The sequence below is a fragment of the Cynocephalus volans genome, chromosome 7 (assembly GCF_027409185.1).
Source record: "Cynocephalus volans isolate mCynVol1 chromosome 7, mCynVol1.pri, whole genome shotgun sequence".
NCBI classification, from domain to species: Eukaryota; Metazoa; Chordata; class Mammalia; order Dermoptera; family Cynocephalidae; genus Cynocephalus; species Cynocephalus volans.
This window is the reverse complement of record NC_084466.1, coordinates 36,441,911-36,513,999: the sequence shown is the minus strand read 5'-3', so window position 1 is coordinate 36,513,999 and position 72,089 is coordinate 36,441,911. Positions and strand designations below refer to the sequence as shown.

At 35.3% G+C, this 72,089-nt stretch overlaps 1 protein-coding gene across 4 annotated transcripts; it reads left to right on the top strand.

The window, feature by feature from the left end:
* The first annotated feature begins 13,224 nt into the window (after positions 1-13,224).
* On the top strand, positions 13,225-54,800 carry UCHL3 (ubiquitin C-terminal hydrolase L3). 4 transcript variants are annotated; one of them, XM_063102967.1, is made up of 10 exons: positions 13,225-13,323; positions 13,432-13,443; positions 21,054-21,182; positions 24,775-24,931; positions 25,286-25,371; positions 27,268-27,315; positions 44,933-45,124; positions 49,448-49,523; positions 53,940-53,998; positions 54,589-54,800. In XM_063102967.1, exons 1-10 carry the CDS (start codon positions 13,279-13,281, stop codon positions 54,670-54,672), a joined length of 888 nt encoding a protein of 295 aa, XP_062959037.1. In that variant the 5' UTR covers positions 13,225-13,278; the 3' UTR covers positions 54,673-54,800. The 4 variants fall into 4 exon arrangements, with proteins under 4 accessions (XP_062959037.1, XP_062959039.1, XP_062959035.1 ...); XM_063102969.1 differs by lacking the exon at positions 44,933-45,124; XM_063102965.1 differs by lacking the exons at positions 13,225-13,323; positions 13,432-13,443 and adding an exon at positions 13,475-13,694.
* Positions 54,801-72,089: the final 17,289 nt, after the last annotated feature.

The window sequence follows — 72,089 nt, the reverse complement described above, 5'->3', positions numbered from 1 at the left end:
ATCAGGAATACCCAAATAATTCAGAATAACTTCCCTTTGTTAAGGTACAAAGGGGTCTTCAAAAAGTCATGGAAAGATTTGTATTATCTTTTAATCCCATTTTCCACAAACTTTTTAAAGTATCCTCATATATAATTTTAATTACATCTGTAAAGTCCCTTCAGAGCAATACCTAAATTAGTGTTCCATTGAATAATCAAAGCATGAAAATCTTTGGGGTTGGGGGGCAGGCATTTTTAGAATTCCACTTGCCACAAACACCTGTCATAGGATTAGTGGAGAATTACATTAGTTAATGCATGTAAAGCACCTAAAACTGTGCCTGGCATGTAGCACTCAGAATCTAGGCCAAAAAAAAAAGCTGCTGACTCAGGTCATTAGACCTGGTTAAATGTACTAATTAGATTGGAAGCATAGTCCCTGAATGAATCAAGTGATTTCTTTTCTATGCAAAACTGATGAAAAGATAGAACACTACTGTGCACCCAATTTGTCAGCGCATGAGTTCCATTTGTCAGGAAATTTTTTTCCTTAGCTCTTGGCTGCCATCAGATTTATGCTCCATGCGGGGGGGGGGGGGGGGGAGGTCAGAGAGGAATGCGCACACATGCACTTACAAATCTTAACATTGTAAAAATGCTTCAAAATGATAAAAGGATATATATATTTTAAGTTAATGTTTGGGTTTCTTAGCTGCAAAAGCGAGTCTCGAAACAGGGAACACGGCGCCAGGGCTGCTGTGGATGCAGCCAGGATCCCGGAGGCCGGGGCCGCGCTGAAGGCGGCCAGCTGCCCTATTCAGGATTCGAGGTTTCAGGCCGGCATTAAAGAAGATTCCTGGGAGCGCTCGAGCCGGGCCGCGACTGAACAGCCCGAGGCGGCAGCGGCCGAGAACTGGGAAAGGCGGCAAACCAGAGACAGAGCGAGCGCCCGACCTGGCACAGCACTGTGAGTGACCCCCTGGCACAGCTCTGTTCGGGGGGCGGATGCCCACCTGACTCCCGCCTGCACTGCCAGGCCACTCACCGCCCCGGTGCTGCCTCCATTTTCCCAGGTGCGGGCAGCTCCGCCCTGCTCGGCCATCACTGAGCCCTCCCACTTGCTTGGCCTGGTGCAGGGCTTTCCGGAGCCTGCGGGCCGGCCTCCTCTCCCACTCCCTCCCCAGATCTCTGGCGGGGCTGGTGGCGTGGGGCATCCCCGGCCAGTGTTGGGAGGGCAAGGAAGTACGGGCGGGCCGACTGTCACTCCACCACACCCTGGACTCCGCCCCGGTAAGCTTCCTGTTACTGGGAGGCAGATACCATCTCTGCGGCCACCAGTTTGGAAAAAAGCCTAACGAATTTCTGGTTGGGAATAGTGTGGTAGGAGAGTTCCCAGGTCCGCTTGAACCTGCCGGAGAGCAGGCTGCAGGCGGGCACTAGGCTCGGTTTATACCGGGGGGATACAAAGGTGAACAAGACCCGAGAAAGATCTACACAGTGCTACAAAGGCACCCAGAGAGACCGGTCGTCTGTGCCTAGCAGAAACCTGGTAGACTTCCTGGGCGAGGCGGTGCCGAGCAGGGTCTTGAAGGCCCAGCTGATAGACGAGGGGTGCAGAGAACACGCCCCAGCCCAGCACAGTGCGCACAGAGGGGGGAGACGTGTGGCCAGGGAGGCGGAGACTCGACAGAAACCACACACCCGGTGGGGTCGCCACTGCACGATCTAACAGCCTGGGCCAGAGCACACGGAACGGGAAGAAGTCCTGCACAGGAAGTGAAAGCTCAACAGAGATCACACACCCTGTGGTACGTGATCCACCAGCCCAGCAGAGTCCAAGCTGACCAGAAAGGTGGCTCCCCGGAGAAGCCCAAGACCCGAGGCAACCACACACACAAGGCACTAGAGGCCAACTGAGCAGTCACGGAGGGAGCCATACCAAATTGGCAACCACAGCAACATCCTAGTTAGTCATTAGTCTCAAACCGGTGGTCTGTGCAACCCCCTGCCACAATGAATAAACACCAAAAAAAAGATACTCTGGAAACTATACAAACACATGGAAATTAAACAGCATTCTACTTAATGACATATGGGTCCAAGAAGAAATCAAGCAGGAAATCAAAAAATTTATTGAATCTAATGAAAACAATGATACATCATACCAAAACCTGTGGGATACTGCAAAAGCAGTATTGAGGGGAAAATTTATTGCATTAAATGCTCACTTCAGAAGAATAGAAAGATGGCAAGTGAACAACCTAACACTTCACCTTAAAGAACTAGAAAAACAAGAACAATCCAAACCTAAAGTTAGCAGACGGAAAGAAATCATTAAGATCAGAGCAGAACTGAATGAAATTGAAAACCAAAAAACAATTCAAAAGATCAACGAATCAAAAAGTTGGGTTTTTGAAAAGATAAATAAAATTGACAAACCATTAGCATGGCTAACAAAAAAAAGAAGAGAGAAGACTCAAATAACAAAAATTAGAAATGAAAAAGGTGATATTACAACTGATTCATCTGAAATACAAGGAATCATTCGAGATTACTATAAACAACTATACGCCAACAAATTTGAAAATCTGGAGGAAATGGATAAATTTCTGGACACACACAAGCTCCCAAAACTGAACCGTGAAGACGTAGAAAATTTGAACAGACCAATAACAATAAAGGAGATTGAAGCTGTTATCAGAAGGCTCCCAACAAAGAAAAGCCCAGGACCAGATGGATTCACAGCAGAATTTTACCAAACATTCAAAGAGGAATTGACACCGATTCTTTACAAACTATTCCAAAAGATGAAACGGACGCAAATCTCCCAAACTCATTCTATGAAGCAAACATCATCCTGATACCAAAACCAGGTAAAGATATAACCAAAAAAGAAAACTACAGGCTGATATCCTTGATGAATATAGATGCAAAAATCCTCACTAAAATACTAGCAAACAGAATACAGCAACACATACGAAAAATTATTCATCACGATCAAGTGGGATTCATCCCAGGGATGCAAGGTTGGTTCAACATACGCAAATCAATAAATGTGATACACCATATTAATAAAGTCAAACACAAGGACCATATGATCATCTCTATAGATGCTGAAAAAGCATTTGATAAAGTTCAGCACTCATTCATGACAAAGACCCTCTATAAGTTAGGTATAGAGGGAAAGTATCTCAACATAATTAAAGCCATATATGCCAAACCCACTGCCAATATCATCCTGAATGGGGAAAAGCTGAAAGCTTTTCCTTTAAGAACAGGAAGTAGACAAGGATGCCCACTCTCACCACTCCTATTCAACATAGTGTTGGAAGTACTAGCCAGAGCAATCAGAGAAGAGAAGGAAATAAAGGGCATCCAGATTGGAAAAGATGAAGTCAAACTGTCCCTGTTTGCAGATGACATGATCCTATATATCGAACAGCCTAAAACCTCTACAAAAAAACTCTTGGAATTGATAAATGATTTCAGCACAGTAGCAGGATACAAAATCAACACACAAAAATCAGTAGCATTTCTTTTCTCCAATAGTGAACATGCAGAACGAGAAATCAAGAAAGCCTGCCCATTTACAATAGCCACCAAAAAAATAAAATACTTAGGAATTGAGTTAACCAAGGAGGTGAAAAATCTCTATTATGAGAACTACAAACCACTGCTGAGAGAAATTAGAGAGGATACAAGAAGATGGAAAGATATACCATGCTCTTGGATTGGAAGAATCAACATAGTGAAAATGTCCATACTACCCAAAGTGATATACAAATTCAATGCAATCCCCATCAAAATTCCAAAGACATTTTTCTCAGAAATGGAAAAAACTATTCAGACATTTATATGGAACAATAAAAGACCACGCATAGCCAAAGCAATGCTGAGCAAAAAAAATAAAGCTGGAGGCATAACAATACCTGACTTTAAGCTATACTACAAAGCTATAATAACCAAAACAGTATGGTACTGGCATAAAAACAGACACACTGACCAATGGAAGAGAATAGAGAATCCAGAAATCAACCCACACACTTACTGCCATCTGATCTTTGACAAAGGCACCAAGCCTATTCACTGGGGAAGGGACTGCCTCTTCAGCAAATGGTGCTGGGAGAACTGGATATCCATATGCAGGAGAATGAAACTAGATCCATACCTCTCACTGTGTACTAAAATCAACTCAAAATGGATTAAGGATTTAAATATACACCCTGAAACAATAAAACTTCTTAAAGAAAACATAGGAGAAACACTTCAGGAAATAGGACTGGGAACAGACTTCATGAATACGACACCAAAAGCACGGGCAACCAAAGGAAAAATAAACAAATGGGATTATATCAAACTAAAAAGCTTCTGCACAGGAAAAGAAACAATTAAAAGAGTTAAAAGACAACCAACCGAGTGGGAGAAAATATTTTCAAAATATACATCTGACAAAGGATTAATATCCAGAATATATAAGGAACTCAACCAACTTTACAAGAAGAAAACAAGCAACCCAATTAAAAAATGGGCAAAAGATCTAAGTAGGCATTTCTCTAAGGAAGATATACAAATGGCCAACAGACATATGAAAAAATGCTCAACATCACTCAGCATCCGGGAAATGCAAATCAAAACCACATTGAGATACCATCTAACCCCAGTTAGGATGGCTAAAATCCAAAAGACTCTGAACGATAAATGCTGGCGAGGCTGCGGAGAAAAAGGAACTCTCATACATTGTTGGTGGGACTGCAAAATGGTGCAGCCTCTATGGAAAAGGGTATGGAGGTTCCTCAAACAATTGCAGATAGATCTTCCATACGACCCAGCTATCCCACTGTTGGGAATATACCCAGAGGAATGGAAATCATCAAGTCGAAGGTATACCTGTTCCCCAATGTTTATCATAGCACTCTTTACAATAGCCAAGAGTTGGAACCAGCCCAAATGCCCATCATCAGATGAGTGGATGCGGAAAATGTGGTACATCTACACAATGGAATACTACTCAGCTATAAAAACGAATGAAATACTGCCATTTGCAACAACATGGATGGACCTTGAGAGAATTATATTAAGTGAAACAAGTCAGGCACAGAAAGAGAAATACCACATGTTCTCACTTATTGGTGGGAGCTAAAAATTAATATATAAATTCACACACACACACACACACACACACACACACACACACACACACACACAGACACACACACAAACCAGGGGGGGGGGAAGAAGATAGAACAACCACAATTATTTGAAGTTGATTTGACAAGCAAACAGAAAGGACATTGTTGGGGGGGAGGGGGGGAGGGAGAAGGGAGGGAGGTCTTGGTGGTGGGGAGCAATAATCAGCTACAATGTATATCGACAAAATAAAATAAAATAAAAAAATAAGTTAATGTTTGTTATTTTTCTGTATTTTTCATGTATTCCTTTTAAAACTTATTATTATTAGACATGAGTGGCCCTTTCCAAAAATCTATTGATCTAATTTGGGGAGAGAAAAATGTCAGTAGTGTTTAGGCCAACCTCTGCCAGTTGTTATTCTTATTCTTGTTCTCTTCACACTCCAGCAACACATGTGGTAAGCCTTTTATTTTTAAGACGTCCATCTTACAGAAGATCAGAACTTACTTATGCTTCATACTTAGAAAATACAGATTTTATGAAGAGTCAAGAAAAATGGTAAAACTAAAGATGCATGGGTATAGCTTTTGTTTATTTATATTTATTTTCGTCTAATGACATGTAAGTGGACATATAAATCAGAAAATATTTCTGGAGCTGTTACAGTAAACCTAGTACTGTTATATGCATAGGAGAAAGCCCACAGAACTATGGTATGAACTCTGATGTCACGAGGGTTACAGTGTAATGGAGAAAGCAAAATGGACACACATAATACAAATAATACTTAAATTTAAGCATTTATTTTAGGGCTTTTTTGTGCCAAATGATATAAATCCAACTCAAACTAGCTTAAGAAAAATAGCAGAAATTATTGTCTCACAGGGACAGCCTCTGAAGTGTAGGGGTGGAGCCACTGGCAGAGTCAACAGAATAGTGAGATTTAAATAGCAAAAGGGCCCACTCTCTCTTTCTCATTGTAGTCTGGCTTTCTGCTTGTCTGTTGGCTTCATTCTCTTTGGCTTCTCCATATGTTCTTAGGGGAAGAGTACATGCATATAGATATATGCCACCAGCATCTCTGGGATCACAGCCTTATGGCTCATGATCCAAGGGGAAAGAAGAACTTGCCCTTCCATCTCAATTCACAGGTAAGGAGTCTTATTGCCCTGCTTGGGTCTTATGCCCACTCCTTGGACCAATATTGGGCCTAGGATGATGCATTATTATTTTTGCCCCATGTCCCCTGTTGTGTCCATAGGCAGTAGAATTGTGTGCCTAACAGAGTCACTAGTAGCCAGAGGGGTGGGAAGATACACCCTATAGGAGACAGAAGTGAGGATGATGCAACAAAACTTAGATGAAAAGTTGCTGGGAAAGCAAGAACCATAGATGTCCACTAAACATATTTACTATACTGTATACTATGCTATACTATACTATCCTATATAAACAGTGGATATAGTAGGCAGAATAATATCCCCTCCCAAAGATGTTTGCTTCCTAGTCCTCAGAATCTATGAATATGTTATGCTATGTGGCAAGGGGGAATTAAGGTTGCAGATATCATTAAAGTTGCTAATCATTTAAGCTGACCTAAAAGGAGGAGAGGTTCCTATATTAGCCAGGTGGCCCAGTGTAATCAGAAGGGTCCTTAAATGTGGAGAATGGAGTCAGAGGGGTTAAAGTCAGAGAGAGTGTGTCAGAGTGATACCATGTGAGAAAGACTCTGCTGGCCTTTGCTGGCTTTGAAAGATAGAAAGAGGCCAAGAGCCAAGAAACACAGGCAGCCTCTAGAGGCTGGAATAGGAAATAAAATGAATTCTCCCATATAGCTTCCAGAAGGAGCACAGCCCTGCCAAAACCTTGATTTTAGCTCAGCAAGACTCAGTCAGACTTCTGACCTTCAGACTGTAAGATAAAAGTATGTTGTTTCAAGCCACAAAATTTGTGGTAATTTGTTTAGCAGTGGCAGGAAACTAATACAGTGGAGGATAACAATGACATGCTGGGAGCTTTAGAGTCACCTAGTCCTAAATCTAAGTCCCTCTTCCACCACTCAGCTCTGTGACTTTAGTAAAGTTAGCCTTTCTGAGCATCAGCTTCCAAATCTGTAAAAATGGGGCTATTAATATTTATCTCACATGGTTTTTATTAAAGGGTAAATGAGATCATGTATGTAAAGCATGTAGGAAAGTTCTTGAATATAGTAAGTGCTGAATAAATACTAGCTGCTATTATCATCATCATGACATTCAGTCCTCCAAAGAAGCCTGTAAGTTATCTTGATCATATATTATCTCCATTTTATATATGAGGAAACTGAAGTTCAAGAATACTGAGCAACATCATCACCTAGCTAATAGGTAAAACTTCAGTCTGGTTTTAATTTAGTCTGCAATTTCATTTCAGAGAACTCTGGAGAAATTCCAAACCCCCAATGTGACTACTAAATCTTAGCTGCTTTCTGCTAATCAAATGTTCTACTTCTACTCCACTCTATTCAAGAATATGAGTGACTCTGTGTGTATGTGTGTTGTGCTGGTGGTTGGGGTGGATAGTGGTGCTAATCACTGGGCAATATAAGCAAAAATGCAGAGCCAGGAATGAGCATGATCACGGATCCTAGAATCATAGAAGTTTTAGAGCTTAAAGCAGGGCTTAAAATTCTTAGCCTTTGGCCAAATCTGGACTACCCTCTTACTTAAAATAAAACAAAGAAAACAAAACAAGCTATATCAGAAACTCTTAAGTGAAAAAGCACTTACAAAGGCTTCATATGTTCCAGTTTGTCACAGGTCCCATGTTGCTCTTTCATTTCACCTGGTCAATTCATATTAACCTGAAACCTGCAAGATATAGATTTCAACCTTTACTTACAAAAATGAATCTTAAAAAAATAAAAATAAATAAGAAATAATAAAAAATAATAAAATAAAAAATGAGACTTATCTTTAAAAAATGAGACCTAAGTAGGTTAAGCTCCTGGCTTGTAGAAACACAGCTAGGTTGTGGTAGTCATGATTTCTGATCAAGTGGGGAGAATTATTATTCCATACTGAGGAAAATGATGCTAAGTCATTTAAGATCAAAGTAAGGCTTTGATATGTTTTTAAGTTTGGCAAGAAGGCTGTGTTTTAGGATGGTAGTTTGGCAATGCAACACAGGCTCAAGGCAGATGACAGGGTACATATGCATGTAGCAGGAAGACAGCTGTGACATATTCCTATTAAGATAAGTAATGTAAGATAGTGAGTATTCAAGGTGGTATGCAATGAGTGAGTTACAGCTGTACAGAGTGATTGATTCCCATAGCCCTAGGGACAGCTGGGTGGGGACTGAGCCTGGAAGGATTCTCTGGGTTGGTCACAACTGTGTTGACAAACTTATCTGATTAAGTCAAGTGTTATACAAATACTAAGTTTCATCAATTCTTAGATGTGCTTTTTTTTTTTTTTAAATTAACATCTCAGAACTCATACTGCACATTGCATCAGATGGCTTCTTAAAGTGACCATTAACTGGGCAGCAGTTGTGACTCAGTTGTTTTTGAAAGTGCATGCATGAACTTAGTCATAGCTCTTCAACACTTCTATTGAGTTATGGGTATTGTTGGCTATTTAGTACGTTTAATATCCATTTAAAACGTCTTTTAAAAGATTATGCTGTGATTTGGCATAGCAAAAATTTCCGAGGAATAGAAGCAGCCATGGAAACAGTACAGTGAGTTATAAACTTGTAGTGGTGAGGCAAATATGGATTATTGGAGAAATAACCACAATTCCATCCTTTCTTGCAAAGGAACTAAGTAATTTACAATTCCTAAAAAGGTGGGTAGCCTTGAGTAGGTAAAGCAAAAGGGTTGCTTATTTCACTTAAGGTTGGATAAGTCACAAAGTCTCTCAGAATATAAGAAAGAATATGTATAAGGATGAGAGTTTTTGAGTCAAAAGCACTCTTGTTAAGGCACCAAATATTAATTTGTCAAAAAATGCCCTGCTGTCTTTGAATAGAAACTGCTAAATTTTCAAAGATGCATGATGTACTAGTTGCTGAAAAAAATGAAACTGTGTTTTGACAAGTATGAAATGCTGATAAACCCTGATATTCTATGGCAGCCATCAAAATTATACTGTCAATGCTAAAGGTACTAAAAGTACATGAATTTATATAAATAAGTGGCATGTCACTATGATACTATGAATAAGCCTCCCACTATGTTTTATGAAAACTATAAAATGATATTTAATAAAATCTTCCCCTATGATGATATTGTGCATACTAAAAAGAATGGGATGCACAATACTTGAGTTGATGGTCTATAAAGTTGCCATGAACACTGAATTAGCAAATGCTGAACCATTGCTCCAAGAGGAAATACAGGTTAGGTTCCTGTGAGCCTCTGTGAACAACATGTTCATCAGTTGATCAATACATAGTGTTATTTTATGTGTGTTTCTGTTTAGTCAGCTTATTTAATATACAAGGAGTCTTCATAAAGTTCATGGAAAGAGTAATATTATCTTTTAATTCCATTTTTCCATGAACTTTAAAAAATACCCCTATATATTGGAGATTCATTAATATTGAACTATGGCCAACAGCACTTAGTCCACTTTGTGCTGATATTAAAAAATACCTTAGACTTGGTAATTTACAAAGAACAGAAATTTACTTCCTCACAGTTCTAGAGTGCTGTGGATTGAATGTTTCCCCAAAGCTCATTAAAGTTTAATCCCCACTGTAACTATTAAGAGGATGGGAAATCCTATTATGGTATTTGAAAGGTGAGGCCTTTAAGAAGTGATTAGATTGTGTGGACTGTACCCTTGTGAATGGATTGATCCATTCATGGAGTAATGGGCGTGGCTCTGATGGCTTTATAAGTAGAGCAAGTGAGAAGCTTAGTGTGCACTCTCTCTCTCTCTCTCAAGCTTTTCATCACATGATACCCTGTGTCCCTGTGGATAGTCACCACCATTGAAGAAGGCCCTCATCAGATGTGTTCCCTAGACTTTGGACATCCTGGCCTCCAAAATTGTAAGAAATAAATTTTATTCCTTTATAAATCACCCAGTTTAAGGTATTCTGTTATAATATAAGCAACAGAAATGGACTAATACATGGAGGCTGTAAAGTCCAAGATCAAGGTACTGGCATTTGGTGAAGGCCTTCTTGCTATGTCATCCCATGGCTGAAGGTGGAAGGACAGAAGAGGGTGAGAGAGAGCAAGGGGAGCCAAATGTGTCCTTTTATAAGAAATCCACTCCCATAATAATGGCATTAATTTATTCATGAGGATGGTGTCTGCATGATCCAAACACCTCCCGTTAGGCCCCATCTCCCAACACTACCACACTGGGGATCAAGTTTCTAACACAAGAACTTTGGGGGACACATTCAAACCAAAGCAAGCACTATAACTGAAGTTCTGAACAAAGCTTATCTAACACATATGTTTTCTCTGTAAGGCACATCATAGCCTTCTTGCACTTAGAAACACTAGACAGCACTTCATCACTACGCTTGGGTGCCATTTTAAACAGTGAAATTGCCAACAAAAAGCACAAAAATAGAGAAATGAAGCACTAAATAGACCATGAAAAGAACACTTGTTTCTATTGTGAGAGCTGAAATAAGAAGGCAGACCATTGCTTTTTCAACTTCAGCTGGGAACTCACATTTTTTGCAATTTTGTGCATGTCTGTGAATGACCACAAAAGTGCCGTATTGATTTGTGAGTTATAAATAAATTTCAGCAAGTAGGCAAATTCAAAATGCAGAATCCATGAATAATAAGAATGGACAGAACTTTGCTCTTTAGTGGAAAACACTTCCAAGTCATATGGCAAAATATGAAGATAAAAGGGTTAAAAAATTGGGGCCAATGATGCCAAATCTTGGGCCTCCTCAGAGACCCATGGATCAAAATCTGCATTTCAGATGTCCCAAGTGTTTCTATGCACATTCAAATCTGAGAAATACTACCTATGATACCATGGTAAGTACATCCATGACAGAGGGTAGAAGTTAAAGATTAGAAGACTGTTAACATTTGTAAGTTTTTATTGGTCCTAAGGTCTGAGGAATGCTAGGATAACAACCTCTCTAAGGTGAAAGATGAGTTACTGCATCTTGAAATTCCTATTGATAGGAAAGAGACAGGGCACTTGGTGGGCCTCTTTAGCTTTTAGAGACAACATCTACCACACTCGGGAATACAGCTCCAACTTCAACATTTATTGGGTGGCATGGAAGACTCCTCATTTGAGTGTGTCCCTGAGCAAGAGTGCTCTGCAGCAAGTCCATGCTGGGATGCAAGCTGCCTTGTTATGTGGCCTTAAGTCTCAACAGGTGCAGTGGTGCTAGAGTTGTTTATGGTGGATAAGGATGCTGTGTGGAGTCTTAGGCAATCACTAACAGGATAGTCACAGTGTAGAACCTCAGAGTTCTGGAGCAAGGCCATTCCTCTGACAGCAAGCCATTTGAAAAGCAGCCCCTGAATTGCCACTGGGCCCTAGTAGAGACTGAGAGCCTTGCCATGCAACTCAATCAATTACGCAACTAAAGCTGCCCATCATGAGCTGGACATTGTCAGATTTACAAAGTCACAGTGTTGGGTGGATATAGCAGCAATCCATTAGATGGAGAAAGAGAAAGAGGAACCAAGGGTTGAAAATGCCATTGAGGTCAAAGGACAGTAGCCAGAAGAACATGGCTGGGAGTCTTGGAAGTTCCCCAAGAAAGGCAAGATCAGAATTATAAAATTATCTTTTTCCCACTCTCTACTCTCTCCCCGAATTCCCTGTATTGAGTTTGGAGTAGTAATATGCACTCTATTTCATGTCAAATCTCTGGAGTCATCATTGACCTCTCCTGCTCATCAAAGGGATAACCCCTTAAAATAATATCTGTTGAATCTGTATCTGCATCTCTACTTCCAAGGCTACTGCACTTGGAATTCTCTCAGCACTTCCCTCTTGCAAAATTTCCGTATTATTGAAAAATGGTGTTTCTGCACATCTGATTATATCATTCATTCCTCAAATATTTATTAAGCATCTACTATGTATCAGGCACTGGGTTAGGCCCCGGGGAAACAACGTGAAGAAGGAAAAGGCACTGCTGCTGGCTTCCTGGAGTTTACAGTCTGGTGGAGGAGAGAAAAAAATCCTGTTTAAAATTCTTCAGTGGTTCCCTGCTGTTTTGAGGATGAGGCCCAGATGTCTTGATAGGGTTGCCCCTGATTATCTCTCCAGCATCACCTCTAACCAGTGTTCATTACTCTCGCAGGCTCCGCAGCCACAATGTACTTTCCCTTCTTCAGAGCACCCTCCTCTCTGCCTGGGTTCAGTCCAGGAATCCACTTTCTCCAAGAAGCCTTCTGGACACTCACTTCCCCCGTTAGTTGCACTTCTCTGTAATTCCAGCACACCTCATGCTATCACTACCACAAACGAACCATACTTCATGGTGATTCTCTATTCTCTCGTGCACCCCCTCTACTCTTCAGTGAACTCAGCTTTGTGTTCCCAACACGTAGTACAGTGTCTGATTCATAGTAGGTACTCGACATTTTTTGTCAAACGGACTGAATAGATATATATAGAAATGCCCCCCCCCATAGCACACAAGGCCAATACATCACTTCTGCACCCTGACAAAGGAGCGACAGGGCCATGACTAGAGGGCGTCCTCTGGCCCTGCTGTCTTCTGACAGGTAGCAACCTGGTCCCTCTCTCGCAGAATAGTACTCAGCGACGCGTCCCCTAGCGCCTCCGGCTGACACTGCAAGAATGGAAGGGCGCCGGCAAGCATGCGGTCCCAGACCAGAGCGTGGCGCAAGCGCAGAACGCGAGCGCTCGGCTTGGATAGGGAGAGTCCAAGCGTGAGGGGAGCGGGCTGTGGATTCAGGTTCTGTTTTTCTTGCTAAATAGAGAAGTAGCCCTATATTTTCCCTCTTCGACTGTATATTAATTGAAACTATAAGACAACTTGTGGCTCTGCAGTGAGCTATAGAGGGGATAGGGGGTTGTTAAGCTCTACTCTGTCCTTCGGCACCCCTCTTGCGGGGCGGTGGGTTGGAAGGTCCCAGGTCAAGGCGCGCGGGGGCGGAAGCGGCGGCGGCGGCGGACGTCAGAGCCGAGAGGGGCTGGGCAGAGCGGCCATGGAGGGTCGGCATCGCTGGCTGCCACTGGAGGCCAATCCTGAGGTGAGTGCGTCTCGGTCTGGGGCCGCGGCCAGGGGCGGAGGGATTCGGGCTGCTGCAGCTGGACCGCGGCAGTTTGGTTCTAAATCGTGTTCTGTGTTTGGTTTTCAGGTCACCAACCAGGTGAGTGAGGTGTCTGTCGCTGCGGACCCCGGAGTCTTTTCTGCTTTCGCGGTCAGCTTCTTTCACGTCTACGCTCCTCCGGATTCCGGGATTTAATTCCTTGAGGGTCTCTCTTGTTCTGCTTCAGGCGGCACCTCCCCTTTCACGGCTGTCTCCCTGCCACCTGGCTCCTGGTGATGCTCCCAGCTGCCTCAGCCCCTTCCCTGGTCCCCATCCCGGGTCATCACGTTTCCTGGGGCCTCCGGTCTGAGGTTTGAGGGACTTTCATCCCGTATTCCTATTTCTTTTCCCTATTCGTTTTGCCTCCTACTAGTGCCGATTCCATGATTTTTCCCACCCTGTACCTCTGGGTGACTAATTTGCCTACACTTGTGACTCGAAGCTTTGTTAACTCGCCCACCCAGTCCTTGTAATTTCATACACCTCCTGCACTATGAAATCATCTTCCAGTCATCTTCTCTTGCCCCATCAAGTTACTTCTCCCCGCCACGCCCCCTTTCTCTTCCAGTCTTTTAAAACTGGAAATTTAGTTGCTTTCATACCATACAGCTTAATAGTTTCCACTCTATTCTTTGCCACCTACGACCCTTAAACTTCGTTTTGGGTATTGGAAGTTGGGGTTTGGGGAGGGAAGAGGGAACATCTCCCAGGTACTCGATTTAAAGAACAGTGGGTGTTATCAGGTATAAACTTTTGATTTGCTCAGGTGTATCTCGTCTTATCCTGTTTTTTCATTCTCAACAGCTAGTTACTGCTCTCTTGGTTTATCGTATGAAATTACGCCCCCCCCCCCCATGGTCCTTGTCATTAACAAGGAGTATTCATTGTGTACTTAAATTGTTGTTTTGGGGTCGGCCCCGTGGCGCACTCGGGAGAGTGCAGCGCTTGGGAGCGCAGCGGTGCTTCCGCCGCGGGTTCGGATCCTATATAGGAATGGCCAGTGCGCTCACTGGCTGAGCGCGGTGCGGAGGACACCACACCAAGGGTTGAGATCCCCTTACCGGTTACAAAAAGACAAAAAAAAAAAAATGTTGTTTGGTTTTCAAAGCTTATAGCAAGTTCCTTATATAAAGAAAGTAGATAGTTAGGCTTTATCTTGATGTAAGCTGTAAACCCCTTTACCTTCTTGTTCAGGTTTATTATATGCTTTTGAAATGACGGTTATTCCCCTGACTTTTTAGTAATCTAGAAATATACAAAGCTTAAAACCCAGAATGTATCTTTTATATTATTCTTATGGTGACTTTTCCAATGGATGTTAATTTTCTTTTTTCTCACCTTCGAAATCTGGTGTTCATTTTTTTCCCTAACACATATTTGTCCCCTTTGTACAGAGAAAAATCTTAAGGCTGAAGAAATCAGTATTTGCAATTTCTGATTTAGTGCTGTAGGAAAGAAGCATATTTCTTTCAGACCTAAACCAAACTATTTTTACACCTTTGTGAAAAATCAGTTTACCAAATACCTGGATTCTTTTTTGTTCCATTGATCTGTGTGTTCTTTCACTGGTACTACACCATTTTGATTACCGTCATTTTATAGAAAGACCTCACATCAAATAGTATGAATCCTCCAACTGTGTTCTTTTTCAAAATTGTTTATTTCTTTCTAGTTACTTTGCCTTTTCATATAAATTTTAGAATCAGCTTATCTGTCTCTACAAAAACCCATGCTGTGATTTTTGGTAGGGAATGTGTTAAATCTATGGATGTATTTTGGGAAAAATTAACTTAACAATACTGAGTGTTGTAATTCATGAAGGCAGTACATTTCATCATTTAGTTAGGTCTTTGATTTCTTTCATCAGTGTTTTGTAGTTTCAGCATGTATATCTGGAAGATATTTTGTTAGATTTATTGTACTTATTTTGTTTCAGCATTTATATCTTGGATATTTTGCTAGGTATTTAATGATTTTTGGTGCTGTAGTAAATGGTACTGTTTTAAAATTTCAATTTCTAGTTTTCTATTGCTATGAATAGAAGTATAACTGATTTTTAATAGTTGACTTTGTATCCTGCTGCCTTGCTAAATTTACTTACCAGTCCTACTTCCTGTTTTCTGTAGATGCTTTGTAATTTTCTATATAGACAATTATGTTTTCTGTGACTGTTTTGTTTCTTTCTTTTCTGTGTGCCTTTATTTCTTTTTCTTGCCCTCTTTCACTAGTTCGGGCCTTTAATACAATGTTGAATAGTATGGAGAGAGGTACATCTCATGTTGTTCCCCATTTTAGGGGGAAAACATTTGATCTTTCACCATAGAGTATGTTAGCTATATATAGGCTTTCGGTAGATGCTATTTCGTTAGGCTAAGGAAGTTTCCTTTCTTTCCTAGTTTGCTGAGAGGTTTTATTATGAATGTGTTGAATTTTCTCAAATGATTTTTCTGCATCTCTTGAGATGATCGTTTAAGGAAGAAACAATACCAATTCTACATAAACATAAAAGAAGGGAGACAATTCCCAACTCATTTTATGGCCAGCGTTACCCTGACGTGAAAACCAGACAAGCCATTCCAAGAAAAACTGCAGGCCAATTCCTCATGAACATGGATGTAAAAATCCTCAACAAAATATGAGCAAATTGAAAAAATGTAAAAAGGGTGATAAATCCTGACCAAGAGCAGTTTATCCTGGTATTGCAAAGATGGTTTACCATTCAAAAGTCAATGCAATTAACCATATCAATAGACTAAAAAACAAAACTGTTTTTAGGTGATAATTATTGTTTTAATGAGATATAAGCTTGTATAACTGGAATCATATTCTGTGATTCAGCTGCTATTGGAACTTGTTCCTAGGTGATCTTTATAAACTATAAAACACATTCACTCATTCACATTAATTAAGTGATATTTGGGCATACCTTTTATAATACCACTTGTTTGAACAGTAGTTGGTTATTCTTTGGTGATTAAAATATTCGTGGTTTTCTGCATTTCAGTCAAGTGGGAAAACAGTAAACAAGTAAGCACACACATCATTAGTGATTGTTTAAATGCAATGAAAAAAATTAACAGGGTGCTGTGATTGAGACCATTGGGGAAAACTTAATAGGTTGGTTAGAGTGACAGGAGGCCTTTGTGAGGTGACATAAGCAAAGGAAAGATGTTTTTTAGTCTATGATTGTACACTGTGTCTCGCATGCTTTATTTTAAATTTATTTATTATAGGAATAATATGTTTTTAGTGGGAGAATGAGCAAGTATCTAAGAAGTTGTTGATTTTAACCAAAATTTTTGTGGTTGTTTCTTTGTTCTCTGTGAGTTGAAGGCAAAACCCAGAATAGAAAATGAATAGAAATTTAATTAACTGACTTAGAATTTAAAGAATTAATAAACCCCAACAACAAAATCCATCCCTACCCTCTCTTATTAACTCAACCTAATAGAATCATAGGACTTTTACTCGATCTTGATCTCACTCTGTTACCATCTTGTAATTGCATGTGTTATTAAATCTGTTTGAGCAAATACTGTTTTATGCCCTAATGATGCCTAGTGTGTAAGAATGGTCAACCCATTTCTACTTTAAGAAGATCAGTATTAATTGTTAGACATTAGCTAGTAAGGATATTTTGTCATGCCATAGGTAGGACTTAGAGTAATAGAAATATCCTTAATTGTGATTTTATTGAGGAGGCAAAATATTTTCTAGCATAATGTCCAAAGGTAAATAAATTTATTTTAACATAACTATTCTATTTAGCCTAAATGCTTAGAGTTAGAAAAACAATTAGAGGTCATATGCTGGATTATTGCCATAAACATACATTACTGTGTTGTCCTCTAGCTACTGCATTGTCTGTTTCCCTTGTAAACTTTCCTTGAAGAAAGAATTGTCCATAGCTACTGTCGCTACTACCTCATCTCCTATTCTCTTCTGTGTTCACTCCTATCTAGCTTGTTTATATCCCATCCATTTTATAATAACTACTTTTGTCAGATTTACTAATGATTGCTGCTTTGCCAGATCCAGAGGTCACTTTTCTGTCACCATATTTTTTGGCCTGTCAGCAGTATTTGGTAGATCAGCCATCCTTCTTGAAACATTATCTTTTCTTGGCTTCTGTGATAATCCTGGTTTTCCTCCTATTCCCCTGACTACTTCTTAGATTTTTCTTTGCTAGATCATCTTCCTTCCAATTTCTAAGGGCTCCTTAGAGTTTTGTCCTAAACTGCTAATCTTTTCTATGTGCATTCTCTCTCTAGTGATGTTGTTTGTTGTGTACATTTAATACCATCACTAGTCACATAGATGACCCCAAGTTCCTCTAACCTCTCACTTCACCAAATTACAAAATTGTACATTCAACTATCTCTTTGATATCTGCATCTGCATGTCTTATAGATACCTCAAACTTAACATGGCCAGAAAAGAAATCTTGGTTTACATCATCCCACATCTCCCCAAATCCATTTGTTTCCCAGTCTCCCATGCACACTGCTGTCTTTCCAATGTTCAAGTCAGTGTCATTGATTCTTCTCCCTGACTGTGTAGTTTTGAAGAGGCTGTAGCTTTTTGATTTGATTTCCTAGGTTAGAATGTCTGCTCTGCCATCTACCAACTCTGAGACCATGGGCAGTTATCTACTCTCTTTGTACCTCAGTTTGTTGATTTCTTATAACCTCTCCTAATCTTGTTAAGATTGTTGTGAGGATTCAATAACATGTAAAGTATGTACAATGATGTATGGAACAAAGCATCACTCCATGAATGCTTGCTATTTTTTAATATATTTTTTACCCTCTTGCAGACTCTTCTTTCAAAATTTATCCCATGTGTGGCAATTTTCTCCATTTCTAATACCACCACCCAAGCCGCCATCATTCTAACTTGGACAATTGAAGCTGACTCCTAAATAGTTTTTCTGCTTTTACGTTTGCCTCCTTAAAATTTATTCTCCATTGTATTAGTCTATTTGTGTTGCTATAACAGAAATACTGGGTAATTTATAAAGAACAGAGGTTTATTTGGCTTATGATTCTGGGACAGCTGCATCTCACACGGGCCTGAGGCTGCTTCTACTCATGGCGGGAATCAGCAGGCAGCTGGTGGATACAAGCAGATAACATGGCAAGAGGAAGCAAGAGAGAGAGAGATGGGGGAGGTGCCAGGGTCTTTTAAACAACCAGCTCTCTCGGGAACTAATAGAGTGAGAACTCACTCATTAATCCCCCCACCTAGGGATAGAATTAATCCATTCATGAAGGATCTGCCCCCATGACTCAGTCAGTTTCCAACATTGCCACATTGAGAATCAAATTTCTGCATGAGTTTTATGGGGACAACTCTTCCAACTCTATTATCTGTATATACCCAAAGTGGTCTTATAAAAATGCAAATCACATCTTGTGACTCCTTGCTTAAAATACTGTAATGGTTTTCCACTGTTTGTTCTTAGAATACAATTCAGACTTACTGTGGCTGTATAAGGAGGTACTGCCCAACAATGTCCCATTCATGCTGTGCTGCAGTCTTCAAATGTCAGCCCATCCCTGCTTCAGAGACATTGCACTTGTTCATCCTTTGCTTGAATCATTCTACTCAAGGTTGTTTCATGACTGATTCTTTTTTGTTTGTGGCTCAACTTCAGATCACTTCCTCAGTGAGTCTTTTCTTGATTACACATCTAAAGTATCCCCTCCAAATCTGTACTGTCCTGTCTTGTTTTATTTTCTTTATAAAACATACCACCTTGTGAAATTATCTTGTTTCTTATATGTTTACTTGTTTATCATGTGTATCTTACCTCTAGAATGTAAGTTCTGTGAGAGCAGGGACAAATCTTAAGTACCAAGAATGGTGCCTGGCCCTTGGGCTCCCAATAAATAGTTATTGAATGGAAAAATGAATAGATCTTATGAAGGTAAAGCTACTTTCCTGTTGCAGAAAATCTTTCCCCAAATTATCCTTAATGTGGTCATGAATCTTTTGCCTGAATATTTTAATGAGCAATATTCTATCTCGTAAGGTTTAATTTTTTATTATAATGCTGAGAATAATATATAATATAATTAGAAGAATTATATTTCTTTTTATTAAACCAAAATCTTCTTTTCCGTAACTTCCTCCAAGTTTTCGTCCGTCCTCCCATTGAAACCATACAGAGTAAATTTAATTGCTCTTCCATGATATTACTAAAAATATCTGGAGACAGGGATCATGACAATTTAATTCTTCTATGAACATGCCCAGATTCTCCAGCTATAATGTCTTCTAAAACCTTATCATTCCTGGTCACTTTCCTTTGGATTTTATTCCCTTTGTCATTGGCCTTCATAAAATATCCCTCCCAGAGCTGGTATCATAATCCATGTTGAATAATCTATTTTGAGTACAGTGGCTATTACTACATTATCTTGAATGAACCTTCTTTTAAAGCAGACTAGCATTGCGTCACCTTTGTTGACAATTTTGTAGTTAGTACATATTGAGCCTGCAGTGAAGTCAACCCCCTTTATTCTTAATCCCCACATAGAACGTTTTTAGTGTTTCCGCATTCTGTACTTAAATAATCTCATTTTTGTTTTATGTTTTACTCAATTTCCATTAAATTTCATTATTACTAGTTTTCAAGCTGCCATTTTCTCATTTAACTATTAGTTATTCTCCTAGTTCTTCATCTAGCAGTTACTACTCATATACTCTTACTGGTAGTAATATCAAACAATTACTAGACAAATATAACTTATGTCATAATTCACATATTAATAAATTAGTAACAAGGCAGAATCTCTTGTTGCCCTGAGCAGCTAATTAAAGACCACTGGAAGTGGCACCATTCTCATTATTATTTTTTCTTTTTTCTCTATGTGATAGGTTAAAGTCTGACATTTTATTTGAAATGAAATTATGAGTTTTAAAAAACCAGTAATCTGTTACATTTCTTTTGCCAGAGAGGCAATGAAGTTGAGAGTAGGTTTCATTGTATACTAGAGGTCAGGAAGCCAGTGGTTTACTTGCTATATCAAGCATTTTCTTGTGTTTGCACAGGTAATTTGGATTTTTTTTGGCTCTTTGTCCATTGATATAATTCTTAGCTATCTATCTTTCTTTAAACATCAGGCATTATTTTTGGTAAGTAGGATAAACTGTGTTGGTCTTTCACTAAATTAATAATTTACTAGAACTTTGGTGCATCTTCTTAAAAAGCAAGTGCTAGAAATGAATTCAACATATCAACCAAACCAACTTGTATGTATTTGGTAAAGTTCTGGCTTACATTCAGTCTCAAAGTAATAGACTTGAAAAAGGAATTTTGCTTTTTATGTTTTGAATTTTAAGTGTTTGTTATGTGATATAAATAAGTTGCTATCTCTTCCCACCCTGTTCATGGAAAAATTGCTTTAATGTATTCTTTTTTCCCCACCTTTATTAAGGTATAATTGACAAATAAAAATTGCATATATTTATGGTGTACAATGTGATGTTTTGATATATGTTGCTTTCTGCATTCTTATTGAACATCAGTAATAATTTGTATTACATTTCCTTATATGCATTAGGTACATAGTATATACTTGTTGATTATTTCCATGTTAACATTCTACTGGTATTTCTTTTACCAGTTAACATTCTACTTTTTTTTTTTTTTTTAATTTTACTAGTTTCTCCAACAATTAGGTCTACATCCTAACTGGCAATTTGTTGATGTATATGGAGTGGATCCTGAACTCCTTAGCATGGTACCAAGACCAGTGTGTGCAGTGTTACTTCTCTTCCCTATTACAGAAAAGGTAATTGTTAGCTAAGATATAAAGTTTCTGGTAAATATAAAGTAGTTTTCATTATTGAATTAAAAATAGAATTTTTAAGAACAAATGGTCCTCCTCTTGCATAAAATCAGGCAGTCCAGACAGTGAGGAAATCTTAAAAATGTTTTATTAAAGAGATGATATTTAGATTTGATTTATAAATTGACAGTAAAGCTCTGGGTTAGTCTTTTAAGCTTGGGTATTTTTTTTTTAATAAAATATTAGTTTGCTTCAACTGTGTTATGAGGTAACATTTAATCACATTTTGATGTATGTACTCTAGAAATTTAAGCAGTAGAATAATCCTAAATCTGTATTAGAAAATACATGAATAAAGAATATTCATTCAATATTATCTCAATATAAAAAATACACAAATTTTTTTCTATATGTAAAAAGAAATCTCCTTTGCTTATTTTAAAGGAGGTAGGAAAGCTGATGACATGGGTTACATTATTTTCAAAATAGACTTGATTTGGGTGGGAATCACTAAGCTTAAATACTGTTAATTGGCTTTGTTAGGATGTTTTGGAAATTATAAATAGTTATTCCTAGATCTCAGTATTTAAATTCAAATCTCCATATTTCAATTCTTCTAGAATGCTGTCATGCTCGTGTGTGTGTGCGTGTGTGTGTATAGTAGAGCTAGAACTTTTAAGTACATTTAAAAATAGCTGGTGAGTCTATATATTTCTGATTTTTATTTTTAAACTTAGAAATAATAGGATGAATAGTAGTTGTAAAAAATGAGGAAATGTTTGGGAAAATGTGAGAGAAATGAGGTGTTGATGATTTGGCATATACATGCTTAGGTCATCCTATTCTTCAGAAATAAATGGAGCCAAATCTCACAGAAATTAAGAATTAGGCTTTGCTCAGTCCTACATATTCTTGGATCATTTTTTTTGTGCCATAACTAAATAGCCTCAGTTTGAGATTAAATAAATAATATTGAAATTTTTCTCTCTTATACTTAAGGTTGTACAAAACAAATTATTTAATAAAAGAAATGGTATTTTTTCACATTTTGTATTCATAATATTGATAGGAATTTAAGTTAGAAAGTTTTTGTGATTACCAGTGTTAACCAAACCTCTGTTTTTAGTGGTGAGGTTGTGATTATCCTGAAATTTGTAGAAGAAAGAGCAGTAAAGAATTGAAAAAAAAATCAGTTGCTTAAAGCTTATGCTTTCTTAGCTGATGTGAAACAAATATGAGTTCGTGGTTTGAATTAGAAATTTCCCAAACCATTGGTTTTTATGACTTCCTTTTTTTTTTTTTTTTGTACAGAATAAATTGGATTTGATCTCCTTCATTTAGTGAGTCAGTATTAAAAAACCATGTTATTATCAATAGGACCTCTTCATTTAGTGGATCAGCAGAACTGAAGATCATTAGAACTTGAGCTTATTGCTAGGAAGAACACAATTCTAAAGTATGTATGTAAGTAAGTATAGATACTTTACATACATACTTTAAAATTGTGTTCTTGTAAGTATCCATACTTATAGAAAGAATATAAGTGACATCTGCCACTTTTTGATGACTCTTAAGCAGTTTGGTAGATCCCTGTTTCAGACATATTAGTATTACATATGACATAAATGTCATATGAATATCATAAGTGACAAATGAGTATTACATAGTCATTCAGAGGATATTTCGTGCATTTTTTAGGAGATACAAAGTGTTTCAGTCTTCTGTGTTCTAATTTAGAAATTGAATATGTAGCTGGGAATGACTTAAGAAAACTACTAGCAAGGGAACTATCATGGATATCTCATTACTCTTTAAGTAAAGCCAATGATGGTGTTTTGAATGTGTTCTTTATAATAGTGCTTACCAGCCAGTGAATCATAGATAAAGATACTATAAATTTATTTCTTTTTGATATTTATGTCTCTTTACTTTGTGTTTTTTGCTTTGATCTGCCATATTTACTTTTTTCCTATACTTGCTTTGTAGCATTTTAGGATTTTTTTCTAAACATTAAATCTTGAGAAGTTAACAAGTCTTATTTGCTTTGTCAACAAGGAATGTTAATATTAAACAACAAACTAAACCATAGAACTGTATAAACATTTCAGCATAAGACCTTCATATACTGAGCCTTTCAATGGTTTTTATCAGTTGAACTTATATGAATGAATTAATGTTGGTTTATATTGCAAATGTTACTTAAAATTTTGATTTAGAAGCACATTCATACAATTCATTTTTTATTTTTTATTTTTTATTTTTTTTTCTTAAAAGATGACCGGTAAGGGGATCTAAACCCTTGACTTGGTGTTGTCAGCACCACGCTCAACCAGTGAGCTAACCGGCCATCCCTATATAGGATCCGAACCCGTGGCCTTGGTGTTATCAGCACTGCACTCTGCCGAGTGAGCCACAGGCCAGCCCTCATACAATTCATTTTTTAAATTGTAGGTATATTTGTTGTTAGAAGCAGTTTCTTAATTCTTGGTTTTCTGTAGAAATCATTTGTTTTCTTTATTGCAGGGATCAGCAAAATTTTTCTGTAAAGGGCCAGATAGTAAATATTTTTGGCTTTGCAGCCCTTAGAGTCTCTGTTGCAACTATTCAACTTTGCCTTGAAAACAGATATAGACAATACATAAATAAAATTTTACTTATAAAAACAGGCAGTGGGCCAGATTTGGCCCTGTGGGCTGTAGTTTTCTGATCCCCACTGTGCTGGAATCTGAAAATTATTAAACAAAATAAACCATGAAATCATCTTTCTCTTTTCTTCCCCCCCGCTTCTCCCCACTTATTAACCTCTTTAATATTTTTAACCCCTTTTACAGTCAGGAAACTGACACCTTAAGTAATTTGCTGAAAGTCATGCAACTAATGAATCAGCCAGGTTGTGGGCCCAGGCAGTCAACTGTAGAGCCCATACTTTTGACATTCATTATTATACTATATTGCTTTTATAACCAGTTACTATAGATAATGGTGAATATTGGTTGTGAATATCCTACAGTTATAAATATTGTGTGGATTTTATTTATATAATACGATTTTCAAAAAGGAAAAATATTTTTGCACTAATAGTATAATAATGTAAAACTCTGATTGACAGTTCTCCAGTAAAATCTAGGCCCAAAATTAACCTCTGTTGAGTTTTTGCATATTCTTTCAGACTTCTCAATGCATATATAAAGTAAATATTTTAAAAACATAAATGGAAATCATAGTAATGTATACTGACCTATAACCATTCTATAATCTTGGACAGATTTCTAAGTCAGAATGTAAATATCTACTTCATTCTTCTTAAAATGCCTTATCGTATTCCATTAATATGTGCCGTAATATGTGCCCTTTAGCATATTTGTACAAATGTATACTTTTAATAGTAGCATGTGAAAATACCTTTTCACCGATACCCTTACCATCACTGAGTACTACTATTCTTTTTTCCATCTTTTGTCTGGTAGGTGATAAATTGATTCTTTTACTTTAGACCTTTCCTTTTTTAGAAAATGTTTTGTCATTTGTATTTTTTTTTTTTACCTAATGTTATTTTCCACATGTAGACTGTTGACTTTTTTTTTTCCCCCAATAGTATGAAGTATTCAGAACAGAGGAAGAGGAAAAAATAAAATCTCAGGGACAGGATGTTACATCATCAGTATATTTCATGAAGCAGACAATCAGCAATGCCTGTGGAACAATTGGACTGATTCATGCTATTGCAAACAATAAAGATAAGATGCACTTTGGTAAATTTTCATTACTGCTATTTTTGCGCCTTAAGATGTAATGTGATTTCACTGAGCAGTAGGTGGTGCTCTAATTCTTTCAAACTAAGATAAAGCATTTCCGCCCTTCTTTTGTAATGAGAACGTACGTACTGTTAGAAGAAATATTAATCCTTCCCATTCTTTTATATTAGTGATAAACAGAGGTTCAACAAATAGCTTAAAACTTATCATTTATCCCAAGTTTCTTATATTCTTAACTTACCAATGAAAAGATTTTATCTATCATTTAACTAGCATGCTTCTAGTATTTTCATATATCAGTTTCTTTGTGATATCAAGCCTTTTCAATATTATCTTCTTTGATATTTTCAGAATCTGGATCAACCTTGAAAAAATTCCTGGAGGAGTCAGTGTCAATGAGCCCTGAAGAACGAGCCAGATACCTGGAGAACTATGACGTCAGTACCTTCTTTCTGTCTTGATTTCATATGTGGGCAAAATTTTGTGGGTTTGTAGATTCTGTTTGGGGTTTGTTTTGAAACTATAGTTTTGAGCAATTATGGATTTGATTGTGTCCCTTAAGAAAAGCCTTTTGTATATTTTGGGTAACTTTATCTGAAATATCCACAAATGTTGGTAAATTGCTACTTTTACATCCAGAGTTGAATGAGCCAATAAAAGCAGTTTGATTTACAAATTAATAAAATACCTTATGATTGACTATTCCTTACCATTTCTTTCCTATCATAAATGTATTCTTGGCAATACCTTGTATGTCTTTCATTGGGAATTTGAAACAGGCTGAAGATGAAAGGAAAAAACAAAGGTTTAAAGGCAGACATTAGATTGTATTCTAACTATTTTGTTAGTGTAACAACCAGACCATGTATAGTTTTAAATGATTGTACCACTTCTTAGAACTGTTTTAAAATAGTTTTTAAAATTTATTATTTTTGAAATCAATTTTTTACTTCAATGCTTTTTATTTTTTAATAACATTATTAAGCAGGTTGCAAGTTCTTTAAAATTAGAAGCAGTATGGTATACAAATTATTTAGCTAGAACAATGCCTTGTGCAGAGTTTGTGTCCGATAATTTAATTGATTTTATCATGTTGTTTAGTGTTACAATATACTTTGATTATTTTTAATTGTTCTTTTTTTTTTTTTTGGTGACTAGCCCGTGTAGATATCTAAACTTGTGACATTCATTGGTGTTATAACACTGTGCTCTAACCAACTGAGCTAACTGGTCAGCTCTTAAATTGTTTTTTTCTTTCAAAAAACCTGGAGATTTCATAAAACATCTTTATTTTACATAAAAATAAAACAAATAACATGAAAGTCACTAGTAATCCCACCAATGAGATGTAGCTACCATTAATATTTTTTATGGGTAGTATATACACAATTTTTTACAACAGAAGTTTGATCACACTGTAATACTGTTTTATAACTTGCTTTTTTCATTTATCACAAATGTATTACATAACAGTAAGTATATATTTGACATTATCATTTAATGGCTGCATAGCTTTCCATTTTATAGTATTTTATTTAACCAATAAATTATCATTTGAAATTTAATAGTTTTCTCTCTTTTACACTATTTTAAAAAATACTTCAAGGTATATCGTTTTAGCTAAATCTTTGCAGATATCCTTAATTATATATAATTATGTGCACTTATATGTAAATATATAAACTCCTAGAAGAGAAATTGCCAGATCAAACAGTTTGCATGTTTTTAAGGCTTTGATACTTATTGCTGATTTGCTATTCATAAAGGTTGTACTTTCATCCATAATTTACTGTTGTGCTCATTTTTTTCCATCTTTGCTAATAGTGGGTATTATAAAAACATTTTTTTTAAGTTCAGGAAACCAAATTCTATAGCTTCTGATAAATGCATGCATTTTGCTCTACATTTCTAAATTGCCAACTGAAATTGCATGATTATGCACAAATACAGCCAGAGCTGCAGAGGAGCATGGAACCTGGAGACAGATGAGATAAGCTTCTTCAGTCTCTATCTGTGAGATGCTCACTTGTGTTAAGTGTTAGTTCTAACAATTAAGTTAAATGACCCTTACTTACACCCAGAAATTATAAATAATCGGATATTCAATTTTCTAAGTCTTCAGAGATTTGTGGGTTAGAAAGTACAGCAATTCATTTGGTTACCCAGATATCTATCATTCTTTAATATCTAGTATTGAACTGTTACTAAATTTCCTCTGATTTGTTGTTTCTTCACAAGACTGTATGTCTTAAAATTTAGCTTTGTTGTTGTTTTCATTTAAAAAGTTGGGTATAGTCATTTCTTCTTATGAATACCTTGTATTCTTATTACAGGCTATTCGAGTTACTCATGAGACCAGTGCCCATGAAGGTCAGACTGAGGTATTTTATATATTTTCTAACTTTTTCTTGCTATATATAAATTTAACCGTAGTGTTACTGTAGGACATATAGTTTTAGAAGATTGCTTGGCCTTTTTTTTCCTTTGAGAGAATTTGCTTATGTGAAAGCAGTCATAAGGTAGCACAAGAACATGTTTTGACAAGTTGATATCTGCCATCTCATTTCATCCAATCATTTAGACAGATTGCAGGTTTTGTGCTGTTTGCTTTAGCCAACAGGTGACCTTTGTCTTCCCTATCAGCTCCCTTTGACTTCTAAGTATTTTGAGAAAAATACTTGCATTATTATACAGTTAAATAGCCTGTATGATCTTCAAGAGTCTTTATCATGCCCAGCTTCCAGCAAAAAAAAAAAAAACACATCGTTCTCTTTGCTCAATAAATCTGTTCTGGGGCAGTGTGATGATCTTTACCATTTCTACTGTGTTAGCTAGTTCCAATAGGTTGCTTCTCTCCTCTTCTTGCCTCTTTTTTCATTTTATTGTTTTCTCTCATTTCCACCTTCCATTTCTTCCTTTTTTCCTACTTTCTTTTCTTCCCTCCAACTCTCACTCTATCACTCTTGGGGGAAGTTTGTCAGACGGACAGTTAAAATGAATAGAGTTTAATTAAAGCTGTTTGGTGTGCTTATAGCACATTTAAGTGTTAATGCCAGAGAATTATAGATTTTCTTCTTTCTTTTCCCATGAGTGACCACATTTTTTGCATATGACATTGCCTTTACACTTTAAAAATACTAGAAAAAATACCTGATTTAAGAATATTGGTTTTAAATATTCACAGTATCTTCAAAAACATTTTTTTAAGGAGAAAATGGTTTGATACTGTTATCTAACTGTAATTATTCTTAGATTCAAATGGATAGCTGTAAATGTTTATACTAAAACCATTTAGGAATTGAAATATTAATTACATCATATCTTGGTTGCTCTCAGGTGCTGCTTTCAAAGGTGTGGACTATTGTTTTTGACTAAGTTTATACATATAAAAGTGCCATTTCTAAATGTCTTTAACACCTGATTAGAAATTAATGAACTGTTTTTTGTATTGCTTTATATGATCCTGAGCATGTTCTTAATGTCCACAATGCTTTGCTTTTTTATGTGCAAATTTACAGTGTTAAAATTAGTGGTGACGAGGATCAGCATAACATTATTGTAAGATACAGAAACAAATCCTTATAGGAAAGCAATTAAATGCTTTAATACATATTTACTTCAAAAAATGTTGATGTTTGCTAAACTTTGTCTTGCCTCCTTTTTGGAGCTTCATCCTAATTATGGCTTTAACTGGCCCTTTTTGGGTGATGTTCTTATCTCTTTTTCCAGACCTAAACTCATTCTTTCCCATCTTGGGTGTCTGTTAGATATCTCCTGAATGACCTACCAGTATTTTAGAATACACTTGTCCTTGTTTGAGGTTATTATCTGTATCTTAAACCTTTTTTTTTCTTTATTTTTCCTATTTCTTATAATAGTTCCACCATACTACCATCACTAAGCTAATACAGATTTGTTTAACCTCTTTGGAAGATTGGCTTCTTATGCAGATTCTCAGTTTTTATTCTAATTATCACTCATTTTTACACAATTCTGCTGGATTACCTTTTCTAAAATGTAACCTGAATCAGTTGTCTACTCACATTTTTCCAGGGGCTCCCTAGTGCATAGAGCAGTGATTTTTCAGGGTGGGGTGGAGGTAGGAGTTAGGATCTTCTGGAGGGCTTTTTCAGACTTTACTACCACAAGAATTAACCTCTTCTGCTCCTTTCTCATCTCCCACCTTTGAGGATCATTGCTAGAGTGAACCATATTTTTGATGTATAATATAGCCCTAAAATGTATTGGGGTGAAAAAGTGTTTGAGAATCATTCCTCAAGCCTATGTAATCAATTTCAGCTGCTTTAGCCTAGCTGCATTCAAGGTTTTCCTAACTCCTGTATTTTTAACTTCGTGACAGTGTTCCTCTTTAAATATTTTTCTCTAGCCGTTCTTTATTTTATTATTGCTATTTTGTACTTCTTGCATTCCTTCTTTCTGAAAATATTCCTTCCCTCAATCTCTGCACTTCCTACTGCTATTCATCCCTCAGGACGCAGCTTAAATATGACTTTCTGAGTGAAGCACTCCCTGATTATCAGACCTGGATATATTTTATCCCTTCTATGAACTCTTTTATTTGACCTCTCCAAAAATTTGTATTTTAGCTGTTTTTATATTCTTTTTTATTTAAGATATATATTTTCATATTTTAATAACTCTGAAAGTAGGATGTATCTTATAATTGATGTCATAGTTTACTTGGTTTTATTCCTTTCTTAGTGACACATAAAAAGATGCCTCTTATAACTGATGGTGCCTTAGTCTGATGAAATAAGGTATCATATCTCCCGTACTGTGTCTCTTAGTCCTAGGTCTCATTCATGCCCATGCTCCAAATTATCCAACACTTTCCCTTGTACATAGGCACAACACATATTTATTAATTCACCAGAATTAGCTTAGAACTGTTCTTGGTGATATAAGGACTACAAAAATAGGCCAAATCTTAGTTTTCTGTAGTCTCCTGAGTAAACAAGACATATCCATTAGCCATTGTTCTTCAGTAGGGCACTGTTAACATTTTGGGAATTCTTTGTTGTGTGGGACTGTTTTGTGTATTCCGGGGTGGAGTATAGTGTCCTCTTGTTACTATACGTTAGTGACTTCTGGTCACTGAGAGAACAAAAACCCACACCATGCATTTCCAAAACCAGTTATCAACCAACTTAAAACCCCTGTACCCAGGGCTTTTTTCCTGATCATCTCATTTCAGGTTCATCTGCCATCTCTGGGCTTAAGAGTCTTTGATGTATTATCTCTATTGCTCTCTACATTCCAGCATACTGGTTTCTGTCAGGTCTTTCCCATCTGTATTAGTCTGCTTGGTCTGCTATAACAAAATACCACTGTGTGCCTTAAACAACAGAAATTTATTTTCTCTTAGTCCTGGAGGCTGGAAGTCCAAGATCCAGGGGCCAGCAGAGTTGGTTTCTACTGAGGCATCTCTTCCTGGCTTGTAGATAATTGCCTTCTTGCTGTGTCCTTACATGGCCTTTCCTCTGTGTGCACATAAAGAGAGAGACAGATTTCTGGTATCTCTTCCTCTTCTTATATAGACACCAGTCCTATCACATAAGGATCCTATCCTTATGACCTCATTTAACTTTACCTCCTGAAAGGTCCTATCCCCAAGTACAGTCACAGATAGGTTAGGGCTTGAACATATGAGTTTTGGGGGGACACAGTCTAGTCCATAACACTGTCTTTGTGTTTTCCAGTACCCTTCTCGGTATAACCTTCCTCTTTACAGAGTTTGGCACCTTCTCATTCTTCAGGTCTAACCTTTAAAGTCATTTTTCCTGAGAAACCTTCTTTTATCACTGTTAAGTGAGTCCACCTTATTTTCTCTTCTAAAATTCTGTTTATATTCTTCCTGGTACTTTTTAATAATCTGTAATAAGTTTTTTCTTCTTTTTGTTTGTTTATTCTACTCACTTACTAGAATATAAGTCCCATGAAGGCATGGGCCTTGTTTGTCGTGTTCACTTTGAATCCCCAGGACAATGCTGGACATATGTAGGAACTTATAAAAAAAAATTATATAAAGTTAAGAGCACAGGATGTATGTTTGCATACTGACTCCATCACCTATTAGCTTAAGCAAGATACTTTTCTCAGCATAAAATGGAGATAATAGCATCTACTTTATGGGATTGCTATGAAGATTAGTGAGTTAATCACATAAACTTATTAGAGTAGTGCATTCCATAAATATTAGGTGGTAATTTTATTTTAGTAGGCATTCAGAAAAATGAATCTGAATGGCAAAAGATGAGGCTGAAGTTATGGGTTGAAACCAGATCAAGGAGGATGGCTTGGATTTTATAGGCAATGGAGAACCACCAAAGATGGTTTGTTTAGTTTTCAGTATACTGAGTTTGTTTAGCTCAGTATACTGAGCTTATTGGGTCATCATTAGTAGTTTAAAACTCAGGGGAGATATCTGGAGTCTTTTTTATTTGGGTAGTAGTTAGATTCTTGAGAATTCTGTAGAGGGAAAATAGTGGTGGACCAACAATAAACCCCTGGGGCATGTAGGTGTTAATGGATTGGGTAGAGAAGAGGAGCCAGTAATAATACAGTGTAATAGCAATTGTAGTCATCGCTGACATCATTGGTACTCTCTATCAGAACATTTTCATGGGAATGGAGGAGGTAGGAGCCTTACTGCATACTGAGATTTGTAGACTAAATGAGGAATTAATACTTTGAGCCACCAAATACAGTAGTATTCTCAGAAGATTGGCTGTAGTGTGCTGCTATAGAGTAATTATCTATTTAGTTATGTTTTTCTGTATCCCACCATGATTGCCTGGCAGACGTTGGCTAATTCTGAAATTTGGACAGTAGCCCCACCTTGCTTATGCTTCATTAACTTATACTGAAAGGTATTGCTTTCATTTTTCACTTAAGATTGGAAAGATAAAAGAACAATGAGATATGAGGAAACTAAATTATGAGTAGTTGAGAGAATTTTTTTTCCTTTGATTTTTCATTTGCTACAACCACCATTTTGTACACTGTTCTAGATAGTGAGAATAAAACAGTGTTATTGGATTTGTTTCTCTTTAATAATGCTACAGAAGTGATTGATATTATGGGACATTTAATTCAGCCCTATGAGGTATTACCATTATCCCCCTTTTACAGGTGAAGCAACTGAGACACAGAAAGGTTTAGCTACTTGCTGCGAGGCCACATACCTGCTAAGTGGTAGAGCCAGAATTTGAGCTCAGGCAGTCTGGCTACAGAGTCCCAATTCTAGTCCCTCTCTCCTCTTCACCCCCAACCTCCAAACAAACATTTTCAGTAAAAGTTTTAAAAGCTGATTTTGCAGCAATTCTGTTAAAACCAGTGCTTTTTATTAGTCTAACGTAATGAAAGGATATTTTATTTGCCTTCAGACTCTTTTACTTCATTGATACTTATCTAAAAAGTAATTTCTAAAGTTTGTGATTTGTCCATATTAATCTAAGAGCCAACCCAGATATAAGTAGAGATCTCTTGATGATTTATTGCTTATTTATCTTTCCACAAAAAGAGTACATTTATTGTATTGCCCAGAACTCACCAGGTAAATTTATAGTAATAATGAAAAATAACAGGAAGCACTATTGTCTTATTTATGTTTTAAAATAAACATGACAGTGTGAAAAATATAGCAAAAAACACTTTTACCATTTATTTATATTTACCTCTAATATTTTTTAGTGCATTTTTAAAACAGTTGAGATCTACTTTGTGGGACTTTTTTCTTAACATCTTATCATGAGCATTTTCTTCATCAGAATCTCTTCATAAATATTTCTTCATGACTGTATTCTATTGTATGAATGAACCGTAATTTACTTTCTATTTCCTTAACTTCCGATGTTTAGATTATTTGCAGTTTTTCAAGTTTAAAATAAATTCATTGAATATCTTTGTTTATTCAAGTATTCCAGGTTCTTTCTTTAAGATAGTTTTTTGTAGGTGGAATTACTGAGTCAAATAGATGAACATTTACGGAATATGAAATTGTCTTTTTTTTATTTGATCAACCAAATAACCTCTTTGAGTACCTACTATGCCAGGTACTATGGTATGAATTGTAAAAACAAAGATGAGTAAGACATGGTTTGAGTCTTCAAAGATCTTTTAATTGAGTGGAGATAATAGCTTCAAAAATAGCCTTTGCTGATGTTAAATTCTATTTTTAAATTTTTGCTAGTTTAAAAAGGGAAATAATATGTTTGATTGTTAATGATACTTCAAAGATCTTTAGTAAAAGTTCATAAAATGAATTTAAAACATGAGATAAAAGTATAATTTACAATGAAATATGTAATCTATTTTGGTTAGTGTTGTTGACTTACAGAAGAAGATTTATTTGACCACTGGGTTAAAAAATGGGTAATTTCTGATTTCAAGTATGTAATCATAAATATATATGAGGGTACTTCAAAAAGTTCATGGAAATATTTATATTATCTTTTAATTCTGTTTTTCTATGAACTTTTTGAAGTATCCTCATATACATAATTAACAATAATTGTGTGTGGGGGCAGGGGTGTGTGTGTGTATTTTCAGTTTAAGAAAATCGTCTGTTAGAATCTAGTTGCCTTTTTTTGGCCCAGCGAGTGCATACTGTTAGTGGGGGGAAATAGTTTAAAGTTTTATCTTCATTAGATGTATTAGTGTACATAGTTTGCATGGCTTCATTTTACTCTAGGAGTAAAGTTTTTAGTTATTTTTATTTTGTTGGAATTACAGGGAAATAGCAGAAATCATTCCAATAAACCAAAAGTGATTTATGCACACATAAATTAAGGTGTTCACATAGTTCTTTTCTTTAGGTATTTATTTTCTTCTTTCCTTCACTTGAAAGAAACTGAAGTTAATGGGAAGAAACTTAGTTCTTGTGTAATATAAAATTTAAGTTCCAGATTATCTTGAAAGAATCACATAGAAACAGTAAATGGAACTCTGATGAATAATATCATATGGTTGAATCGGTATAGTCCAGTTTTGTCAAGAAGTCTGAAACTGCAACTTTCTAATCTTTCTTTGTTTTCCTTTACTTTCCATACCCCATTTTCTTAATTCTATTCCAACAAGACTTAAGGTAAACCTTTTGAGGTCAACTTTATTTTATTTTATTCTTAAAACTGAAAAATTCTCTGGCACTCCTGTCCTAACTCTTTATACCTTTGCCTCTGTCTTGGTTTTATCTTTTGTTGTTGTTTCTTCTTCATATCATTCCCTGAGTGTAGGCCTTCCCTTTCTCTTTCTTCCTCCCTTCCTTCTCTCCAGCTTTCTTCTTTTGCAATCTCAGGGTTTTAGAAATGAAGATATTAAACTATTACTTATTTTAAAGGAAAAACTCAGTAGATCTGATTGAGATGTAACTCTTCTATCTAAAAATACCTTCATCTATAAAAATATATTTGACGTTGTGTTCGGGGATGGTGAGGTTTTTCTGTTTGTTTTGTTTTGAACCACAACTTTCCAGAAAAGACTGTAATGTTAGGATTTAAGATTTTTTCTTTTATGATAAATGAGAACCTTATTTGGGGCTACTCTCAAATTGGAAAAGAAAGAATTTCTGGGAGTTAGTTTGAACAACTTAACAATAGTAAGGTTGAGTTTAATGTAATATGTAGAGATATATAGGTCATTATATTGATAGAAATTTTTAAAATGGAGAATTCTAAATTAAAGTGAGGAAACACAATTGTTAAACCAATAGGAGAAAAAAATCAAGAATATCATGAAATCTGTGGGTATCTTGATTTATTAGGTGAGCAAAATGAAGAAACTTGCCATTATCCAGATTTTTCATGGAATATGTAGCGGAATGTGTATTTTGATATCCAGCCCATGTTTGACTTTTACTTCTTTGCCAACTGAACATGGATACTCTGTAGGAAAGTTGGCATCTTTTTTCATGGAACTGGTTTTACTTTCCTATTTTAAATTTGAACCTTATAGTTACTGTAATCCAATGTATTATACTGAAATTTACCTGAAAATTGACAAAAATCCATTTAGAATTAATTTATAATTTTGATTTTAAACTTTAAAGTTTTATATATGTGTACAATGGTCTCATGCACATACATGCATGCCCTTACTCATCTGTGAATACACATGTATAGTCCTCTTTTCATAGCATTTGGCAGCCCTAGAGAAGTTCCCAATTCTTTTCTTTTTCATGTGCCATTTTAAAAATTTAATTTAATTTAAAAATTTTTACCAGCATGGGGATCCAAATACTTGACCTTGGTGTTATCAACACCATGCTCTAACCAACTGAGCTGACAGGCCAGCCCTGTCACTGAACGTGCCATTTTTTAGATTCATTGCTGTTTCTGAAGTCTGAAAGGATGTGCCACATTCAGGTAATGACTTAAATTTACTTGTCATGATCAAGTACATATTTTATTAACAAGTACATATTTTATTAACAGGTCAGTAAAAGGAATCATGATTACTAATGATCATGTAATGAGAAGCTAAAATTCTTTTAAAAAAATAAAGGAGTCAAATTTTATTCTTTTCAGTATTTTATTACTATTTCTACCCTGTGAAGGTAGTGCCCATTGTTCTCTACTGCAAATTCAAAAATGTCAAAGGCCCTTAAACCAAAAGATTTTTGCCATGCGATGGCTAGAATTGCTAGAAAGATTGGGAATTAATTCTGGGTTCTACTGTGTCAGTGAGAATTTTCTCAGCTGCTCTTAAGTGTCATTTATGGATGAATACAATGGAAATTCTTTGAAATGCTTATCAGCTTCCAAGTTTTCTCATCTTCTTAATTCTCACTGCTTTTGAAAGAGTGTCTGCAATATTATTATAATGATGGTTACCGTTTAATGAATGCATGTTATGTGGTAGGATAATTAAGCGCTGTGTGTAGCTTAGTCTGATCCTCTCAACTCCATAAGATAGCTGTTACATACCATGTTCAAGGTCACATAGCTAGCAAGTACTCCCATGCTCTTAAAGCAACAAAATGTATAGGTAAATCAAATTGTTAAAACAAACAAAACAAAGAAAGTGTGTTTTTAAAATTTAAAATTGTATTTTTAATTCTAGAAGCAAGTTTATACACAGCTAATAATTTAATGCAAATATGTAATAAACACAAAGTACCATTCAGAGTTGTGCTGCGTACTTTGTTCCCTCATACCCAAGTTCTTAGTGTAGTAGTTTCTTTCTTACATTAAATACGAAATCTTACTCATAAACCAACTACAGTCTTATGTTAGTCATGTCAGGTATATTTTGGAAAATAATAATTATTTTAAGTATCTACCAGCTAATGATCCCTTCATGTTCAGGAAATTACGTGGTTATAATCATATTTTTCTTAATAACAGGATGTCAGTTCAAATGAGAAAATGCTTTGGGTATAAGCCAAAATTGACCGACATACTGTATTTTAGCATTTTAGGATAACTTAGATTTAAGCACTTATGATAAACTACCAAACACTTGATTGTTTTTAATAGAGAAGTACTGTTAGGCAGACCTCTACGTTTGTTTTTTAAAGGTGTGGAGCATTTCTTTTTAGCCTTCACAGCATCTCTCATACTTTGATTATTATTAAACAGTTTGAGAACTATTTCTTCATTTTTTCATATAAAAAGATACATTTGCATTAACTGTGAAGGAAAAGTAATTTGGTCTTTTAGGACCTGGATTTTTGTTTTTCTGAACTACTCATAAGTTTGACAACTAGAAGATAGATTTGAATTGTGTTTGGGGAATACAGATAGAAGTAGTAATAGATGCACCTTTATGGATCAGTTAAATTAGTTGACAGTTGATGGGTGGAAGGTTTTGCATGTAATGGAAAACATTGAAATTGGAGCCAGGAGTCATGGGTCTTCCTCTGGCTTTTACAGTCATTAGTTATGTGGCTTTGGGCAAGTCAACTAAGTCCTTGTGCTTCTGAATATTAAAAAAAAAAAGCAGTCTTGCATATGGACTGTATCCACATGGCTCACTCTGTGTGTGTGTGTGTGTGTGTGTGTGTGTGTGTGTGTTTGTATTTGTGTTTTAAACTCTGATAAGATTTAAGTCAGAATCAGAATGCTTCAAAATCTCTTAAATGTCTTTACCTGATTATTTCATGTGATAATCACTTACTAAATTCCTTGGCATTCTTTCAAAAGAGTAAAACATTTAATCTTCTTTTTGAAATTCTTGGGGTTTTTGAAAGCCTCTTCTAGGTTTTTTGGAACTATAGTGAAGAGATAGGTTTATATTACATGTAACGTGGTATATATGAAGTCACATTATACTATTGCAATACCCACCCAGTCAGCAGAGGAGACACAAGTTCACTGTTAATGTCCTGGCAAACAATGATGTCATTAATAGTTTTCATGAAATAAATAATTGTTAGTGATTTTGGATCCCTTACCAGAACTGAAAAACTGAGGGAGTGAGTCTTTATTCAGTCTCTCTAGAAAGTGAGCTCTTTAATAAGACTCTTCTGAAAGGCTCAAGAATAAACTGTAGATATTTAATTTTTTCCAGTTAGTATGGAAGACAATGTACAAATTAGATAGTTAGCCCAAGATTCAGCTCACAGTTTACATTTTTATATTTGAAAGCAGGACTAACTTAAATTAGGTTACTTAAGCAATTGCATCAGCAGCTAATATTATACAGATTTAAAAGTTGGAATGTGAGTCTTTAATCTTTGTAATTCTAAGAAGAAAGGTTAGGAATTTTAAGACTGCATAAGGCACACTTTATTTCAAAGTCCTCTCATCTCTTGAAATGATATTGTTTGGAAGTTTTCCTGGATTATCATATAAACATTTTTTGGAATTGAAAATATATGTGATGTACACTGTTATGTCTATATTATCTTTAGAAATTACACACTTATGAATTATCTTTAGAAATTGTACATTTAGAGATAATATGTGTATATTGTGTTCATTTAGCACTAGGAGGTAGAAATAAATATGAATAGTGTAAAAATTTAGAATTATTGGTTCTAACGTTTAATATCTCAGCATAGTTCATTTACTTATTAAAAACAATAAGATAGTGGCTAAAAGATTTCCCTGCCTGAGAACCTTACAAAGTAGTTACACATAAAATAATCATAATATAATGGTGTACTGTCCTATTTTTAATGTAGATAATTAGCCAGATACAAACACACTCACACAAACACACATATAAACCTTGATGTTTGGAACTCATTCAGCAGGGTGTATTTTTCAGCCCATCATCATTTCTTTTCTCATTCCTTCCCCTGTTATATATAAGTTTACATTGGAAAACATGATAATCAAAAAGAGGGCTAAAATCACCCACAAATAATCTGATAATATTTGGGCAAAAATTATAGCTTCATTTTAAAAATAGAAATGATCATAATTTCTGCCTCATAGGATCACTGTGAGGATTTATAGTATATATAGTTTATAACATCTGTTATGCAATAGTAAGCACTCAACATTAGCTATTGTTGACTGATGAACATAGAGATACTTGTGTAAACATTTTCATTAGAGCATAGTTTATAACTAGAAAACTAGAAACAATCTAAAGGTACAATAAACATTATTTAAGGGTAATACATTGCGATGAAAAATGATACAGAGATATACTTATTGGGATGGTTAGATGCTCAAAATATATAAGTAATGAAAAAAAAAAAGACAGTATGAAGAGGATGATCCATTTTTGTAAAAAACAAAATAGCTAAAAGATTTTAACAAATTGCTAAAGGCTACAAGTAGGTTAGCATGAGACTATAAAGTCCCTGTAAGCAGCCCCAAAGGGAAAGCTCACATCTACTCTTCACAGACCTCACTAGGTGCTCATGAGAAGACTAAGGGATAATGTGAGAGAGAGCCTTTAAGTGCAGGCCTAGGTGGGGAGAGCTGTTACCACTGTGGGAAAGGCACACCAAGCCTGGATTCTTCTCCCAGACAGAACAAAGCCTAAAGCCTCAGGGACAGAAAACTGTTCTTGGGGAAGGGAATAGATAAAAACCAACCCTTTGGGGGATGGGCAGGAAACTCCCATGAGATCCCCTACCACTGAGGTAGGAAAGGATCCCTGAGAAAGTCTTGTCCTTGATATTCAGGGACAAAGGATCTACATGGGACAGAGGCTGAACCAGAACAAGAATAAATGCCTCTACATCTCCACCATCAGACTAGCAAGCACCAATAAGCAAGTGTCAAAAGTGTTGGGATAGGTCAATAGTGTTTAGAGATAGATACATTCTCTGAGGTATAGGCTCTGAGCAGAAGCCTAAAGCTGAAGGTGGAAGAAGAGCATTGAAAAGAAAATATCCAACGAACCAGCTCCCACCCTAAGCACAAGGTAATGCCAGATGAATTTTAAGCCAGTGGTGTGCTGAGGGTAACTATAGCAACAGTAAGACCCAAACATCTCAACTCCTGACTAGCTTGACTCATCCCCATACACTTGAGTCCTAGAGGAAGATGAGGCATGCCCATTCGCAGGCACAAATATTGTCTAACTCCCAGGCAAAATATTTGATCTCTACGCTTCTACTCAAGTCTTTTAACCAAAAATTACAAGACAAAAAAGAAAAGAAGGAAAACATCAACATACTATGGAGAGACAAAGCAATCAACAGAACTGGACTCAAATATGATCCAGATGTTGGAACTGCCAGGGAATTGAAAATAACTATGTTAGGAAGCACTAGCCAGAGCAATTAGGCAAGAGATAAAGCTGCAGGATATAAAATCAACATACAAAAATCAGTATTTCTATACATTTAACCCTTGAACAACATGGGTTTGAACTTTGTGTTAAAAGCTTAAGTGGAAAAGGTGGAAAACATGTACCAACAGATGGAGAATATCAGCAGAATTAGAAACTATAAGAAGGAATCAAATGGAAATACTAGGAATGAGAAACACAGTACCAGAGATGAAGAATGTCTTTAAGTAGACTCCACAAAGTTGAGAAAAGGATCAGTGAATGTGACGATAGATCACTAGAAATTACCCAAACTGACCCACAAAAAGAAGAAACCATGAAAAAGAAAAGAAAAGAAAAAAAAAATGAACAGAGCATCCAAGAGCTGTAGGCAACGTCAGTTTATCTAATACATGAAAGTATAATCTCAGAAGAAGAGAGGGAAAGAGGTGGTGGTGGGCATGGGAGTGGGTGGGGGCTGGGGATTTGGGACAGAAAAAATATTGGAAGAATTAATGGACAGCTGTTTCCCATAATAATTTAAAAAATCAAATCATAGTTTCAAAAATCTCAGAGATAATAGGTTAAATACTCCTACCCTCCCAAAAATAAACACAGGCATACCCACTAAGACACATAATATTCAAACTGCTGCAAAACAAAGATAAATAAAAAGTATTCAAGGTAGCCAGAGGAAAAGGATAAGTTAGATTCAGAGCAAAGATAAGAATTACATTAGATGTCTTATCAGAAATTGTGCTAGCTGGAACACAGTGGAATGGTATTTTTAAAGTGCTGAGAGAATTCAGTGGAGCAACAGTATCTTTTAAAAATACAGTAGAAATAAAATAAAAACAACATTATCTTTCAAAAATAAAGGAGAAATAAAAACTTTGAGATGGACAAAAACTGAGAGAACTCATTACCAGCTTACCTGCACTGCAGGAAATGTAAAGGAATTTCTTCATGCCAAAGCCAGAAACATGGATCTACACAAAAAGAATTGTGAAGCATTGGAAATGGAACAAATGAAGGTAAATATAAAATAAATTTATTCTTATTTTTAATTGCTCTAAAAGACAACTGGCTTTCTAAATCAAAAATAGTAGCATATACTATAAATTTATAACATATATAAAGATAAGATTTATAACATTAGCACAAGGAATGGAAGGGAGAAAGTGGGATGATACTGCTATGAGATACACTACGTATGAAGTAGTATAATATTATTTGAAGGTACACTGTGACTAAAGATATATATCATAAGTCCAACTACTAAAAAAATTAGAAAGTAAACTGTAAGCCCGTAGCACAGATAAAATGGAATAATAAAAATAATCCAAAAAAGAAAAAGAATGAAGAACGGATGGAAAAAATAGAAAACTGGCAATATGGTAGATTTTAATCCAACCATATCAAAAATTACATGAAATTAATGAAATGGAAATGGCCTAAATGTAATCACACAGACTGAAAGAAAGGTTATTAGTCTGGGAAAAAAGCAAGACTAAATTATATGCTGTCTACAACAAAGTCACTTTAAATAAAAGACATGGGAAGATTACAGTGAAAAGAATGAGAAAATATATATAATGCAAACACTAATCAAAAGAAAGCTGGAGTAGCTATCTAACATTAGATGAAATAGACTTCAGAACCAGGAGTATTACCACTGATAAAGAAAGACATTATATAAGGATAAATTGGTTTTCTCACCAAGAAGACATAACATACAAATAACAGATGATATGTGTTTACAGCCAAAAATTAGAGCTTCCAAATATATGAGGCAAACACTGATAGGAGAAATAGATCTACACTTGTAGTTGGAGATTTCAATACTGTGATCAATAAAACAAGTAGACATATAAAATTAGTGAGTACATAGAAGATCTGAACAATGTTTTCAAACAACTTGACCCTTTTGATATTTTTGGAACATTCCATCCATCAACAGCTAAATGTACATTCTTTTCAAGTGCATTTGGGATATTTACCAGGATAAACCATTTTCCGGACCAGAAAGTAAATGTTAACCAATTTTTAAAAACTTAAATCATACAAGGAATGTTTTCTAACCACAATGGAATTAAATTAGAAATCAGTAACAAAAATGTTTGGAAAATCCCCAAATATTTAGAAATTAAACAGTACATTTCTATATAACTTATGGATCAATGAGGAATTCACAAGGGATTTTATAAAACATTTTTAATTGATTGAAAATTTTAAAAAATCAAAATTTACAGTATGTAGCTAAAGGAGGAGGGGTTAGAGAGAAACGTATAGCATTAAATGCTTTTAGTAGAAAAGAAAAAGCAGGGGTTAGAGAAACTAGAGTATTACATGCTTGTAGTAGAAAGGAAAGGCTTCAAGTAAACTGTGTAAGTTTTTACCTTAAGGTAGCAAAGGAAGAACAAATTAAATCCAAAGCAAACAGAGGAAGACATAACAGGTAAAAACAGAAACCAGTCAAGTTCATTATTGTTCTAGAGGTCCTAGCCAATGCATTAGTACAGGAAAAGGAAATAAAGGGCAAATGTGTTAGAAAGGAAGAGATGAAACATCTTTATTCGCAGAGAGCATAGAAACATTTTCACATAGAAAATGTTTTATTAAGTAATGGGTGAGGCGATGGTATATAAAATGTCATAAAGAAAAAGACTGTTGGAAATGTTCCAAGTTAAAGGATACTAAAGAGATAATAATGAATAAATTTAATATCGGTTCCTAGACTAGATTCTGGGGGAAAATGCTGTAAACTATATGACTACATCCACTGACAAAATTGAAATGTGGAATGGGAGATTAGACAAAGGTATTAAATCAGTATAAAATTTTGAGGGTGATAATTGCACGGTGTTAATGTAAGAGAATTCCCTGAGTCTTAGGAAATACTGAAGTGTTTAGGGTAAAGGACGATGATGTATATAACTTACCATCAAATGATTCAGGGAAAAAAAATTTATATGTAGAGAGGAGTGTAAGTGCAGATGATAAAGTAAATCTAGGTAAAATGTCATAGACAAATCTGGATGTTCCTTATATACTTTTTTGTTTTTGTAACACTGTAAATTTGAAATTATTTAAAAAAAAAAAAGATTTCAAAAAGGTTTTTCAGAAAATGGTAAAAGAAGAGGCCCATCATACTTGAAGTTGGAATTCACATTTCTTTAAATTGTGTTTGTAGTAAACGCAACCTTAAGGGGATGAAGTAATGTCTTTGCCTTCAGAAGGAAGAGCAGGTTTGCTTACTGCTTGCTGTAAAACAGTGATTTTCCCATACTCAATGCTCCTCTCCTGTAATGCAGCCCACTGCATTTGCAGCTATCCATCTGGATCTTCTGCATTGCTCTCATGTGAACTGACAGAGACATACCGATGATCATGCTCCTTGCTGTGCTATGAGTAATAAAGTTCTTTTTCTCTGACCCAGGACTCTCATGCCAGTACCCATGAAAAAGTAACAGGCTAGTTTATTAAATTGAAAGGGTAAAATCAAATCCCAGACCTGACAGTCTAGTCTTCTGAACATGTCCTACTTGTTCCTTTTCTGCTCTTTTTCTCACACCTTTCTCACACCTCATACCTTTTCATTTCACCTGTCCCAGCCTTACACATTTTTTCAGTGTACAACTCTGGTTTAGTGATTTCTCTCCCTCCCCAGATTCTTACAATTTTTTTCCCCCTCATTAATCACCTCTCTCCCCTCTCTTCCTTTACCTCATTTCTTTCTTCCTTTAATTCTTTTCTATTTTCTTCCCCCCCTATTCTCTCCTTCTGGCTTTCTTTTTCATTTAAATGTAATCAGATTGAATATGACCGATTTCTGATTAGACTGTGAGAGTGGACATTTCATTGTATACACCTTTGTTCCTTTATAGAGCCATGGATTCATTTATGTATTTCTGATTTATTCTTACTATCAGCAGTTGAAGTGTTCACAAACATATTTTTTAGACCCCCATCATAAAGATAGCTTTATTTTAGGTTAGTCTGTTGTTTACATAGAATGAAAGTACTGAGTAGGATCATAGAATTTTGGGGGTTGAAAGAGTTTTAGTAATCATTCAAAGCAAAACTCATTTTGCTAAAGAGAATAGCTCATGGTTAGTGAAATCTTATTATCACTAAGTAAGGACTGTTCTTTTCATTTCTTCCCACTGTGGTTATAGTGATTATAATTTTATCATACTTCTCTAAATTAAATTTTTTACTTTATGTTCTGGTGTTATTAATTAAAGGTAAGGATTATAAAATCATTTGGATTACCAATAATAAGTTATTGTACCCATGCATATTTTGTGGAAAACTTTTGGGGTAGATTTGGCTTTTGTGGTACAATAGTGCTCCAAAAGGTGATTCTCAAAATATCTAACCTTATGAGAATTATTCCTGTACTCAATAGAATCTGGTCTGATAAAGATAGCATTAAAATTTTTTTCTTGGTCACTTAGGCAATATAACATAGCAATAAAGATCACTGGACTCCAGAATCTGACTTACTGGGTTTCAATCCAAGCCCTGCCAGTTGCTGGCAGTGTGTGACCTTGGTTGTGTTACTTAACCCATTTGTGCACTGATCGCTCATTTGTAAAATGGTAATATTTGTACCTATCTCATGGGTTACTGGGAAATTAAATGAATTGATACACGTAAAGTGCTTAAAAGAGTACCTGGCATAAAATAAGTAATACTCATTTTAACTAATATTATTGTTCACTAAAAGATGGCTGATAGGCCATGATATTTTCCATGTAATTTGTCAGCCTAAGTATCTAGAGGATAGTTTATTTAGGTCATCAGCTTCAGAGTGGTTAATTTCACTCGTTTATGTTTTAAAGCTTTTTTTTTTTCCCCTCTTTAGAGCCCATTCCCTGTAAGGAATTCTTTTTACCAGTGCCTATCATACACTTTTCTTCTACCTGTTATTCTTTGTGTGCTTTGTATGTGTTACATGGTTTGTGTGTGTGTTACATTTTTTTAAACAATTTAATGTAACAGTTCCATTTAAGTGGCTTTTAAATATTAGGTTTCATGAGTCTGCACTACGCAAGTGAGGTGAGGATATGTAAATATTTAACATGTGCACTCATAGACGTTATGGCACATAGCCTGATACTTGGTTATATGTATCCACTTAATGTGCTTTCAGCCAATATTCACATATGATCCTTTACTAGATTATGGCTATTAAAAGTACCAGACCATATGAATACGAATATGACCATACGTTGCTTTTGAGAATAAATGATCACCCAGTAACGTGGTCTAAGTAAAATATTCTCTTTTTTAATTATGTAGTCCTCCTCGCCATCCTCATCACAGCCTCATTCTAGCCACTGCAGAACGAAGTCCTCATCATTGTGTCACCATGCATCCCTGCCCTGGGTCAAACGTAACCATGTAGGCCCTGCAAAGGCTACCAGTCCATCTCTCCGTCTTCGTCGCTGGCGACCCTTCTTACGCCTGCCATCTTTGGGTCTCCATTCTGTTGTAAGTTTAGTCAATCTTCCATCTCTTCTTCCAGTGAAAAGGGCAGTCCATTTTTTTTTCTTTCTTTCTTAAATGCCTTCAGTCTTCAAAGTGCTTTTCTCTTGGGTCATTCAACCATTAACTTTTTCTCCCCCCAAAAGATTGCAAACATACCTCTATGCTTTGCAGTCTAGCTTGACTTTCACCAGTGCCTTGGTGAACATCCATCTTTTCACTCCATATCCTGCCAGCATAAGGGCACCTGCCTTTTGATGAGTGCTGATCAACATTCGTGATAATGTTTAAGTTCTTGTCAGTTGTTAAAGTGAGTATGTGTTCTCTTACCTTTCAGCTTTCTGATTTCATTTAGTTGACTCAGGTCAACAAATGCTGTGTACCTTCTGAGTTCTTTGCCATCTAAAACTTTATTTTTTTCATGTTTCTGAGCATGACTTTAGTCTCTTGCCATGCTCTGGGGTCACTTTACTTACTCTGTCCTCAATTTAAACCCTTCATGGTGTAGGGTGTTTCATCTAAGCTATTTTATTCCCTGAGGTGGCTCAGGTACTTGGTTTAATCTTGATCCAATCTTCCCTGCCTATTTGACTTCTAAAGATCTTTTCTAAGTAGGAGGTGAAGATTTTTTCCTTGTGTATTAATGTAGGCTTTCCACAAAATTTATGATTTCTTTTTTGTAGGCAAATAATATCAGCAAACTTAAAAAGTACATTTGTTCTTGTAGTCTTGCTAATTGCCTTAAATGTTGAGGTTGACGATGGAATTCTAATAATTCTTATAACTGAAACTGCAGAATTAAGCAACTATAGCTCTTGTCATTCTGATATTTTAGACTATTAAAGGCAATGACTGGTCTGGCAAAGCCTACCTAGACATCCAGTCTTTGAAAGCTTTGGTGTGTGCCATACATTTATGGGAAACTTGACATTTCTATAAATCAGCAGGACTTTTGAAGCCAGTGGAAGTCTCATTACACATACATTTAATGTTTAAAAACAATTAAAAGCCATTGTCAAACATTCTTTTCTCCCCCTTAATTACCTTTCTAAAGCAATACTCAAACTATGAAGTCTTGACACTTTTTCTTAAACATTTGCTTCTACCAAATATTAGTATGGTCATCAAATAGCCTTCCATTTGTGCTTAGTATCAACAAACTGGTGTCACTCTCTCCTTCTCTTTCTCTATTTTGTTATCCTCATAGGGTCACAACATCATTTGTTATTTTTATTCATCCATTTGATATTTGTTGCTGCCTTACTGTGCCGTACACTGTTTTGCACAGTGAGAAATACAGTGAGTAGATGATCAGGGTAAAATCCTAAATTTGTAAATTTTGACCTGAGCACAATTGATTTAATTCTAAATATGAATAATTTCCTTTGTACTTAAAAAATATTCTAAATATAAATGAACATGTCATAAAATTTGGCATTTTCAATTTTTTATGTTTTTATGTAATGTCAGTCTTTATTCTATATTAATTCCATTGCCTTATAGGTTCATAAATATTTTCATAGCATAGTGGTTAAAAATCATGGATTCTGGAACCACACTACCTGGGTTCGAATCCAGATTTCATGACTTACTAACTGTGTGACCTAGGACATATTACTTAATGCCTCTGTGCCTCAGTTTTCTTGAGAGTAAGATGAATATAATCATATTGTCTGTCTTATTTGATTTATATGAAGATTAACTAGTCAATACATATAAAGCACTTAGAACAGTGCCCGGTATATATTAAGTGCCATATAATTATACATTAAACTATATTTTTTATTATGTGAAATTTATATTTAATATTTAATTTATAATTTGTTATATCACTTTTAAATTCTTTGACATAACTAAGAAGTGTTATATTTTAAATTACATATTAAGAAAACAGTATAAAAATGCAGGCAAAAATAATACAATCTATGGCCTCTGTTTTTTGCCTTTTGTGTACCTATTTTTTGACCATTTTTTCAAACAGAGAACTTGCTGGAATTTGCTTTTTATTTTTGTTTTTATTGGAATAATTCTCAAACAATTGGAATAATTGTAGATATTAGACTCACAGACTAATTGAAGTTAACCAAAGGAAAAGGCTCATAACTGGTACTGAGGTTTTGTGGAAGGCTTAGAAGTTTTAAGCTTTACTTACCTTTTATAATAGCTCTAAGGCTTTTCATACCCTCTTTAGAGTTTTGTGATTTTAGTATGCACTTTTGCATAAAAGGTATGACGCAAAATTTTGGATCACTAGAATTGGTAATTGCTTACATTTGTGATAATGTATTATTATTAATATAATAATACATGAGGTTTATATAGCACTTAACAGTTTACAAAGCACTTTCATGCATCCCCTTTAAACCTCAAAACTGACAAGAGCCCAAGGCTCACAGAGATTGGATGCATATTCAGTTCTCTGACTACAATTGTACTACTTTTACCTCTAGCACAGTTGTGTATACTGGCAAAATATGAAAAGTAGAAGCTATAAGATGTATAATTCTTAAGAAGAGATGATGTTAAAGTAATTAATATCTTATGAAAACATGACTCAAAAGATTTAAAATACTTAATATCTCATTGGAAAATTGTATTAAAATAAGTAAAACAAGACCCTTTTTTGGTTGAAAAAGGAATTCTTTCTAGCATTTTTGTTATAGAATTGAATTTACAGTTTGTAGAATTGCCTAGGTTTAGTCTTGAAAAATTGGACTCTCTAGTCATTGATAAAATGAGAGTATTGGATTAAGTGATCACTGTTATTTTTTGATTCCCCGACCGGGAAAGAAAGGGAACTCGTTATCACTGTCTTTAAGTATTTGAAAAAATACCATGTTCAAGAGGAATTAGACTTTTTTCTAAGATGATGGAAGATATAAGGAAACATACATATTTTAGCATCAGTATAAGGAATAATGGTAATGAAATTGTCTAACAGTGGAACAGACTGCCTTGAAACCTAGTGGAAGTCCTCTGCCATTGGAGGGGCTACCACAAGATGGGGCTGTGGTAGAAAGGAATCAAGAATTGGAGCAACAATAAAAAGAGATAACCTCGATTCCTGCCAACTGTGGATTTCTCTAGTTCTAGTTTAAACTTAGGAAGAGCTAGTTTGCCACATTAGTTATTGTTGGATTTCTTCCATTCATAATTTGAGGGAAGTAATCTCTGAAGAATGTGAGATTAGATGAGTCACAGTGAATGTTTTAGAAACATTCTGAAAATCCAAAATAGTAATGTTTATTTTGTATCTTTCAATTTCTGCATTAGGAAACTTTACATTACATCTGCTTGAAGATATATAATTACTTGGGGGTAAAAAAAGTACAATTTTTTGAGTTAAGATACTATCTATGTTACTTAAAGGATGTTAAGTAACATGATATATAATTTGATTTATGCCTCTTGAAAACTTTTACCTCTAAAATTTGTGTTCTACTTGCATTTAATGGTGATTGTATTTCATTTCAAACCATTTAGATTTCATATATAGCTAACACATATTAGTGTTGCTGAGTAGTTACTGCATATCATGGAAAATGACAGTTAATCAGTGTATTGACTTTGCAAAAATTATTTGAAAATTTGAGAAGTATAGATATTGCTCATACAAATTGAATTTGGTAAGCTAAGAAAACATAGGTATAGTTTTAATTTTAAACTGTCATTAAGAGTCAATGAAAGCAAGAGAAAAATCATAGACTACAGTTAATTATACTTTAATATGTTCTTCTCTTTCCCCCCCTTTTAATCTTCTGGGCTACTTTCCTGCATCTATTCATTTTTAAACTTTTTGAATCTAGAATGATTAAAGATACTTATTTTAGACTGTTTCCATTGCATTTTCCAAAACATGAGATTATCAAGTTCACGTCATTAAGGGAACAACTCTTTCTTGAAGTCTTAAAATTTAACTTGAAAAGAATTTCTTTAATTCTGTTTATGCATTATTAAAAATTTTTTAGCATTTTTATTTCAGATTTTGAAAATTACACAAATCAGTTCAAGCATTTATTTCATTCAACAAGTATGCATTGTGCTCGCATTAGGTACCAGGCATTGTGCTAGGTGCTGAGGCTTCCAAGGTGACTAAGACTTTTGGTATTTAGATCAGCTGAAACTAAGAAAGAGTTTTCCTTGTTGATGGACAAGCACATCTTCACAAACATGGGCATGGTCACTCTTTGTCCACAATATCAAAGATTAAACTTTGAATTATATTGCATAAATGTTCTCATGCTATTTGATGTTATTTGTATGTGTTTATATGTACTTGATTGATTTGACTACTAATTATATAATAAATATTGTTCCCTCCTATTCCAGGTACCAAATATAGATGAAAAAGTAGATCTTCATTTTATTGCATTAGTTCATGTAGATGGGCATCTCTATGAATTAGGTAAGAACTATTTTAATTTATGCTGGGGAGAGAAATGGTAAATGGGAAAGTCTCTGTGACAAATAGGACTGTTGTTATCCATTGTGTTCGCTTAAATTAATTGATTGCCCTATAAAATTGAGTTAATACAATGGAAGTTTTCCTTTTAAGATTTTTTACTACAAGAAATATGTTTTTCTGATGTTTAAGCAACTTATAATTTAAGAATGTTTGCATACCACCTTTGCATTTTAGTAAAATAAGAAAATAAAAACCATTACAGAAAACTTCTGTAAATCACTTTGGCAGTCTTTACAGATTTACTGAGTTAGTTATCATCAACATCTGGATGATATCAACATCTGAGTTAGATATCATCAACATCAGGGCATGTTGGAGGAAATCCACATAATTTTAACTGATTTATTCAGACAGAAGAAACTTCTTCATTTTTTTGTAATTGGTATACAGTACTTATTATGAGTCCTTCATATCTTTCTCCACAAGGATCTTATTGTGTTAAAAGGGCCAAATAAAGAAACAGTAAAAGAGAAGTCCTTTTCAGTAATTCTACATAGCATGATTTTTGGTTCTCTGAGTTCTCACTTGCTATCTATATATTAACTTGCCACTTTCATTTTTCTTAACTTATTAAAGGACTCAGATTGTGACTGTGATTCATAAAATTTAGGTGGATTTTTTTTTGTTTGGAATACAGCAACAGAATCATTTACTTTATTAAAAAGAAAGCTGTATTTAAGGGGAAAAGGAAAAGAACAAGGTACTTATAGAAATGTACAACCCTGAGAGTTGTCTACAGTGGTAGAGTGATTTGTGTAGGAATCAAACTAAAATGAAAAGAAGTCATCATTATGGGAGTATATAACAGATCTACGGAACAGTTTGGAAGATGTGCTTTGCTAATTCAGTCTACAAAATCTGCATAGAGATAAGGTATAACAGTGATTGGGGACTTCAGATGGCTGACTGATTGCTGGAAGCAGAGTTTCTACTCCGAATTTTGAATAATAAGGAATAACTAGTGGAAGAAGGAGTAAAGAGAGTGCTGAGACTGACCAGACACATTCTGTTGACTTCCATAAAGTAGATTTAGGAAAGGCCAAAGAAAAGATAAATGTGATCTGTAGCCGGACAGGATAGAAGTGATGATGACTTTCAGAATGAGAGACTTAAAGAGCAAACAATAACATCTAAAAGATATTTAGACTAAAAAAAAAAAAAAAAAAAAAAAAATCTCTGATAATCTTATCAGGAAGGAAAGAGTTATCTAAAAAACTCAGTTTGACTGTTTAGATAGCTCTCTGAGCCCAGAGGCTAAAAGGGCAGTTAAAAGGAAGGACAGGGCTGGCCAGTTTGCTCAGTTGGTTAGAGTGTGGTGCTGATAACACCAAGGTCTAGGGTTTGATACCTGTACCAAAAAAAATGGAAAGACAAGTATCACAGATACACTACATATGAAGAATGATGTTCTTTTGGAGCATGCCATCATCAACACAAAAGGATTTTAAAATTGGTTTGAAGTAAGAACTTCCGGAAAGAAAGGCAGAACTACTGAGGTCTTCTTTGGTTTAGGTGTTCTTTATCAAAGAAGAATGATCAATATGGTTGATAGAGAATTAGAGGAGCATTGGGATTAGACTCTTTACAGTAGTTAAAAGAATTTCAGAGTTGTAAAGAATAGCCATAATCTTTGAGATGTCATAGAGAACAGTTACTAGATGAATGAAGATGGTCAGTTGCTGATTCATTGCAAGAGAAACTGGCAGTAACCCTGATGTGGACCTAATAAAAAAGGAATATTGAGCAAGAAGAGTATTGAGTTAGTGAATACAAAACAGTGATTAAGAGAACAGTATACAGTTTTTAATAACAAAAAAACATTTCAAAGTAACCTTTTAAAAAAAATAAGGCTATATGATTATATACATGGTGCAAGATAATTTCTATAGGGTCATTCTTTAACAGGTGATGGTGGTCCACAGTCTTTACTATATTTATTCCCTTCTAAATTGTAAAGTTAACTGCTGAAAAGGACTGAGTTATTTCTTTTTGTTATCACCCCTTTCTTTTCCTTGTGGCATCATATAGTTCCTGGCATATTAGAGGGGAAGAAGTACTTATTTTAAAACAGATATAATGACTCCTTATGGATAAATTAGAGTATTTGGGGTTTAGAGGTAGAATTCAGAATTGACTGAACAATCAGGTTAAAAAACTGTTAATGAGCTATTGTCTACCTGAAGTAACAGGAGTACTTTGAAACATCTAAAAAATTTTCATTTTGAAATAATTTTAAGTTTTCATAGAAGTTATAGAAATAGCATACAGAGTTTTCATAGACCCTTTTCCCCAGATTACCCAGACAGAGGTAATATTTCTGAACCATTTGAAAATAAGCTGCAGACATGATGCCCTGTTATCCTTTAATATTTCTGTGTGTATTTCCTCAAAACAAGTGGATGCTCTCCTATGTAACTGCAGTATGACTATCAATATCAGGAAATTAGCATTGATCCAATATTACCATCTAATCCACAGATCCCATTCAGATTTTGCTGATTATCACAATAATGTCCTTTGCAGGTTCAGGAGCCAGTCCAGGGTCGTGTGTTAAATGTAGTTGTCGTGTTTCTTTGTCTCCTTTAATCCAAAACACTTCCTCAATCTTTTCTTGTTTTTCATGTCTTGATATTTATTTTTAGGAGTACAGGGCATTTACTTTGAGATCAACCTTCAATTTCAGTTGTCTGATATTTCCTCATGATTTATGCCTTTTTGGCAGGAATACCACAGAAGTGATGCTGTATTCTTCTCAGTGCATATATCAGGAGACACAGGATGTTAATTTGTCTCATTACTAGTGATGCTAACTTTTATTACTTGGTTTAGATGGTATCTGTATGATTTCTCCACTATAAAGTTAATAAGTAATGTAATACTTATTACTAAGTAATGAATAGATATTTTTCAGGAGATACTTTGAGACAATGTAAATATGCAGTTTCTCATCAAGCTTTTAATCACCAGATTTAGCATATATTGATAATTCTTGACTGAATCGATTATTGCTATGATGATTGCCATATTCATTTATGTCAGAATGAATTCATGGGTTTATATTTTACTTAAAAGGTTACAATCCATTATGTCACATATTTTGATTCTCAGATTATCCCAGACTTGGCCTTTCAAGGGAACCTCTTCATGCTGGCCCCTGTGTCCTTTTTATGTCCTTGTCATTCTTTGAATGATTTCTTTCAGGTGAAACAAGTTGTCAGGCTTATCTATAATTTTTTGTTTCCCAGCTCTATGTTCATCCACTTCTCCAAGGGGAAGTGTTTCTTTTGTTGTTCCTTTTAGCGGAAAATAGTATTTAGAACCAAGATCTGGGTGCTGGATGAGCTCATTGTTACTAAGATATCATTGCTTCTAGGCCCTCTCAGAGGACAGAGCTAGGAAATATTTTTATGTATTATACACACACACGTATGTGAATATCGGTATACATGTACACACAATTACATCTATTTCTCTGTCTCCGTATGTTAAAAAACATTCATTTACATCAATACTTCTAATTCTTATCTAATACCATCGATTTATTGTAATGTTCTTTCCAGTTGCATATTGAAAAAAAAAAGCTTTTATTGGTAATTTCATATTGATTCAGAAATTTTTATTATGCTTACAAACCATGGGATTATAGAAGGGGCTGTGTTTTACAGATTGAATTTGATGAAGTGCCACTTATAAAACATCTGAAATTACAGATTTGAATGTAGAGTATCAATTAGCTTTGGGTTAGCATGGGTTTATATAATTCTGGACGTTTTTGTTTTTTCATAATATTGAAAAAATACTAGATTATTTAAGGTGACTGTGAATTTGTTTAATTATTTTGGTGATCAGTAAAATAATCCTAAGTTATTTGAATTATTGCTCTATATGACTGCATTGGTGGTACACAGTTAATAGTAGTAATATATAAGCCATGAATGACAGTGTGGCTCCCTTTCATTGGCATAAATATGTCAGTCTTACTTAATATCTAATTTAGCTTATAAAGTAAAAAAATTTTTTTTAATTTCTAAGGGTAAAAACTGGGGTCATAACTTAAAAAAAAATTGACCATTATTAATTTTGCATATTCTTTTCAGGAAATTAAAGCTAATATTTATTTATAAATTCTGTTTATGAAGATAATTTAGGCTTTCAAGCTTGGAAGCAAAGTTCTAATAACCTTTAATGTTAAAAAATAGTCATAGGTTGCACATTTAAAATATTTCTTTCAGGGTATATTATTTAAAATATCTTTTAACTTTTCTTGCCTCACTATGGGAAAAGGAACATGGAAGTTGAAAGTACATTATCTTGTAAAAGCAGCTAAACATTTAACTCAACTGTTTGTTTTCACAGATGGGCGCAAACCATTTCCAATTAACCATGGAGAAACTAGTGATGAAACTTTATTAGAGGTAACAATAAAACCTGTTGGCTCATTTTAAGTGTTATTTATATTCTCATCTTTAAAACATTTTTAAAGATCACTTGCATAACATTTTTTCTATATTTGGATGCTTCTTTGCCTTTGCTCTCTTTAGAAAATCCAAAAGGAAAAATTTGAATTAGTGTTAAAAATCTATAACAAATAAAGAGGTTTCCAGAGCTCTTTGTGCGTACAAGTGTCAAGTTTGAAAAAGTATTGACAGACTTGCTCAGTATAGCCCATATTTCATTGAATCCAATATACCATCAATTGTATCCTATTCCTGATTTTAGAGATTTTAAAATAGGGACAAATGATGTGGCCTAGAATCAGTGAAATATGTAATTTTCAGGATAAAAGTTTCTTAAAAGCATTTTAAAAAAGAGTACTTACTATATCTTATGCTTTTGTACCAAGCAAAAACTGTTTACTCTTCTGGTCTTCTTTATTTTTCATTTGGAAAAGAAGTTTGCAATTTAAAATTAGTATGAATTAGAAAAATATGAAATGTTTATTGATCATTTGTAAGTAAAACGTATGTTTATAAACCAGAAAATTATACTTTTTTTCCTCCCATAGGATGCCATAGAAGTTTGCAAGAAGTTTATGGAACGTGATCCTGATGAATTAAGATTTAATGCGATTGCTCTTTCTGCAGCATAGCTTGTCAATAATGGAAACACCAAATACTGTATTATTTGCATCAAAATTTAAATTTCTGCTGCCATACGCATACTCAGAACTTTTGCTATTTTCATTAACTTGGCTGATTAAACTTTATGTGAATTAAACTTTGACTTAACCCGTGTTTTATATTATTTTTGCCCCAAGTTAAAGTCGCAATTCTTTTCCTTCTTTTCTTTTTTGTGAAGGATTTATCTTGTTTGATGACTAGTGATAGCTTTCCTATTCTTTTTAGATTTCATGAGATATCTTGTATTGGGACACCCGGTACAATTTCCATCTGCATAGTGTGGAATATATTATGCCATATTTTAACATATTTATTTAGAAAACATTTGTCGAGCATCTACTTGGAATGAGATGGACATTCTTCTGGGTTCAGAAGTTACAGCAGTTGAACACTGTTGACAAGCTTCATAGTCATGGACCTTATGTTCTTGTGAGAAGAGATAAACAAACACTTAAAGAAGATACATATTGTGAAAGTTGATGAAATCATTTTCTGTTTGACTCAGACAAAATAGAGCTGGGAAAGGTGCAAAGGAGGGGGGCTCATGTTTGCTTGTCTGAAATAAGAACTGTTTCCAAGGGCTTTCTAAAACCCATCAGAAATCCCTCATGTCTTTCACTTTCATCTCACATCTCCTGCTTTGTCTATATGCACGTTTCTGCGACAAAGGTTGTCATTAGATATTCTTTAGAACTACAGTAATTCAGATAAGATGCTCTGACAAGAAACTGCCCAGTAACATCATCTCAACCAATGAAATGATGACAAATCTAACTTTGAGCTTCCAAAACCAATGAACTCTGCTTCCAAGAGGCTTACATGAACCTCTGCCTTTTTGCCAATAAAAGCTTTCTGTTACCTTTTCCTCACAATGCGTTCATGGCTTGCCATGGTATGCATTCCAGATTATAATCCTATTTTATATTCCCGAGTAAACTCAACATACTTGGATATATTTTTCCCTAGTGTGTTTTTCCTAGGTTAACAATACCAATGATAGATGTTATTTAGAGAATTAATGTAGGATTTGTGTTAGAAGAGTGACTGAGTAGAGACTTCAGATTTTGTTCTCAGGGAAAGCTTCCGTGAAGAGGTGACTTTGAAGTTGAAATCTGAATGGCAGAATGTAGTCAGTTATATAAAGGTGGTAGAGAAGAGTAAGGGGAATAATTAATGCAGAGTCCCTAAGGTAGGAAAAATCTGCGTTATAGCACCAGGAAGAAGGTTTATATGACGAGTGCATAGAGTTATGGGGAAAGTAGCAAGAGACAGTGTTGGAGAAGGAGGGTCTTAGTGATATAGGAAAAAGCATTTGGATTTATTGCCAGTGTGGTGGTAAGCTATTAGAGGGCTTTAAACAGGACAGTGACCCGATTTGATTTATAATTTAAAAAGATCACTGATGACTCTGTGGATAATATATTGGGAAGGAAGAGGGGGCAAGAACAGAGGTGTGGAGACTTATGAGGAGCCCACTGTAGTAGTATAGTGAGAGATGGAGATAGCTGGGTCTTAAAAGTGGCAGCCTTTTAGACAGAGGTATGTGAATGAATTTGTGGTGTGCTTTGGAGAAGGAAAGGTGTCAGCTGAGTCTTTTAAGACTGGAAAGGTGGAAGAGCACTTACAGAGTTGGGTTAAAACAGGGTTGGAGTGTTGATAATGTTGTGTATCTTTCTGGGGGGTAGTAGTTACTTGGGTGTATACACTTATCAAAAGTTATTGAATTGTACTTTTGAAATCTGTGCTTCACTGTATATATATTTTTACCACAAAAACAAAACAAAACAACAACAAAAAAAACCCCAAAACAAGACAAAAAACAGGGCTGGATTGAAACAAGTGTAGTAATTAGAAGAAAGACCAGATTGGTCCAGACTGAAGTTCTGGATGGATATTTGAGTGTAGATGTTTAGACGTGATTCTCTGAATTAACATGATTCCTGAGGCAGTAACACAGGAGAAGTGGTTTTTAGGAAGAGTAATGTGATAGTGGCTTGCAGAATGTATTAGGTCTTTGTTATCCAATGTGAGTTCCATCAGTGTTACCTAGGAGCTTGTTAGAAATGAAAAAATTTGAACCCCACCCCTAGAACCAGCATTTTGAACAATATCCCTGGATAATGCATATGCATATTAAGTTTGGGAAGCATTAGATTAGAAAAAGACTATCACAAGGAAGGTCACTTTAGAAGATATTTAAATTTACCACCACTCTGGTGAAGAGGGCCTGGATGAAGGGATGGCAAAAAGGCTGAAGAAAAGATCTGAAAAAATTCAGTAGGCTGTCTGTATATGTCGATGATGCTTTTGTCATACCAGTAATAACCATGTGTTCTATTCTTGTTACACTGTTTACATTTTATACTCATGTCTATTTTGTATATTAAATATTCCTAAGCAGTTTCTGCGTGTTACTCTGCTGGATTTCTCCTACTTAGATAATTTCCTAGTAGATCCTAAATCAATGGCATGTTACATAGAATTTACATAGTATCTCAAAATTTGCTATAAGGGACACTAATTTTGCAGACTACTAATAGGCAAGAAGGGTCATGGAGTCAAGTATCTTTTGAAAATATTGGGTTAAAGCTAAACAATTTTTTAAAAAGTTATAGATATATTGGGTGGGGGCAATTGCAGAATGCCTGTTTTTTTTCAAGGAAAACTTATTCTACGTATTATGAATACATTTCCCAAACATTTTATGGAGCAACACTTAGGAATAGCATTCTTTGGCACACACTTTAGGGTGATAATCCCTTGGGGAACATACAGCTAGAAAAATTTCTCTTGCTTCTCCCTTGCTAGATTTATGTCTAGAATTTTAGTTTTTAACTCTGTGTACTTGTATTTCCTACAATACCTTGTTTAGTTACTTTCTTAAAACTTGCACTTGTAGAAGAGATTAATAGTTTATTTTGTATGGAAACTTGTAGAGACACTGAGGCTGATCAAGTTGTGGGTCATTTGTGTATACTGCTGTTAATGACCGTAACAGATTTGGTGGAAATGGAACTAAAATGAGAACTAAAACTAAATTTTGCTTAGTGGACTTTTGGGAATTGACTAAACATCATCTTTCACTGGATATATTGGTTTGCTTTAAATTATTGAAACATAAAGGAGCTTTTATGAACTCCATAATATTTCACCCTTAATATTTTCCTTGTTCATTTGTGAGTAAAACAAAAGTTATCTGTATTCTGTGGTAAATCAAACTTTAAGATATCTGTAAAGAAAACCATCTTTAATTTCTTATAAAAAATATTTAAACATCTGATTTAAATTTATTTTCATCTTAGATTTGTGTGCAGTACCTACTGGGTAAACTTTATTATTTGGCTGTGTATAACATACAATGTGCTTATTGTTATGAAAATAACATAGCTTAAAAGGTATTTTTAGCCATTAATATTTATCTAATACGATAGCTTTCAAAAGAAGCATCTATAGGCTTAAGATCCCTCTATTGGTGTTTGTAAGAATTGCAGAGACATATTTACATCATTTTAAAAAAACTTTTCTATTTATAGAAATTTATTCCTTTTAGGTAAATCATGTGTGTGTATATATGTACACTCATATATACATGTTTGTGTGTATATATGTATGTGTGCATATATTCACACATACCTTGAAAAGGCAAATAACTTTGATTTAAATTCTCTATTATTTAAATTCTAGACTGAAGTTAAGTAAAACCACTTTGAAAAGAGTGTACAAGTTGTTTAGAGATAATTTAGAGGGATTTATATACACATACATAATAGATAATGCTTTTGTCTTGTAAGATTATCTGGTAAGATCATAAAAAAAATTTCTTGTGCTCTCAATTAAATTACTACTAAAAGCCAAGTGTGGAATATACCGTTTTCAGATAGCAGAAAGTGTTTTGTCTTTGCTTCTTTTGATTTCAAGATTTGACCTTAAAGAGCATACACCATTGTGATGTAGAAGATGCAGCATCATGAAGGGTATTATTTTCTCGGTGACAGTAGTGCCAGTGGATGTGACCAGTCCACCATGACTTAGTTTCATGCACACTCTCACTTGTTTTGCTTTTGAATAAAAGTTATTCTAAATCTTTCTCTTGACTTCTTTGTTTAGTATAGTGGTCCTGAACCTGTCTGTTGATTCTACCTACTTGATAGGTGAAGGTTCTCATTATGACTTTCCATAGTCCACAGCTAGATATTCTATGGGAGGCTATAAAAACAATAAAGGCTGTATTAGACTTCAAAAAGTTTGTGGAAAAATGGAATTAAGAGATAAGAATTAAAAATATAAACTTTATTTCTCAACATAAGCACCATCAAGTTCAAGACACTTTTGTAAGTAATTGTACCAGCCATTTAGTCCTCTTTAAAGAACTAAGGATCGTGGAATTTCAACCATGCCAATGCAGTCTTTTTTACATTATTAACTAAAAGAAAATGGGTGCCCTTTAAAGATTTTTTAAGATTAGGAAATAAAAAGTCAGAAGGAGCCAAATCAGGGCTGTAAGGGGGATGCCTAATGATCTCCCATTGAAACTCTCACAAAATTGCCCTTTTTCAATGAGAGGAATGAGCAGGAGCATTGTTACGGTGGAGGATTCTCTGGTGAAGTTTCGTTTCCCTGGGCATTTTTCTGCTACAACATTAGCTAACTTTCTCCACTCTCATAATAAACAGAGGTTATCATTCTTTGGCCCTCCAGAAAGTCAACAAGAAATGCCTGGAGATCCCAAAAATCTCTTGTCATGACCTTTGCTCTTGACTGGTCCACTTTTGCTTTGACTGGACCACTTCCACCTCTTTGTAGCCATTGCTTTGACTGTGCTTTGTCTTCAGGATCATACTGGTAAAGCTATGTTGTATCTCCTGTTACAATTCTTCAAAGAAAAGATCTTGATCCCATTTGTTTAAAATTTCCATTGATAGCTCTGCTCTTGTCTATGGCACATCTGTGTGCAAGTTTTGGCACCCATTGAGCAGAAAGTTTGCTCAACTGTGATTTTTCAGTCAAAATTGTGGAAGCTGAATGAATGGAGATGTCTATGGTGTTGGCTATTGTTTCTGCTGTTAATCGTTGGTGCTCTTTAATTAGTACACAAACAAGATTAATTTTTTCCTCAGAAATTGATGTGGATGGTCTGCTCCTGCAGGCTTCATTTCCAACATCGTCTCGTCCCTTCTTAAAACGAGTTATTCATTTGTAAACTGCTGATTTCTTTGGGTCATTGTCCTCATAAACTTCTCATAAAGCATTAGTGATTTCACCATTCCATCCAAGCTTCATTGTAAATTTGATGATTGCTCTTTCTTCAATGTTATGAAAATTCATGTTGCTCTGATAGGGGTTCTTTTCAAACAGGTCTTATCCTTCTTAGTACCTCAAACTCGATACTTAGTATGAGTTTATTTTAGTGCAAAAATATTTTAAATCCATGCATAGTTTTTCTATAATATGCTTTTCCCACAGAGTTTCTGAGCTTTGTATAGTATGGACAATTCCTTATTGTTTAATTTATAAGGTGGTTGGGAACCCCTGATTTAGGGTCACTAAATGTACATAACCTATACCAAAACTGTTTTGCAAAATGAATTAAAATTGCTTAGAAATATATAATGTAATTCTTCCAATCTACAAAGTAGATGTGTACAAATTGAGTTATTTAAAATAAGAATCCAAGTGGTCAAGAATAAGTCCTAAATGATACGAATGACATTTTAATTGTTTTGTTAAAAACTGTGCTCTTTTTCAACATGTAAACATAGTTGGTATTAAAATAAATGTTTAATAGTGTTTTAAGAACTAAAGCATGAGATCTCTGTGTTCTGTGCCTGTTTTGTGAGTACAAGATGAAAACAAGTTGCTTGAGGCTTTATTTGTATCCTAAACATGAAAGACTTGAAGCACATGCAAAGGTTGTAAATTAGACTGTTCTTAAAAAAATGTAGTAAAACCTGTCTGATGAAAAGTTGCTTTGATTACTGAGAGTTTAACTACCTTTGGTAGAAGGTGACAAACTTGAGTCTGAATTTTTTCTATGGGACTAAGAAGTAGAAAGTAATTTTTCAAGACAGGTGCTTTTCTTATTCTAACTGGTTCCTTAGTATTTGAAGCCAGCAGTCCCTCTTTCTGTTCCACCACCACTATGGAAGTATACACATTGGATCACAGTGTACATGGTTAATGGGAATGTTACACTGTCCATATTTTTTTACCATCTAGACCAAAACATGGTATTTCATAGTTTGGGTATAATTTAAAAGGTGCTTTCTTATAACAAATTGATTTCTTTAATAAATAAAATGCATATGCCCTAAATATTTATATTTATTTTAATATAATAAAGATATTTGCTCTTATAGCCATATTTTGGTATGGCTTGACAATCAGGTACATGTAAAGTATTCAAGACAAGAGCACAACAATACTGATTTTATTTTAAAAACTTAAGAAAATATGGCTTGTGGGCAAAATAAACTTACAGAAAGAATGTTTAAGTCAACTATTCACCTAATTGGTTTGGGTTATGTCTTGCTGTTTCCATTTTCAGACTTAAGTATGTACCTCAGTTGCTACAAGTATTCCTGTGAAGTCTTTTAGTTTATCAGGACTAGTAGCCATGTCCTGTTTTCTTACTGTGCATGGAATGCCTAGGAAAGTGACTTCTTTAGCTAAATTTATAAAACAGGAACAAATATGCTTAGGCCAATTTTTTCATATCTGTCCAATATTAATTTTGTAGTTGAAAGCAATGTAGATATTGGGGGTTTGTTGAGCAGATAACCTGGTTTTAAAAAGAAATCCAGTTGTTCTCAAACCTTTTGGTCTCAGAAACACCTTACACTCTTAAAAATTATTGAGGAGCCCAGAGAGCTGTTGACCTATAAGTATTAGAGATTAAAACAAATTTTAAAAATTATATTCATCTAAAAATAAAAATAAGCCCATCACATGTAAAATAAGTATTTTCTTTAAAAGGTGAGACAAGTAGCATTGTTTTATATTTTTTGCAAAATCTCCTTAATATCTTACTCATGAAAGACAGCTGAATTCTATCTGATAATGAATGAGAAGTGCTTACTGGAATTGGCAATTTAGGAAGTCAGTGGTGATCTATGTCAAAACAATTTCAGAGATAGTAATTTGAGGACAAGGACCTTGTGTCTTTTATATTCCACTTTATCTTGAGAGTCTAGTAGTTCAGTGCTTGGCATATAGTAGCAGCCAGATAATATTTGGCAGGTGACTAAACTGTACTGCAGCAGTTTGAAAAGTGAATGGGAGGAGAAGATATGGATTCAGGGGTTACAGAAACCTTCAAGGCACTTGGTTGAGAAAAGAAGAGAAATGAGGTCACTGCTGGGGTGGGGTCGGGGATTAGGGATCAGGAGAGGGCTTTTAAAAAGAATGTTTCTATGTGAGAAAAAAATGGAAATAAATTGAAAACAGAGGAAAGAAATGGAACAATGGAAGGACATATGTTGGGGGTAAGATATGTGTCATCTAGCAGAGCATTTCAAACTTTAATGAGCATATGAGATTCCAGATTTAGTTAAAATGCAAATTTGGATTCAACCAGTAGGTGGGTCCTGAGATTGTGCATTTCTAGCAAGCACTCAGATGATCCTAAGACTGGGTTCCAGGACCACACATTGAGTAGCAAATTTCTAGAACCCAGTTGAAGAGGTGAACCTTGGGCAGGAGAAATAGACACCTCTTCCATTGAGTGTGGAAATCTGGCTGATGGAACTTTTTAAGAGAGAAAATTATTTTTCCTAATATACAGTTAGTATCCTGTCCTACTGATTGGCCGTTACGAGAATTGTGTCACTAGGAAATTTCTGGTCTTGATAATATAGAACTTCACAGTTCTCACAGTGATTGATAGTATCATACCTAAGTTATGGCATAAAATATAGTGGTTCTACTCCCCAAAAAGAGACACTATTAGGATCTCTAACAATTATCTATGAGCTATGAACATAGCTCAGACCTTGGTGTGAGATCTGGTTTTATTCTTGGTTCTGACTCTGAGTGATCTTCGACAAATTATTAATGCCTTAAGAAAAAGTATTCCCATGTGAGTTTTGTATGGGAATTATTAATGAAGTACATAAAGGTCAACACTCACAAATGGTAGTTATTATTATTATTACCATCACCCCAACACTGCAATAAAGTATATTAAAAGTAGTTTCAAAGTTTGCTTTATGAATCACCAGATTTACCTAATTTTCAAAAGAATTTCAATAAGAAGATGGAATGAATAGATACCATTTCATTTTCATGTACAAGGGAACTGTGCATATTTCTTATGTGACTTGGAAATGGTTTAACTTAAAAAAGTCCCAAAATAGCTGAAGTTAGCAGACATGCAATTTAGCAAGGATGAATGGAATTTTGGTCTTTCCTGTAATAATACTATACCTAAGCACAAGGCTCATTAAGAAAACATTTTTATCTAAATCTTTTACTCATGGGGGCCAAGAATGCTGTTTTTCTTTTTGATAGCTATGTTTACAGACTCTAAATCAGCCTGAACAATTATTTCAAAATTTCAAGTCATTATTACTATTCATGCTTCATTTATAGCTATTTGAATTGTGATGAATTTCGGCATACTGCTAGAGTAACAGAACAAGGTCACGGAAAATCAATACTGTTATGGATATGGTATAAACCTACTTTAATTTTTTACTACAGCTGCTATGAAGAAAATTACAATATACAATATTTCCATGTTTTACAGTTGAACTTCCTATATGAGAACAGAGCTCTGAGCTCTGGAAACTTGGAGGCAACTGATCAGTGCCCATGTCTGCATCTGTGTGGGTTGGCTGCATCTCAGGGAGGGAGTATGCAGCAGAGAAGGTAATAGTTCTTTGAATACATCTATACTGTTGCTTTTAAAGAACTGAGGCAGACTGTCTCCATTTGGGTCTTCTTCAGGAACACATGTAGGTGGAAAATAGAAGGTCAGTAGGATGGCAAGAAGTAAATATTGCAACTGAGATAAAATTAAGTCAAATTTGCAGACTATCCAAGGCATTTTCTGCCTGAACTTTTATTGTCTGTAACCACAAGACTGCAAAATTTTAACTCTCTCTTTGCAGTTTTGCAGTTGTTGATCCTTTGCACTGGTAGAATATGCCTGGGTGGTAGAAGATACTAAGATCACATAAGACATGTTGTAGTCTGTAGCTGCTTTTACATACAAGATGGGAAGGGCTTGCAGAAATGTCAACCAAGCTACTCAAAGCCAGTTTGGGTTTAGGATTGTGTGTGCAATACTATTAAGATCCTGTTGGACTTTGCTTTGAAAAGTTTTTCTCATTCTTTTTCTAAATTTTGTAATTGTCTGTAAGTACTTCCTTCATAGTTAAAATGCTCCTACTCTAATCATGCTTTGAAGAGCTTCAAGAATTATAAGCCTGGAGCTCCTTTCAAGGGATCAAACCAACCAGAAATGGATGCTTAGGGCAGGTGTCATATTGATTTACAACCACTATCCTAACCTGATATTAGATCTATTTAACAGATCTGGCAATAAACATAGAAGATACTAATGTCTGATTTTAAATAATTTAGCTACGCATAAGAAGAGAGTTTATTTTTTTCTCACTGTGTTGGCTGAATATGTTAGGATACAAATTGAAAGTAGATCTTAAAATTAATAACTCCTGCTTTTTTTTTCTTTTTTCTCTCTGCTGGTAACTCCTGTTTTTTTTGATTTAGCATCCAATAAACTTCTCTCTGGCCACCATTATTGATTAATGAACAAAATACTCCTTTGACAAAGAATTTTGCTGGCATGAAATATTACTGTAAAAAGGATTCTTGTAGAAATTAAAAGGAAAGATTAATTTTACATTGCAATTTTTTTGGAAAATAGTATGAAATTTCTGCAGACCACTAGAAGGGTAAAAATAGTTTTAAGTGTCACTACAATTTGAATTAAACTTAAAATATTCTTAGCATTTTATTGGGTACATAACTGTGTTTGACTTTTTGGGGGACCAGCATTTATTCATCTTTGCATCCCTGCTAGCTAGTATGGTGCCTTGGAACCTCAGTAACGTATTTTTTGCTGCTCAATAAATATGTTGATTAGTTAATTTTCATTTTTCTCTGTGCTGGTGGTTTAGATTTTCCAGTCATGAATTTTTGCAGAAGTATAAATTAAGGGATTGAAAAAAATTCTGGAACAACTATTCCTATTAAGGTAAAAAAATTTTTTTGTAATTTCTAGGCAGAATCAGAAAATAATCAGAAAAGCACTTTTTATAATTAAATTGGTAATTTATTTTAGGTGTTGTCAACTAAAAATTTTCTTTCAAAATGATGAAGACCTTGACTACTGAAGCTTACCAATTTAGATTTGTTTTTATATATGTTATAGGGAAATAAAAATTACTGAAAATCTGACAATAGTGTAATTAGGAATGAAACTTTGGAAGGTGAACTGATGGGTGAATACTGTTCTTCCTACCCGTTCCATTACTAAGATAATAAAGTCAGTTCATAATGCAGATGATAACCAGATGTCTCTAGGGTATTTCTAATCTTTGACTTTTTGGAGTTATATCTCCTTTAATTTTCAAGCTAAATGCCTTGAATGACCATCTCAGACTTCCCCCAGTATCTACAGGGATTCTCAAGAGAGTACATCTCCAGCCATCTCTGGTTTGATTGTTTGCTTCTTCTGAATTTTCAATTTCTGTTTGTGTCATCATCTGTGACAGACAGTGACAATTCACAGGTAGTACTTTGCCTCATGCTGGCATTAGCATACCCTCCAAGATAACCCTAAGGTAAAGCTATGTCTCTACCTTTACTGAAGGTTTCTACACTTCAGAGGCAATTAGAATGCAGCAATGCCCACCACTACCTTAAACCTGTATTTTGAGTATAACTATTTCTAGAATCTAAGGCAAAAATGTTAGACCCTTTGCAAGTGAATCCAGATTCCTAGCCTTTTTGCTCTACATCAGGGTCCACTCTACTTTCATTTGTTGGAGAGAGCACCTTTCATGTATGTTTCATAGGGCCAATCTCCACCTTACTTTAAGAATATTCTACTTACTACCTACAGGAGTTGGTTTCACTCTAAGACACATTAGACACCCTCAGACACAAGGAGCCACACAGGAGTACATATTCCAAAGTCTGAGTTGTCGTGGAAGTGGTAGGAATGGTGGTAAATATGTATAGCAGAACAATGTAGGATAATAAGTTCATATTAAGGGAGGAAAACTTTCTCTAAAGCCAATATATCTAGCAAAGAATTTTTCCTGTTGACAATAAATGGCCTTTTATATTTATGCAGCATAGTTTCAGGGCTTTCCCCACATATTCTTCTGATTATCTAGACCATGCCCAGAGACCTATCTCCGCAAAAATAAAATGGAGCACATTATAGTACTTCTTGAAATAATAGAGTCATATAGACCTGATCACTACCTTTAACTGTGCAAAGATTCAGGAGAAGATGTGCGTGTAGCCTTGATTTATATCAAAGTCTTAGGCAGGGCTTCCTCCCCAATAAATTGTCTCAGTAGGCAGAAATGGAGCAGTAAATAGATGTCTTCTCTCTCTGCCCAGAGAAAGCCCCAGTGTTATGAATTATTTCAGTTATATAGGATTAGAATAGTTTGACCTGACTGGTCTGTTTCTGTCCACAGGGACCAAAGAGGTTTACCGTAGAATCATGGATAGACCATTCCTAGTCCAAGAGCTTGTGGGAGACTTTGATAGTTTACCTCAGAGACCATCTGGTTTTGTTCATGATCCTTGTGAGCATTCTAAACTGATCCCCACGTTTAGAGAAACCCTATTACCTTGTTTCACAGAGAATCTTCTGACCATGCTGGCTCCAAGACTGTCCTCTTCTGTGATTATTTCCAATACTTTAGGGAGTGCCAGACTTGTCTCTGAACCGACTGAGATTTCATGGCCATGCTATAACTCTGAAGAACAGCCAAGGACTTCATTTCATAGCTATCTGTAAGGTTTCTTCACACTATATAGCAGTGAGAATGAGGTTTACTTGAGATCACTGTTATCTTACAATGGAGGCCCAGACTAGCAGTAGTGGTAGATCTAGCAGTACAACTTGGGTCTCTCATCTCCCAGGCCAGTCCATTCTGCAGTCTCTAATCTGTGTCTTTAAAAAAAAATTATCTTTTATTTTTAATATTTTATTTTGGTAAACATGAGATATATCCTCATAACAGATTTTTAACTGTACAATACATTATTATTGACCATAGGTACTATCCTTTCCTTTTTGAAGCTATTATTATAAATATCCACCCATATTCACAGAATAGGGACAATGAAGGGGTTATTATAAAAACTGTGGTTTGAATTTTTACTTATTTCTTATAATAGATAAGCTGTTTCTTCTTTGGGCCCAATTTCAGAATGTAAACAAGAATTGCTATTATAATTCTGAAGTATTAATAATATAGTACATGCCATGCTTAAATATTTTTCTCTGCCTTTTTAGTAGAACAATTTGGATCGATAGGAAGATTATTTCTCTTATCAAATAAAGTTAGTAAGAGATCGGGTAGAATTCTCTACCAAAACATAAAAACACAGAGAAAAAAGTAATTACATTTTAGGGAAAACTAGACTTGACTATTTTAATCTTCGACTATTCTTACTAAAGATATCCTTCTAGGGAAAATACAGATTTTATTTTATTCATTTTACTGGACTTCAGGAAGAGAAGTTTAGTAAACACACATTGTTTCTGTTCTCTTTCCCAGAAGCCCCAATAGTTTATTTTAAAGCTAATTCTAGGGTAAGCCCTTTTGATCTCACTGCTGTTACTTAGGGAATTATAATGTGGTTTTGCAATTCTGGCTAGGATGCAGGACCTTAAAAAACAAAAAGCCTTAGACTTATGTTAAACAATTTGAGTTCAATGATAGGAAACTCCTCTACATATTAAAAAAAAAAAAGAAAAAAAAAGTAAGATCTTTATAGTAGGAAGACAATAATCAACTGCAGTTCAAATTAGGGGGTTGGTCCCATGTTTTAAAAGTTACCATCTCAGTTGATCTCTTAATGAGATGTCTGTGCACGCAGGGGGAAGGTCGATAAGAACTGAGGGCTTCTCATCTCCTTGTCTATCCCTTTTCAGCTAACCATCCAGCAGCTTCTGAAGGCAAACATAGGACCCCTGCCTTTGTCCATTCACCATCCTAAGGCTGGACTGAAAACTTCCCCAAGGCTTGTCTGCCTCGTGCAGGAATGATATAATATGGGATTCATCTTGTTATTTTTGTTTGTTTGTTTTTTCTCCTTTTGTCTGACACATACACATTTCCCTTCTTATGTTCATTACTTAATCATTACCTGTAACATTTTCATTTCTTTTTGTCTCTGGCTTCCATTTCCAAATATAGAATTGAACGTACCTGTCTGAATAGCATTATGTAAGTACTGACAACATCATAATTCTCTAATTACTACACTGAAGGATATATTTTTGTGGGTAGAGGTGGGATAAATATTATTATATTTAATATATTTTTTATCTACCTTGTAGGAATAGTTCTTCCTGTTAATTAAGTTGTGACATAAGTATGGGAAGTATACACATAATTCAGATGAATCCTAAGGGCAAACACTTTTTCAGATCATAACCAACCACAGTGCAAAATTCAGTTCTTTTGTCAGAAGAATTCCCATGTACCTGTTTCTTTCAATTCTTTCTAGCCATCAGGTCCCTCTTCTTTTATAATCTGTGTCCCTTCGTCATCCTGCCCTGTCCTTTCTTCCTTTATAACACAGAGTGGATTTTTCCCTCCAATTTACTCTAACTCCTCTCTACCCTAAGCCACCCATTTGCTGCAAGAAACTTCTGCCTAAGGTACACTTCTGTACCAAAGCACTTCCTAACAAAGCCAGTCTCTCCTGTAGAATAGTGGTCTTCCACAGGGAGTGATTTGGCCCCCTGGGGTATACTTGTCTATGTCGGGAGATATTTTTGGTAGTTGCATCTACAGGGCTATTACCAGCATCTAGTGGGTAGAGGCCAGGGATGATGCTAAGCATTTTACAGGGCATAGGAAAATCCTCTATAGCAAAGAATTATCCAACTCAAATTGTCAATAGTGTTTCTGTTGTGAAACCCTGCTATAAAGAAATTCTTGTATTAGTTGCAAGTTAGCTGCATTAGCTTTATCTTCTACTCTGCTACTATCAATGCATTGTTAATTCTGTTCATTACATTATAAGTTTTACACATACAGACACACACACTCACACATACACACTTCTGTTAATAAACAGTTGTTGAACACCAGATATTATGTGTCAGGCACTTCGCCAGCGTGAGCTAAAGTTGCTCATGGTTCAGTGAGAAAAACAGATAACATAATACATTGTGAAAGGAGCTATGATTGTGTTGTCAGAATGAAAGACTGGAGTGGAAAACTTTTAAGCATTAAATCCATTTACTAAGAGCCAAGTTTGAGGATACACTTGGGAAATACAACCAAACAGAGTTTGATGCATTCTGAAGGTCTGTAAAAAATCATGAGCTTATTTAGTGAAGCAGGAGGAGAAAAAGAGTGAGTGGGGACTGTCCCCTTCTCAGGAAATCTCATCAATCAGTGGCTATATAGCAGTGAAATAAAAATTTAACATTGATGCTGTCTCGGTGTGCAGCATTTATCTGGCACCAGAAACAGCAAATTTTAAGTAACAAAAGCAAACTTACAGTAAATCTTTGTGATATATTACCAGTCTGGGAACAGGATGTCCCAACTAAGTCACAAGACCAAACCCAAGGTCTGCCTGCTTACTTTGTTCAGATGTCAGTCAGCAAGATGGCTTCTCAGCTTCATTTTGAAAGCCCTGACTGCACTGATTCCATTTGCCATCCTCATTTACCCCTTTTGATGAAAATCTTCTATCAGAAATATTGATGAAGTTTGTCCATCAACCATACGAAATTATAAAGTTTGTCCCATGTAGATGTGAAGGCTCATTCCCAGGGAGTCCTGTCCCAAATAGTGGGGAAAGATGGAAGAAGGATGTATAGGACAGGATGAAAACTGAATTAGTCAACATGGGAGATCAGGCTTAGACTTAATGAGGACATTCTATTCTTCTAGATAATGAATCATTTCTAATCTTTGTACCATTATAGTTGTAGTTTGTGTCATTTCTTTTAAACATTGGTTAATACAAAGAAAAAAAGTTTGAATATGATAATTATGGTTAAAATAACAGCAAAAATCACAGCTAGAATTATAAGAGGATATTTCCACCAAGAACCTCAAGACCCAAATCAATTACTTAACAAAGTTCCAAGAGAGGGATACAGATCTGACATGGAATAAACTTCTTTGGTCATATCCTGTATGTCTGGAAGTGTTAGTGGACTCATCCAGTGTATAAACCCAACGTTAGCTTTTGAGGATGGCACAAGGTCCACCTTGAGATGCTATTATTATATCTAGTGCCATTTGATTTTGTAGGATTGCCTTTCTCATTAAAGTTACCTTTTAGTAAGGCTAATCCTTGGTGGCTATCATTAATTTTGTTGGGTAAAATTAGTCAGTGTTTTAATATGAAAAATTACATCTTTAATCCCAAGTTGGGGAATAAAGATGGCCACAAGATGATCATATAAAAAGACCAATGAAAGACTGATCTTAACCACCTATGTCTCAATATAGGCATATTTCCAGGACATTTTTCTTCTGGAGTAGATAAATCCATCCTTGGGCAAAAGCAAAACATATAGTACACCTCCCTATCCAACCAGGAAGTAACCAAAGCCAAAGGTTGGTTCTGCATGTCTATTTTGTCCCATTGGGAGCCAACCAATAAATTTCTGGTCTGTGGGACTAGTCATTAGCAAACTCATAATTTAAAGTCTGATTACATTGTTCTGAGGGGAGCCAGCCCATGGTTCTTGTACTATTAGGACAAGTATGATGAGTATGATTAGCTTATTCCCAATAAAGAGGAGAAATAGCATTTAATTGGCCATATGAATACATTAACCAACTAAATCCATCCCAAATTTGAGTATATCCATTACTCAACTTTATTGTATTAGTCTGTCTCCATTGCTTATTACAAAATATCTGAAACTGGGTAATTTGTAAAGAAATAATATTTATTGCTTACAATTTCAGAGGCAGGGAAGTCCAAAGTCCAGAGAACACATCTGGTGAGGGCCTTGATGGTGGGAGGTGACTCTTCACAGCAACATATGGTGTCACATGACAGATGTCTCGGCAGGAGAGAGAGACTAAGCTTCTCATTTGCTCTCCTTTTAAAGCCATCAGAAACATGCCCATTACTCCATGAATGGATCAATCCATTCATAAAGGTACAGTCCTCACAATCTAATCACCTCCCAAAGTCCCCACCTTTAAAATCTGTATTAGTCAGGGCTCTACAAGAGAGACAGAACCAATAAGATATTTATATAAATATATGGGAGGAGATTTATTAGGAGAATTGGCTCACGTGATTGTGAAGGCTGAGGAGTCCCACAATAGGCTGTCTGCAAACTGGATGCCAGTAGCATGGCTCAGTCCAAGTCCAAAGGCATCAGAACAAGGGAAGCCAGTGGTGCCACTGGTGTAAGTCCAGGAACTGAAAAGCTGAAGAGTCTCAAGTTCTGATGTCAACAGACAGGAGAGCAGAGCATATCCCAGCTCCAGCAGATAGAAAAGGTGATTCACCTTTTCCTCCATTTTTGTTCTTTCTTTGCCCCCAGCAGTTTGGATTGTTCCTGCTCATATTGAAGGCAGATCTTTCTCACCTAGTCCACTCAGGCCCACATGCTGATCTTTTCTGTATACACCCTTATGGTTTCTATGTATTCTATAATCTAATCGAGTTGACACTTAGAATTAACCATCACACTTAATGTTACCTTCTTGTTTGCTTTTGGTATATACAGCTGTGGCATTTTGTCCTGCAGTGTTTAAAGAAAAAGGGTGATGATGCCCAGACTGACTAAAAGTGTGTCATTAATACCCCATAAAAATACATTATCTCAGGTCAAATCAACATCTTGTTCATGGATTCATTCTTTTGCACAATTTTGAGTTTTTGTAATTGGATCCAATCATTACCCTAGAGTGGTAAAATCCACCAGAGATACTGGGAGTCCAGAGGTACTGGATAAAGGCATTTGTCCAAATATTCAGCAAGAAGACTTATTCAGAAGCTGAGCAAATGAATGAGTCCATTTTAAAAATAAATTGCTTTGAGAAGCACTTTTAGATACAATGAAAAGTAACAAGTAATAATAGAGAAAAAGATCCATTTTGATGTCCAGGCCAGTCCCAATTTCTTGGGAGAGCCATCTACTCAAATGTCATCTTCTCATCCTTGTTAAATGAGGGGAGAG

What these genes read in the sequence shown, in the direction of transcription:
- UCHL3 (XM_063102965.1), top strand. Translation starts at nt 13,620, where the DNA reads ATGCTCCCAGCTGCCTCAGCCCCTTCCCTGGTCCCCATCCCGGGTCAT. An exon ending in TCTTCCCTATTACAGAAAAG is followed by an intron (nt 21,183 to 24,774) that starts GTAATTGTTAGC and finishes TTCCCCCAATAG; the next exon opens with TATGAAGTATTCAGAACAGA. An exon ending in TGGGCATCTCTATGAATTAG is followed by an intron (nt 49,524 to 53,939) that starts GTAAGAACTATT and finishes TTGTTTTCACAG; the next exon opens with ATGGGCGCAAACCATTTCCA.